The sequence below is a fragment of the Phaethon aethereus genome, assembly GCF_964289735.1.
Source record: "Phaethon aethereus genome assembly, chromosome: 16".
NCBI lineage: Eukaryota > Metazoa > Chordata > Aves > Phaethontiformes > Phaethontidae > Phaethon > Phaethon aethereus.
In genome coordinates this window covers 6,192,559-6,264,647 of record NC_138592.1, presented here as the reverse complement: position 1 = coordinate 6,264,647, position 72,089 = coordinate 6,192,559, and the positions used below count along the sequence as shown (strand labels likewise).

Here is a 72,089-nt window from a genome sequence, read left to right as displayed (position 1 = left end):
CACGTACCTATCTCAAGCCCAACCTACTTGAATTCCTTGGCAACGGAAGAGTTTGGCCAACCTCGCTCACATTGGCCACCTCTAACCAGCTGTCAGAACCTTCTAAAATTGAGCTCTGATAAACTTTTACTTGTAACACCAAGCAGCATGTCAAAAAGCACTAGAATGCCCTTGAAAAGCAAAAATGAACCATAGAATCATGGAGCAGCCCAGGTTGGAAGGGACTTCAAACCATCATCTGGTCCAACCTTTCTTGGAAAAGGGAGCCTAGATGAGATTATCTAGCACCCTGTCCAATTGCATCTTAAAAACTTCCCGGTTGCTGCTATCCTCCAGAAATGCTCCTTTGTCCCTAGCACAGGTAACTGTTCCAGTCAACTTTGGTGGCCTCCTGAACAAGCTTGAACTGACTCAATGAACAAGGGCCTACATCCGCAGCAGCTTCAACGCTTTCTTGTTCTGCAGCTTGCACTGCAACCTCACTCCTCCCTGTTTTCCTCACAAACGAACAAGAACAAATACAAACGTATTTATGAGCAACATATTCCTACATTAGAATATAATCCCCAGTGCTCTTTAGGTCAATGTTGTCACAGGCCAGAGGTCAAACAGCAGGTATTTGGCAAGAAGTAAAAAACATCGCACAGTAAAAGAAGCCCAATAATGATCACATTTTCCTTTAAATTTTAGCATCTTGTTATCATCCTTTTTTCCAGCTATGTGGCCTATTGCCATGAACAGAAACAAATATAACCTAGCATAGGAAAACAACGATATTAATCAAGGTCTACTCTCAGCTATATATTTTTGCATTAGTGAGTTTGTCATAGTTAGCAGGGCTGAATTTGACCTCAGAACATTCCAATAATCTGTTGTAAAACAAAACCACAGAAAAATTGCTATATTTGATATTTACTTATTAAAAATTGTTACTGCAATTGGAATTCTGAAGGGTCTGCCCTAAGAAAGCTTTGTCCTTTTCTGGGTGAACTATTTGAGGCAGTATCCTTGACTGAACTTCCAGTATTCTAGCTAATTTGACCATGTTTGTCTTCTACCCAAAGCACTCCCAGCAAAAATAGCTGCCAGAGCTCCTGTGCAGCGGTTGTCTTAAGAAGAGAGTCTCCAATTTTTGCAGTTCTCTCATATTGTATTTTAAGACAATTTTTTTCCAAGTTCTCATCAAATAGCTTTTAGTAGTGGCAGATATATTTGGTGTAAGTCTGTTAGTTTCCCACGAGCAAGAGCTTTGGGGAGACTTTCAAGAGTATATTTGAATTATAGACACTGAATGAATTATAATTAAATATCAAGAGCTATGGTGGGCATGAAGTACTGTTATACATTTTGCTGAACAAGTGGTAAAAGGCATAAACTAAATGACCATAATATCAGACTATTTTTCTGTTACTGAACAAATATAAAAAGTGTAAAATCCTATTCTGAACTAGACATTTGTTATTGTAAAGGAATTTCTACCAAAGTAAGCAGGGACTCATTGAATTTTACAGATTGCATGCATATTCTACTGTACTAAACGGAGTCTGAAACCTATAAACAATTTGTACAAATCTAATTCTAAATGTACTAATCTATGTTGGCACAATTTTTCTTATGACTACCTACTTATTTCATAATAGTAAAAACAAGTTTAAATTAATACTTGCATGAGAATTATATGATATAAACCACTATGTTTCTGATACTGCAGCCTTTATCAGTGTGAAAAGTCTCACTCATAGCAACGTAACTGAACAAAAAAGAAACCTGACTGAATAAATTGCAATATGAGAGCAAAGCTTTATTATTATAATACCTACACTCACATGTATTTGAGAGGTACTTGTCTTTCCTATCACACTTTCTTGGAGTTTAAGTAGAAAAATCTATGAAGGGGGAGGGAAGTAACATCAGATTAAAAAAAACTGAAGTGGTTTCCAGAAAATTGTATTCTTCCCCTGCCTTTGTGTAAGTGTTGGTAGGAAAGCAACATGCCTCCACATGCAAACCAGCCCCAGAGGGCATCGGAGAGGAACAAGCCTTTGTTTAAGGCCATGCAAGGTTACCCCTGCACTTCTTTATTCTGTCAGCTTCTGGTAACCATAGAAAACCAATATACGGAACACACAGCCTGAATGGTGAATGTAAACGTCTGTTAATAAACAAGGTCATAAGTAATGTTGGATGCTTACTTACCTTCCTCACCCGTGGCTGGCTAATCAAGATTCTTTATGTCATTTTGTCAGAAAATCAACACTACAACTTCTTTCAAAAACAAACATTTTGCTGCCAATCCCTTGGACGTCTGGTAAAAAAAAAAAAAAAAAGAGAGAAGAAAAATTCCCCTCTGGGCAAAGAAAATCTATTAAAATAGGAAGCGTTCTGTGGTACACACAACATTCAAACATAAATTGTCATCTGAGGTAAAAACCAAATTAATTCTTGTATTTTAACTAGTTCCTGCCATTTTAACTCCTTCTTAGTGAGCACAACCTCTGTTAAAGGTTTCTTATTCTTTGTATAATTATACACTAAGTACCAAGGGCTGGACTGACAGATAATGGTGCTACTTATTTCCTTAGTTTCACTCAGCAATGCAACAACAAAGCTTTTGGAATTTAGTCCTACCCAGTGAGAAGCATGAGACTGGCTTTGTTTTGTAACAGTACAAAGTAACATAAAATGATGCCATTATTTTTGTATCTTTTGTAAGGCATGAATATAAACTTGGAACAGGCAGTTAATCTAAAAAGTCTATGCTGTAAGGAACAGACCGCTGACAGTGATCAATACTATTTACAATTTCTTTCTAAGCGCACAGTCATAAAATATTGAGTCATATTCAAAAGGAAAAGGCATTCCTGAAAGCTGAGTGTTATAGTAAATGTAAATAAATATACTTATGTTCCTAGGTTGTGCTGATTCCCAGGCTAGATGCATGTCCCAGAAAGCATGGGCTAGACTAGAACAAATTTCATCACTTCCTCACTTCCTCGCTAATGGTCTCTGTATCATTCAGCACAAGGACTTATGTAAGTTACTTCTTTATTAAGAAAGAGTATGCATGTATTCAGGCAAGATATATTTTCTCAAGTCAGACTGCTTAAAAGCCCAAAATTTTTCAGTTTCTAAAAATAGGATTGGATCACGAATCTCAGTCTTTCAAAGTCTTAGAGGGACTTTTACTGGTTTCATAAACAATCACAGAACAATCTGAATTCTTGGGGGGGTGGAATCTTTGATCAATGATTTCAGTGGACATTACATCAAGCAGCTTTTTCTATACCCATTAAACTCTGGCTGTTCCCAACTTGAGGCTTGCTTTCATGCCAAGTGCGGTCACAAACAGGCTGGACCACACAAGACTTTGTTCACCTGGAAACACCAATGGGTGCCAGAGCACCACCCACCCCTGCCACAGACCGAGCCACCGATGCTTCTGGAAGTTACATTTATATTTTAATGCATTTTGAGACATAATTGTGTTTAAAATTACTTGTGTGCTCTCTAGGAAATCCAAATGGTTTCACCTTCCTCTCATTTACAAGTTTAAGAAACTAGGGCCACAATATCTGAAATTGCTACCTAGCTGTTATGAGACTCATTTTTGAGTTCTAGCTTGTAACAGTTGAGCATTTATTTAACAGCAACTATTGATATGCTGAGAAACTTGATGTGCTTTCATTGCTTTTCATTCCCCAATATAAATTCTCATCCTAATGCTTCAGCATTGCTGATTTCTGTGCCTTGTGAAAGGGTGGAATAAAGAGCAGGCATGCTGGTTGTGTCCTGTCTGTAATTGTTCACTCTCCAACAGAAAAGCTTTTTGTATTTAATTGTAAAGAAGTTACTGGACAAACTCAAGAAAAATTAATTAATAACTGTAAGAAAAAGATGCACTTTCAAATTAAATATTCCGAGTTATGTATATTCATTCATTGATGCTGCTTAATGGTATTTGTTGTGAAATAACAGCAGCACCAACATCAAAGGATTTAACACTGAGTGGTAATTTTATGCTTAAATCACAACTACTTCTCTTTTTCAGAATGGGACTATTTCTTATTCACCTGCCGACAACAAAACATGGTTGTATTAAGAAAAAAGTCAAAAAGAGAACTTTCTCTGTTTATATCTCATGAAGGAAATTCCTTGATTTAAGGCATAGGATGAAGTTCACTGTCAAGTACATATTTACAAACAGAATCACTGCCTAATGTTTTGTGATGGGAGCTGCATCCTCAGGGTGCAATTACAGCAATTATCTGGATGGATCTTCTCATCAGTAACCTTTGACTCATCTCCTACAAACTGTCAGTCTTCATCATCAAATGGGCAAAGCCACGTATTGTTTCCATTCAGTCATCTGCTTCTGAGAAAGAGAAAACTCCACTGTTAGGACAGCCTGCTTGCCCACACATATGACCTCCTGTAGCTAGCCTGCATCTGCCAGACGGAGTGGCAAGCCCCAGAATGAACAGCAGTTTGCTCCTACACTGCTCTTCTGTCAAGATGAAGCCGGCAGGCACCCTTGCACGCTTCTGCATTTCTCTTAGGAATTTCAAAAGAAGCAGAAAAAAAGCTTTTTTATGCAAAGTACAGATGCATGATCTCAGCCTAATCTTAAAAGGTGCTGAGTATCTTGGTCTTCAATGGGATTTGTTGGTTATGTATCAATTTTTGGAAGTCAGCCCCAAAAGGAAGAGACCACTGTCTCAGTTCCCATCTAACTGGAATGAATTCACTGAACTAAACGGATTTACTATAAACTTAAACCTATGCAAAGATGGAGCATAGTCTTACGTTAACACTATTATGACATTTATTATCACACAATTGTTCTTGAAGTAACTGCAGAAGTTTTGTCAGAGGGCACGGCCTGGAGGATACAGCCCACTTAAAATTAAGCAATTTCAATTCACGGTCAGTAATGTTGAACGATGAAGGGATAAATAACTCAGTTCAAAGGACATTGAAAATAGGATGGGAAAATAACTGCTATAAACAGTTTTATAACTTCCACTTGACAGTGAAACAGCTGATGAGTTACTATAACAGACCAAGAAAAAATCACCTTTGCCTTAAAGGGAGGATAGCTTAGTTCTCTCAGCATACAGTGCTTCCAGAAAAAAGGTGGCAGCTTGAAAGCTTAATTATAATCACCATTAGCAGCTACCTACCATTTGATTAGTTGGTAGTAAAAGTAAGGCTATTTCTTATCAAAGCAAACAGCAATGTCAGTCCTCCTTTGCATGAGGAATGCTGGAAATGTTATGCGCATGGGGCAGGGGTAACACCAGTAGTAGATCGAATCTGGAAAAAAAAATAAAGCTAAAAATAAACAAAATAATTTACAGAGGTAACTCAAACAGTGAACTACCAAAGAAAAAAGAAACTAAATTTTTCATTGTCAAGTGCCAATTCAAAGTGAAAACAGATTGAACCAAAACTGTCAGAAAATTCTTTACCATTTTGTAAAGATCACACACCCGTAACGCCAGACAGAGTCCAACTGTTTCAGTGACTAACTTCAAACAATAGCTGGGCTGTTTAAAAGCACAACAACAGGGAATGATGTTTGCCTGGAGGCATACTGTATTAATGTAAATTGCTTTCAAATGCACATTCAGTTTTTTAAGCAAAACAAAAAATAGATATTAAACTGTGCGAGCGGAAGTTGCTGTTAGAGCCATATACAACATTCTCAGCCATAACTCAGTCATCCATTAGTGACCGCATGGAGTGAGCTTACATTCAGTGGGAAAGACAACGAAAGGGGCCTCTACTTGTGTTGAAGCAAAACGTTACACATTTTACTCTTCCTACTTAAGAAAGGTCTGAAGACTATTGAGCCTGCATCTCCTTCATGAGCCTTCCCAATTACCACCAGATGAAACTCTCTCCATATTTTCTCCTTATGAGATGCTGTACCACCACTCATGCCCATGGCCGTTAGTCATGCTGCCATAGCACCTTTATATCATCTCAAGCACTGACCTTTAAGACGTTCTAAATGTTATTTCAGCTCTAATATTCTGAGTTTAATGTCTCTGGAAGTGATTAACAGCACTGGGTTAACATCATTAGGTCCTTGGCCATTTGCTCCCCACCTTCTGCTAATGTAACTTAATCATTACATGCTGCAACACCCTGGGTTTCTATTTCTAGTTCACTGAGATTAAACTAGTAATAAGCAGCAGCACTGTATCATCAGTGGGCTTCATTGCTCCTGAAGGCAAAAGAATTGAATCAGCGAGTAATTTTGTTCTGTATATCATCTTCTGCATCTCTACAATGGAGACAACATGGCTATGGTTGACAGAGACAGCTTAGGCTTTCTCAAAACAAAAACAAAAAATTAAATTCCCATCTGTTAAATTTTTGTCAGTTATATTTGCAGTATAGTTGCGAGATTGTTAAATAACCAAATTCATTTTAACTAACAACAAGTAATCATGGCAAAGATCTTCCGTAGATATACCAACAGACAGCAGACATGTTTCCCTAATACAGACTCAGTAATCAGCAAAAAGATTTGAATGACAGGAAAAACATTAGTTTGGATATGAAGGAGAGGATGGCAGGAATTTAAGATTTGACAATTCAAGAAAATTTCTTGGAACATTCACAAAAATGCAAATCAGATGGAAATCCACTATTTTCCTCATTTACTCTACCAAAATGATGCTTAGACAATGAGTAAAGATCATCTCATGGTAAAATCTTACATCACAGCATGCAGAGAAAAGACCTAGTCTTTGTGGTGACACGGACTGTGCACCATTTTCACAGTTGTGTCGAAGCTTAACTTGGAGAAAAATGAAATCTATAGGAGTTGAGAAGCTCACCTTATTACGAAGGGTCTTACCACATCTCATGGTCTGCGCACACACTTCCCCTCACCTTAAGGGAATTTGTAAATTTGTCTAACCCATTTGTTGCCTGTTAAAAGCCTTAGAATCTCTTTAGCTAAAGATTTCTTAGATAAACAGATTAAATTATCATTAAACGATAATTCTACAGGCTACATTAAACTGATTTATCAGCAACAGAAAATATATTAACATGCTCCTAGCGCACACTCCGTACACCTCCCTTGCACTGGTGGCACTCACCTGACTTTTCACTGAGCCAGCTCAGTCAACCAAGCCAGAGCAGAAGATAAGCACAGCAAAGGTGCGTGCAGGGCTGAAGCAGCATCGCAGCCCGTGAACGTGGAGGGACCGGCCGGCTGCCTTGCGCCAGCTGCACTGAGCGCAAATGCCCATTTCGGTAGCAACAAGGCAGCCCCGTCCCAGCACAGCTCTGCTTCAGCAGAAGACAGACAGGTATGCACACCCCATCCTCTCTCCCGGCAGTGGTGACTACACTTCATAGTGACACTAGGGCTTATCAGCTGCTAAGGAAAGGATGACTTAGCCTGCTAAGGAAAAAAAAGGTACAAAGAAGTCTTTTTATATAGCTTCGACATGCATAAAGTCACCAGCAAGATACCTTACTAAGTCAAAATCAAGACCAAAAAATCAAAGCACCTTTGACATGCAGCATTTGCTCCGCTGCCTGCTTACGCAGCTGTGAACGCACGCTGCCATCTACAGGAAGCTCCTCTAATTAACGCAATCGGTCATCAACTCGCAGCACAATGCTCAATTAAACGCTATTATGCAAGCACACGGTCCGACTTACAGCCCCACTCTTGCTGCCAATAGCTACTTTTCTTCATTTCCTTGGCAGATTCTAGGATTTTTTTCGGGAGCAATTCTTTGAAGTTTCAGAAGACAATTCATTCTAATCGGTACATCAAAATGTACTTAGTTTTGCAGCATCATATGCCACACGTTAGCGTTGCTGAAGTTACTATACTTCAAGGTCTTAGGTATATTATGGAGCCCAATTACTAAAAGTGTATCCAAAGTAATGCTTTTACTCTTTCTCTGCTTTTATCTACTGGGCATGATGTGTTACATCTGCCTGTTGCAGATTTCTGCTTGTAGAGGAAAACTCAGAATGCATTCTTCCTCTCATGTAGAAAGCTTCTGTTCCAAATAACAGCTTTACCCAAGAGCACTGTTAGAAAATACTATAGAATACTTCAGTATTGTCCGTTTCACAATATGAATCATTCCTGTATATTTAACAACTCCTCCAAAAATTAAAATATTTTAAAATTGGCATCTGTTCAGAATATGTACTGCTTTAAAAGATATTACATGTGTACTCATCTAAAATATATGAATAATATCATTAGATTAAATAATCTTTGTAGAATAAACATCTGAAAGCCATAGTGATGCAAATTTTTAATCATGAAGAACAATCACTACTTGAGGTTAAAAAGCATGAGACCACTAGGAATGGCTCCTGAAGACGTCAAAGAATTCTTCCTTGATTTTCAAAAGGACACATTTCTACCTTCTAACTACTTAAATAATAATTTTGCAAGTTCAGAGATAAGAAGATCTTTTATTATTACATTCATATGCCACTTTATGTAGTCTGATTTTCAGATGTCAGCACAAAATGAGTCAGCTTTAATAACAACAATTCAAATGAACAATTTATATTCAGAAAATTGATCAAGTAATTTATACAACTTCTAAAATGAATTTTAACAAGGAAATCTGTTGCTTAGAATTATGACACAAATGGAAACAGCACAACAAGAATAAAGTCAACGATATTATTTAAGCAATTACCATGGACAAAAGTATCCTTAAGATCTGTTACTGACAAGGCAGCCAGAACAAATCATTAACTTACTAAAACTGTATAAATATTACCATTATGAAAATGGGCAGAAAGTTATAATTATGTATCTTTATTAAACACTCAAATAACAGCATTATAATGGAAGGAGGACAAAGCCAATGAGTAATTTTGGTAAATTCAAATACACTGACTTCTCAGTGATTGCTAAAAACATATGCTACAAAACTGAATGAGGCTTCTATTACCAAAGTGGTAATGCCTGTTCATATATTTGATTGAGCTGATTGGTTAAGGTCTTGACGAGGCCCTTTACTGTAAAGTGGTCTGTATCTTCTAAAATTGGATAATTTACTCCTGTAAGACAGCAAGTGTCACTCGCTAATGCGGACATCCTTACCTCCTAGTCACGTACATGGAGATACTTAAGACATTGTATGACAGTTAAAGCTCCTAAGCACACCACTGGTTTGGGTCTTATTAACAGCAGAACAGCTGCCAAATTTAAAAAGTTATCCTAGTAGAACAGGCATGTAGACATTTTATCAAGTAGAGGATAAAACTGTTGTTTAATATGTTAACTGGAAAAAACCTAAGCTTTCATTTCTAATAGACTTTAAGTAACAAATGTTAAAATTTCCCATATTTAGATCTTAAACTGCAGTTAATCTGGAAGGCACAGCAGAATTTACTCCCCCTGACTACATCAGCATAACTAGCAAACATAGCTTGCTCAACATGCAAAACCAAACAATTTTATACTGGCTGAGTTCTATATTTCTAATGACGTTAAACACAGGTGTTAAACTCGAAAATAGGATAAGTGCTTGGCATTTTAATTAAAATTATTTACTTCTTACATGACCCAATATTATTAAAATTGGTTAGCAATAGTAGTGCTTATTTATAATGAAACATAACATAAGAATAGCAGCATTAAGATTAATATTTTAGAAGTATTTAAGATTTTATGAACAGGCTTCCAAGTATTAATTATAAATGACAAAAAATGAACAAACAGTGCATAAATGGGAATTGTGATCATTGTAACTAGTCATAAAAATCGACAGTACTTATTGTAATTACTCTAACTATATTAATTAATTATTAATGAAACAGTAAAACCAGTAGTTTTTATAAACCAAAAAAAGTTTGAGAATTAGATTTGACAGTTAAAATTTCTCTTTACTCTTAGATGTACTATAAACATGAACTTTCCTAAACAATACAAGTGTGCTTTATTGAAGGCCTAATTAAGATCAAACTCATGGGTGTGTTTTGGATCTAGTGCTAAACATATGATCACCATCTTACATGGAAACACTTACAAGAAGGCTAGCTAAAGGGGAAGGAGGGGGAATGGAAACAGCTACCACCTGGTAGCAGCTCGAAAAACAGTCAGCTTAAAGTAACAGAAAGTTATGCATTCCCAGAAAGGGGTTGTCTTGCACACTTTCCTGACATCAGCACACACTACTGCGGCTTTTCACGCAGCTCTATGTCTGCCCAGCTAACTGACCTGACCAAAACTAAGACAACAGAAAAGATTAGTTTCTAATTAGATCTGCATGCTGATCCAACTCACCCTACAGCTGTATGGTTGCTAGAGGTGAAACAAGAAGGAAGAAAGAAAATTATGCCCGGGACATGGGGAAAAAGACAGGACAGGCAGCATGATCCAGCTGTGAAACCATACCCCAAAGTTTGCAAGAACTTAATATTATAATGAGCCAAAAAGTAAGGGATCTGCTTCCACCACTGTTTTCCATGCTGATGTAAAACTAAAGGAACTCTTCTGAAGATAATGACATTATACCTATTGAAAACCACTGGGAAAAGACAATGGAGCTAATAACATTAAATAATTACTAGAAGTATGGGGCACAAAACCCTGCGCTTTTTTAACACAAAACTGTATTTTAGCATTGTGAATTCAATTAGAAACTAATGTGTTTGCAGAAAGGAGATTTAGTAAATGTTCCTTGCATGAAAAAAATCATTGCCTTTCATGTGCTCACCTCAGGAAAGTACAAAGAGACTGAAGTTCATGCAGTGCTCAATTCTATTAGAGCTACTGAGGAATAAATTTGCTTCAGATCAGTATGCAATTCTGTGAGTAAATCTGGAAGAAAAATGAAATGCAAGGTCAAACAAACCTATCTACTTTTTCATAAATTACTCTGAAATTAGCTAATTTTGTCTTCATTCTATTATTGCACATATGTAATAAAACAGGTGAAGGTTCCATATAACTTTCACACTTTAGCAATGTTATTTAGGTTACACAGTAGAAATTGCAACAAGAAGAAAAATGAGCACAGAAGGGCTTCAACAGATTTCAACCAGCATCTTTTCTAGTTTTCTAACTGGATGTAGTTACACACTTTGAACTGGTCAGTTGCAACCAGTGAAAACAAGGAAGACCAGAGTCTGTTCGTGTGTTATTTGTCCATCATATTGAGAATCATTTCACAAGTCGTTTCTGTTCTCTGTTCTCCCGGAGTTGCTGTTTCTTTTCCATCTAAAACAGGAACAATCTCACTGGCATAGTGTTCATTTTTCACAGTGGAGATGTCTTGGAACGATTCCAGGTCAACTTTGCAAAAAAAATTTAAATATTGTGGTGATTAACCAGAAAGACAAGTAAGTATTTCAATAAATTTAACAAACAGGCAATTTAATTTAGTGGAGAAAATACTGCCAATATATAACAACAGTGTATCTTTTACCTTACAGTTTATTCGGAGAATGGATATATTTTATGTTGAATATTACATTACAAGCCATGTTAGTGAGTAGTACAAATGGTATTCTTATTAGAGGAAAAACTAAGCGTTATTTAACTGGAAATTTAATTCTCATATACATGCATTTTCTTTTTTAATTATTAGTAACAGCAAATCATGGACAGCACCAATCACACAAGTAATCTTTTGTAAAGCCACATACAGGATCCCACAGGCCCCTGCAAATTGTGCAAGAAGTGGACAGTGATATATATACTCGCAAATGTCAGTTTTGGGAAAAAAACCTTCTGGAACCAGTACAGAAATTTCTAGTATTTGTGTGAGTCAATGAATGGACTGAATATTTGCATGAACAACATCTAAAGACCCATTATCCTAGCTCTAGAAATCCAGATGAAGGTATCTACAAGATACGGAAAAGAACTCGTTTGCACGTAGTGCAACATTAATATACAGCAAAATCTAATTATTGCAAAAACATAAACATTGCAGCTGTAACGTTTCTCTCTAACCATACCATTACAGCCTTACCAATGAAAACAGAAGTGTCAATGCTAATGTAAACTCAGCTGCTGATATATATTCATTAGACTCAGAAAAGCTTCAACATTTCTTCTTCTTACTATGTTAAATTTTGTCTCAGTGTCTTTGGCCACAAATCAGTGTAGATACAACCTGATATACCAAAAGGTAAGGTTTTAGGACACCTAGGCCTTAGATGTATCTCCATTCTTGACTCTTACTCCATGAAAATCACCAGAATAATGCTATCAAGGAGATTACTTTGGCTTTCAAACAGCATCTGGGAAGCAGAGGGGCAAAAAATGACAAAATTCAGGTCAGGGAAAGCTATTTTTTTGGCCCTGGTGGCCCTAAAGGTGACCTCAGAAACGCCTCTCACCCTGCAACATTGCAGAGGTTCAGCATTCGATTGAACAGACAAAGGGAAAGCAGGATGCATGAAGATACAAGGTTCCTGCCCATGGCCTGACCTAACTGCATATTGTATATTGTGCTTTGTCTAATTAAACAGAAATGTACATAAATGAAATTTGACCCCTCCTCTGGGTCAAATTTAGACCATAAGGTGACACTGCTAGAATATTACTGCATATGTGGCGACAGGCGAAGGTTTATCTGAGAGAATTAAAAAAAAAAGAAATCATATGTTTTTAAAGTTGCAAATAAGATGAAATACAAATGATTGTATTAAGAATGTACTAGCATAATCCAGATAGAAAAGTCACTTCACTTATTGCTGTGAAGTTCTCGCTGACAAGGCATCAACTGACCGATTAGTCTACCATTTTAGTCTGCCAAAACCTGAACTTACTCACTTTCTGCGAATCTTAACCTAATGAGAAAAGATGGGGAAGCAGAAAAAGAGAAGAGAGAAACTATGGACCGTCTTTTGGTTTATATTGAAGTGTACAGAATAAACGCTCAGTGCTCAAGAGCTAACCAAAATGAGTAACACTGAATAATTCCAAGTGAGTTTCTGATTGCACAGACGTGCTGAACCAAGAGCTCTATAAACTGGCCTGATCACCTCTGCAGTACGAGTGAAAAATGACTCTAGCTATTTATATCAGTAGCATTTTTATTTTTATTTGATCACTATCTAGTCTAAGTACGAGAGAAAGAAGATGAACAATTTCTTTATTACGATGTGTTAGATCTTTTGTGATTAACATGCAACCTGAGTCCTGAAATTGAAAAGTTTTCAATCTGGTCTATATTAAAGCAGTATATTATAAATCACGAGTTCTTAAGAAAACTCACTATGGCTCAACTCGGTAATGATGTATTTCATCCTCCTTTATGAAGGCAAAGGGAATTTGTAAAAGTGAAAAGAAAAACGCATGTGTAAGCATTGCTAAGCAGGGAGCTTAGGAAGACGTTTGCAGGAGCAGGGGAATGGAAGTCCCAGAATGGCTACCTGAGTAATGACCCAACTCAGATGACAAGAATTTCTGACACATGATAAAGACTATTCTGAAGTAGTATTCCATTATTAGAACTTAAATTAGCTTCATTGTGAAACAGTAATTAAACAGCAGGGGAGATTCACTGCCTTAGCCTTTTATACTTGATTCTAATTTACATGATTAAATTCTAACTTATTCGCTGATTACCTTCTTGCTTAACATGCTTTGAGTTCTCATGGGTTTTATTTTTGCCCTTGCTTCTTTTTCTGGGTGTAGCAGTTTTTTCCCTCACCAATCCACAATTTTCAGCATGTTTATGCATATTATTCTGTTAGCATAATGAAGCATAAATATAGGAATCAAATATTAATGTATGTAAGCAATTTAACACACACACAAAAAACAAATATGGTTCTGACAGACAAATTTTGGAAAAACTAAGTGAAAGGCTGACATAGTTAACAACCTCCATAAAACTCATGAAGATTTTCCAGAATACATATTAAAATTCTGCTTTAAAGGAACATTGCCATTTGGTGGGTATAAAATAAAATTTATCATTTTCTGGTTCCTGGATAAGCCATAAAGTTTTACATGTAAAATTTGTGTGTGGAAAAAAGGTTACATTTACTTTAGAAGTGTGCACAGTTAACCCAAAACCAGAGATATGTTCTCACTGCATAGGGTTTTGAAGAAGTGAATAATAATTTCTTACTTTCCTTGCTGAACGGGTCCTAGCACTCTTTCACTTCAATTATCTTTCCAAGTTCTTTAATTTGTCTTAAAATTCATACCTCCACACTGCCTTTTTATTTGTTTTAAGAAGACTACTGTATTAAACATTAGCAACTTCAATACTGGATTGTACAAAACAGTACCAACCCTGAAAATATGATGTGGCAGGTATTTTTTACCTAAAGGAGAATACTATAAAGTTCTTTATTAAACCTCCAATGTAAGGTCTGGGAAAGAAAACAAACAAGTTGTGCTGGCTTAGCACTAAGGAGTTAACATTCCTGCCAGCACGCTGCTTTTTACTCTCAGTCCTTTGTGACAATATGATCTGCAATACTTAGCTAAAGACAACTCCACTGAGATTCCTTAAAAGGAAGTATCTTACCCAGAGTGAATAGCCCTTACCACATTTAGGGCATTCATAAACTGTAGGCTTAATATTGGAATCATGGTCCTTCCTAAAGTGAAGAGTGAGAAGCTGCTTCTGTCGAAAGCTTTTGCTGCAGCACGAGCAAGTGAAGGGCTTCTCACCAGTATGGGTTCGTTTATGCGCAACTAAGCGTCGTTCCTGAAACAAAGAAAACATTTGTAGCGTAACTACCCAGCTCTGTGACACATGTTCAGAAAACCACACAGGCGCACAGAAAAGTGCAAGCATGTTGCACAGACTCTGTAATTATCCTCCACTGTAAGCAGATGCTGAAGAACACATTGGGATACCGCCCACTGATTTGCAGAAGGTCAGAGGTTTTCCTCCGAACCTTATTAAGGTTAGCGGAGAAAATAATCAGAATGGAGCAATGGAACACTCCAACAGATCAAGGCCAAAGCAAGCTATCCTGAATGTATTCTTTAAAAAAACATTTTTAGTTCAGACTGAATTTATACCATAACACTGCTGAAAACCACATTTAAGGCACAAAGATTGTATCTTGTTCTCATCACAGTGTCACTGAAAGGGATTAGTCTTACTTTATACTTCTAAGCAGTTCATGTGCAAAAGATTTATCACAAAGATAGCCTCAGACTTTCCAGCATTTCAATTTTACTGTTTATTTGTCAACCATTTCTCTTGCAAATAAATAGAATTACTCTATTTTAGTTAGATTGCAGGCACAAATGTTTTTACCTTCTTAAGGTACATATAACCCCAAAGCCAACCCTACCTTGCCAAACCATTAATTGAATAAGCAATAATTTTCCAGTGAATTTAAATACCTGCTTACATGCGTAGCTGCACTGATCACATTTGAATCTTTTTTCATTTCTATGAGTCTTCTTGTGCTGAATAAGAGCATAGCGCTCGTGAAAAACAGCTTCACAGTAACTGCATTTAATTGCCACTGCCATGTAGGAATGCATTTTTTGCAAGTGGACACCTGAACAGTTATTAGAAGCAATTAATTTTAATGGTAATTTTTTGATTTCCACAATTTTGAACAAGAGTTAGACTGTGCACAGCCCTGAGTAATGCATACATTGTAGAGGAAAACACAAAAAAGAACCTTCTGTGTTCTCTGCAGTAGGGGTAAAATTGCCAAATAGGCAATTTTTCAAATTAGTTTAAGATAACTAAAGTTGCAGCAACATGTTGTAACTTTCCAGATAAATTAAGCAGTTATAGGCCAAAATCTAGAAATTATTTCAATGGAAATCATGTAACAAATCAAATCCTTTAGAAAATTCCAGTAACTGTCGGCTTTTGTCTACACAAAAAAATTAATTTGAAAATGCTACCCAAGGTAGTATTTATAGTATTAAAATGAAAAGTGCAAAAATACATGAACAAAGAAATTGTATATATGTAAATAACAATTCCACTTCTACATTCAAATAAATAGACTTCAATGGAATCTTTATCTGAAATTATAAATAGATGCAAAAGGCATCTTTGTCTAAATATTTTTTTAATATAGCTTTTTCATATATTTCTGGATTCTTAAAATTTTATGTAGATTTTGTTGGTATTGGTCAGCTATACTGCCTTAAATACAGCGAATATGCTATATTTCTGATTTATTAATAAAACTCTCATCTGTACAAAAATATTTTCTTCCTAGAAAAGACAATGAATTTACATGTGAAATGTATGGATAGGTACAACTTTACTGGTACTTGAAGCAAGTACTCTTCCAAACAAGAGTAGTTAAAACATTTGGTGTAGAAAATTCCCAGAAAATCATGACAACTTGTATTTTAAGAACTGTGGTTTGTACAAGGAAAATTTTCAATTTATATTTTCAGTTACAATTATAATTTATTTTATATTTTCAGTATCAATCTGTATATCAGTACTGTTTGATACTGATGGCAAGGAAAAAATTCCATTATCTGCATATAGAATGACGATGAACTTAGGCAGGGGGTTATTTCCCAAATCTGGGAAAAGACTCCAACTAGCTAAGAGACATTTGAGTTTATTGTACTGCCTTCAATGTTTCATGAGTGTTATATAGCCCGAAAATAATCCTTGATATTGACGTAATAGAATTTAGAATTCTAAGAGTTTTGAATACTTGAAGCATGTAAAACCATTGTCTGCTGGACCAATGAAGTCAAACTTAAAAGTTTTACTAACTAATGCAACTACATGTATTTCTTTAAACTACAAGGACAGTGCACTCAGCAACTAAATACGCAGTACAATTCTAGATTAAGAGGTAAAAGCTGATTTGGTATATTAAAAATAAATGTACTAAAACATTCAATCTATTTGAATTTCTTATATAGCTGGATGCATATACACATTTTAACTAAAACTGAGAAAAAAACAGAATGCGAGAACTGAAATGGCCTTATACAGATATAATGATTTTCTGTGGCTTTGAGAAAAATCTTTTCAATACAACCTGGGCATATATTTTTGTCAGGTACCTTCTTACTGAAAAACAGAAGGTCACAATGCCACGGATTTCGAGAGAAAAAAAAAAGGCTAAATGATTGCTACTCTGCATTTTAAACAAGTTAAAATATCAACCACAAGATGTCACCACATCTCCTTGCAGGGGGAACTTACCTATAAAACAATGAATACATTTTCCATAGAAATATTCTGTAATGCTATAAAGTCATATATGACATATTTGGTATCACTGTAAGCATGAAAATTAAAGACTTCACCTCTAATTATCTCTACATTTAATTTTCTTTTTTTTTTCTTTAAACTCACTCAAGTCACTTTTTCGTGCAATGAAGGTACTACAATGTGGACATTGGTATTTTGGCACATTTTCTCCATGCTTCTTTAACATATGGATTTTCATGGAACCACTTTGAGTGAATTTGGCCTGGCAAACATAACATTCATAGGGTTTTTCACCTATTAAAAACATATAAAAATAACATATGCTTAGAAACTCTACTTATTTGATACAAATTTGAAAATCCGACAGATCTCAACATCCATGTTCTAACAGCAACAGTCTCCAGACCAACCAGAATGTTACTATTAGTTGACAACATACAAAAGGCTAAACAAGTTTACATAAGTTTACATATCTTATTACAGTGCAAAAACTTGGCTTTCAGAATTGCGAGTCAAACTGCTGAAACATAAAGCCATTAATATAATTCTAAACTATTAATCGGGAAATATTTTAATTATCTTCTATTCTGTCTTGAATATTTAATGTACAAAATGCAGAATTATCCTAAAATGTGCAAGGAGAGAAAGTTAACAGCTGTAACAACATCATGATAAAAGTAATTCAACACCAGCCATTGATAATGGTGGAAGAGAAAGCAGTAAGTTATTTTCTTGTCTTTCTTCCCCCAAAAGTCACTTCAGGTGTGAATGTAACAAAAAATTACATCAACATGGGCAATTGACACAGTCTAATATGAGAAAACCAGCTAGGGCTGAGGACCCAACATGTACACACATTTTGAACCAACTCTTCCGGTTGACTCTCATTAAAAGAGAACTCAGTTAAATTGCACCAAACTACCTCAAGATATGAACCAAAGAATGGTAAGTGGGGAGATTTGGAAGATTTGATTCAAACCATGCTCTCACATTCTGATTCAAACCAAAACACTAATCATAACATATATTACATATCATAACTGAGCTAAGTTAAACCCTGAAGTATATGATAGATACAAAGTTCCTTCTCAGAAGGCATGCACCTTACAGAACCATGATTGGAACACATCACTTTCGATATTAAATCACTTTAATTCTTTGCTGATCAAATTAGTTAATAACAATTTGGGGCCACAATGATGTCCATGTTTTGAACAGACATTTTAAACTCTCCTGGCAGATACAACTCCATATAAAATTAACTAATTGAGAAATAGAAGTGACAACTTGATCCACAGAAAACAAGACCACATAAATGAAATATTTTTCTAATATGAAAAAAGGGTAGGAACAACAGCAAGACTGTAACTACTAGCTCTGTGCAGCTGGACCTCCAGTAGCCAAATTCAGAACATTTAAAGAGAACATGTTTTTCAGGCACGTTTTTACTTGAAATAACAAATGAAAAAAAGTGCTAATTTAGAGTCTGAAATTAGATCACTCTTACTCTATGAACGTTAAGGGCCTAAGGGCATAGACTTGATCATTACATCAGAGTCCTACCTGAATGAGTTATCATGTGCCTTTTCAGTTTATATGCATCTTTGCTAGCATAACTGCAAAGGTCACAGGCATAAGGACGCTCTCCTGTATGTGAGCGAATATGTCGTTTCATTTTGCTTGCCTAGTATAAAAATGAGAAATTTTCTGCAGTAACATTTACGTTAGAGACATAATCAATTGAAATGTAAGCAATTTTACAAAATACATCTATTGCAATTTTAAATACTGCATCAGTCCCAGAATTAGCACTCTCCCGCCCCCACCTTTTCTCCTGTACAATCAGACTGTTGTGGTTTTATGTAACATGTCTGTACTTTTTCCCCAGATAATCTTACGTCCATGTTTAGTGTCAAAAGGAGAAATTTTATAATAAGAATATAAAAGCTAGAATTTTTAAATCACCTGAATGGGATACTTCCTACTTTCAGGCTACTTGGATATGCAAAACACCAAATTCTTTGAAAAGTCAGGAAAAGAAATGAAAGACCAAACTCATTAACCAAAGCCTCTATTCACCTTCAAGGCCCAATGAAGCACTTCCATTGCAAAAATTTAATTCATTCTACTTTTTTATACTGTTCTTGTGATACGTTCTACATAAATATTGTAGGTATGCAAGCTAAAATTAGGTGTTACCTAATGTTCAATTCCTCCATTTATAAACAGACTTAAGGAATTCACTGCTAGATCCATTCAAATCTACAACTCTATTCACTTAAATAAAATTAAACGTGATTGCCAATCTTTGCTATACCAAAGTCAAATCATATGCATGGTATTACTAGTGGGCTCCTTCAGCTCTCCTTATTCAGGTAAAGCTTACAACAATATTAGTGAGAATTCTGCAACAGCAGTAAGTGCTTAATACTTCCTTATCGAAACACTGAGAAAGAATAGGATACTTTAACATAAACGGTAAAGGTTTTTAAAGATGCAAGCTATCCCAAATCTAATTAATAAGATAAGGTGCATGGAATAATGTTCAGGCTTGCTTACAGCTTTAGATCTGGACACAGCACATAAAGATTTTAGATATTGAATATCCACTAAACTGTGACAGTGATTCAATCATAGGTGACTCTGACTGTGATTCAATCATAGGTGCAGGACTGAAAGCCTATTTTTTCCAAGTGAACCCTTAGGCAGTCTCTAACTGTTTTATTTCTAGATTAAGAAAATTTCAATCCTGTAAAAAAACCAAACATCATCAAGCATATAAACACAATAAATGAGCTTCATTTTAGACAATAGCCAGTCTTGTCCTACAGTATATGGAATGAACTATAAAGGAGGACCCAGTATGCTTTTGTAGGATCAAATTCACACTAACACATTGCCTAGCAGCAATTTTAGTATAACAAAAAAGAAAACACCCTTAAAATGTAACTAGTTTCAAACAGCTAAATAAGTGTACAAATACTAACTTGAAGCAACTCATTTATAAATATTACTACATGGTCAAAGTGAAGATTCAAGGAATTCAGATTACTTTTTCCTTTTTGAGAGATGATGGGGATGAAAAGATGTGCATACAAGTGAAATGCATGTCACCACAAAGTTTTAGTAATCAGCTATCTTGCAGTAATACTGCAGTAATATAGCAGACAAATTCAAGCCACCAGTGTGGTCCAAGACCATTAGCGGAGCCTGATGGTCTTTTCTTTGATGCTGTTATACATGGGCCACTGATTCCTGGGATCCAGCAGGTCTCCCTACCTCTATGGTCTCTACAGTCCTCTTTCACAGTATTGAAGTATTACAAAAACCACAAGTTTGCCTGTTCCTCCCAATTTAGTATGCGTATATACATCCACATCGCAAGCCAAGCATTAATACTGTAGCTTGACATCTGCAACTACCTCTGCAATGTATTGAGTTGATCTCATATAGAAATCTGACAATAAACAAGGATGATGTACACAGTACAATATATGCACGATTTAGCAGAAACTTCTCAAGGTTACAAAACTGTTCAAAAATGTTATACCTTGACAGTACATTAAAATCTTAGTATGTGAAAGCCTACAAACCCTCCCAAAAGATTCAGTAAGGCTGTACTTACTTCTACACTAGAATATTTACACACTGAACACTTGAAAGGTTTTTCTAAAGTATGCCTGTAACGCCTATGTCGTGAAAGCTCACCACTGGTCACAAATGCCATATCACAGTCACCGCATTTATAGGGCCTGGTCCCTGTAAAAATACACCATTTCTTAGAATTTTATTTAACAACACAACAGTATGATTTGTCTGCCTTAAATCAACATGCACAATTTTTTAACAGAACCTTTTCCAAAGTTCTGAATTTTTATATACAATAAAGGTACACTGTAAGTTTATTATAAACATGGTTCATCAAATTGCTTCATATGGTTATATAGCAAAATGAAAACATCACAAAAAATTCTTTTATGCATATAGGAATCAGACACAACTGAAGTCAATATTCAGTTCACAAAAATTTTTAGAATAGTATTTAACAAAATAAATTAATACATACACATAGAGTTACTAACTACAGACTATGTCTTTTCAGTGTGGAACTCCAAACAAATAAGACACAGCCATTTGTCTGTTAATTAAATTTTGCAGAAAATACATAAAATGAAGTATTTTCACACATTAGATACCTGTATGTACATTCACATGGTTATGCAGGAGAGTAGCTGTACGAAAACCCTTAAGGCAGAGGTGACACACATGACGTTTCTCATCGGAATGGGTTTTCACGTGACGGTTAAGACTTGATATTCTGAGTGAGGTGAATGTGCACAAACCGCAGCTGAAAACTGCTTTCTCTCCTGTGGGAACAAAGACACGTTTATATCATATAAGCCACAAATAATGACTTTACTTTTTCAAAATATAGTAGCAATTTCAATATAGTTCCTCTACTTTGGGCGAAACTACTTCGTACTTCTACATAAAAGGACTTCAAAATACATTACAAAAAATCAAGCTGTCAGACAGAAATTATTGTATCTACTTAAGACTTAAGTGATTTGCCCAAAAAATAATGACATGTGTTAATTTATAACCTAATCCCAGGAAAACTAACTCCTAGCCTAACTTTCACATCCAAAGACAGGATGAAACTTCCTCTCTTGATAGCATCATTAAGATGTGGTTCATCAAGGCACTTACAACCTGTGCAACACACTTCTTGATGGCAAATGGCAGGTTAAGCTATTCTCAGCTTTCTGATAGTCCTGAATCTGTAAAGTGTATGTAAAAAACACCAAAATTTTTTAATTTTTAATTTTTTAATTGCCTCTTTAAAATTGTTATTTGAATTTGAGGAAAAAAAGATCAATTCCTTGAAGAAGGCATAGAACCAAGTTATGCTTTCTGGATTACATAAAACTTCCAAGTTCATGGCACAGCAGTAATGAATTTCTTTTGAGCTTAACATGTTAAAAGTAAATGTGCAACACTTTCAGTTTTGAAGAAGATTTGAAACTGCAAAATGGCAAATACGTCATATTTGAAGAGCCTTTCCACAACAGTTGTCTCAGCTCCCAAGTGCACTCTCTGTAATGATTTTCATGCTGAGACCAAAATGTATTTTATACAATGCTTTATACCACACAGAGATGTGCAGCTAACACTTCACTTCAATAACAGCAAACAAAATCACTTTATTGTTATTTATTCATTGTGGATTCATGCCCACACAAAAGAACATTGTTAGCTTTGTTAAAGCTGCTCAAATGTGTTTCTTATAAATGCAGTAACTAAAACAAGGGACATGAGCAATTTGTACAAGATCCATACTTTAAACAAACTCAGTCAAGATACCTTAATACCTAGATACTACAACACACACATTTACAGACTCTTTGACATTACTGATGTCATCCAACTTTTACAGCACACACATGCATTTTCTAGAGAAACAGTTGCTTATCCATTCCCTCCTAAGTCAGTCATTAACTTCTGCAACATACTTTTATGTTCTTAAAATCTTACATCAGCCATTTTCTGTTACTTTTACTTAGGTTCTGGGAGATACCTTGCTGACAGGCATTGATACTTGCCCTCTGCCAGCAACTTGGAACCACTCTTAAGCTCATCCATAAACCCCCGAACAAGCACATTTTAAAGCTGAATGAGGTAACTAAGTAAATTACTAGGTTTATTCAAAGGCATTTATACAATATTAACTTTGAAATCTCCCTGGAGCTTTCTAATACCACATACTGTTCAAAAGACCATTAATTTCTAAATGCCATCCAAAATGCCTCTCGTGAACACAATGCAGATGACATCAGCCTGCACAAGGATCTTTTATCACTTAAGGCTGAAGGGTATTATTCCTTCTTCTAAATTTCCAAGGAACATGAGATTTAACCTAATGTAAACTTAAAAATTAACACTGTGAACATTTAATATAAAATTTCAACCTCATTTAAAAATCTAACTTAACATGTTTTCTAAAAATGAGCTACAAAGATTATTAACTTTTTACCTTTATTCTGATGCGGAGCACAAATCTGAAATTTTAGATTCTTGGGATTTCTTACAACTGTTTGTTCTGATGGAGTTGCATAGCGCTGCTCTTTACCATCGCTGCATGTATCTGACAAATCTTCACTGGCTTTGCAGCTCTGGCTCTTTGTTTCCCCAAGAGTGAAAAAAAGTTCCTTTCCTCCCCCCTTTTCAGATGGGGTCAGTTGCTGGACCTTATTTTCAAATGTAATGACATCATTATCTCTGTCAATCTATTTAAAAAAGAGAATGTTTTACAACTTCTCTAATCAAAGGCAGTCACTAATGGCAAAACAACTGAGCTATCAACAAAATGTAAACTACTAATTAATTTTGATTTTCAGCTTTAAATGTGATGGACAAAACTGCAACAAAAAATTTGCATTTAACGTAGAGCGGCCTAACTGGGAAGTGAACCATTACTAATATTGAGTCCTAGCTCTTCAAAATTTTATATAAAACTTCAGAGCATTATTTTAAGATTACAGCACCGAGAACACAGAAACTTATATCCTCATTTTTTTAAAAGGTTTTAAATTTTATTTCAGTACATCTACCTTTTAAAGGAAAATGGCAAGAAAAGTATGCTCTCAATTTTTTACCAGACTAATATAGGACTTTTGCAGCCTAATTATAATGCTTTCTTTGTCATACAGCAAGTGATTCTTTTTGTATTAAACTTAAATATGACCATATCTCAGAAATTATCTAGGGTGGCATATGAGTTTAAAAAGAAAAAAATTATTTTATTATAAAACCAAGAGCACAGGATAAATACCAATGTTTGCATGCTTTTAATAAAATGCATTTTAAATGAGACCATATTACACATCCAGCTTTAACAACTGCAGTATTGTACTAATGCAGGAGAAGAAGGGAAATTGCCTAATGCTACTTAAGAGATCTAGGCTGTCAAACCAAATAGCACCAAGATGGTGCACTGAATTAAAAACTTGTCTGAATTTCAGCAGGTTAGTCATCTAGAAAGGCTAAATTTTATTTTGCCTTTTTAAACATGGGATGAGATTATAAAAAGCTGTACAAAGGACTAAATACTTAAATCCAACAAATTTGAACACCTAGAAAAAATAGTATTGAAGTCAGAACCGAATGAGTGTGATAGTACAAGCTAATGGCTAACATATCACCATCTTTACCACATCCAGAACTTGTACCTCAATCAGTAGCATGTCTGGTGGTTTCTCTGCTGGCTTGCTCTCTGAACTCTTTGCTCGCCCTTTTTCTTGCAAAATGTTAATCTGCGTCAGCCCCAAGTCGTAAAAAACACAGATACCTTCCTGCACGCTCACAGCCGTGCCTGCCTGCACGTTGTGCAGCACACCCTGCCCCTGCCGCACCACGGGCTGCAGCACAACTGCCCCGGCCAGCGCTGCCATGGCCACCGCCTTCTGCGGGTGGGCAGTTATCTGGCAGGCTCCCTCCAAGTCCTCTTCCTCTGCCTTCAGACACACTGTCTGTAGTGTCAGCAAGTGTTTTTCACCCTCTTCAGGAGACAGAGACCACTCTGGCGGGACACTTGCCCCCGACTGCATGTCAAGTCCTGCACTGTGGTTGCTGGCACTGCTCCTCTGCTTCACTTCCTGTCCCTGTTACACTCTTCTGTCCTGTTTTTCTCCTGCACCCCTGATTTTGGTGAAAGGCTCCAGCAGCCCTAAGGCCATGTATGCTGCTGAGTGAACCTGTTCGAAAGGCGAGGTTAAAAATGAGGGCAAATCACAGGCTTTCAGGACAACCCACTGGCCCTGCCTCACACTCCAGCCCTTAAACCACCTCGCTGGCCTGCTTGCCCACAGACCTCCGGCACGCTGACTACCACAGCCCACCTGCCACCCGCTGCCGCCTCACTGGCAACCCCCACCCACAGCCCGGCTCCCAGAGCTTCCGGGCTGGCCCTCACCCCTTCAGACTCCCCCAGCTCCTTGGCCAGGGGCTCCCCCCATCCCAATCCGCCTCACAGCCCCACCGCGGGAAGGCTCCCACCTCCCGGCCGCCACCCTGCGCCCTGGGGTGCAGGCAGCCGGGCAGCCTCGGCGGCCTGTCAGCAGTGAGCGTGCCCCATGCCCTGCTGCTTTCCCTCAGGGAAAGACGAGCAGAGAAGGGGCTTTGTGCCAAGGGGCCCCTTCCCTATTGTGCACCTCGGCATGGCGGCCCTGTGCTCCTAGTGGGGAGTCTGTCCCCTCAGCAGCAGCCAGAGGGGGGAAGCCCACTCGTGGGCAGCAGCTCCTGTGGGGAAGAGGTGGTTCCTCACCTGATAATTCCCCAAGAGGCACAAAGCCCTGACACGGGTGAACCTCCAGAGGCCTCTCTGCAAGGCCCGTGCCCAGTGCTCAGCAAAGAGCCTGTGTCCTCGGAGTGAAAGCGTGGCAAATCCCCGCCGCTAGGCAGCAAGGCCTCCTGTAAAAGCAGCCCGCCATTTTGTCATGCTTGAGTCCTAGATGAAGACCTCTCGGTCTTAATTGTAGGCCCTTAACCTTCTGCTCCCACTTGGCTGGAGACCATGGGGCTGAGCTCAATTGGTTTCCCCACTTGCAAAATATTTGAAGTACTTCCCATGTTTCTCTCACGTAACCACTTCAGCCTGGGTGCCGTGTCGCTGGAGTGCTGCTGAAGAGCTGGCTGACTGCTAGTGCCACGGCGTCTCTTACCCCAGGAGCTGAAGTGTTTTACAAAATTGGCTGAAGTACGTTTGCAGGAGAGCGACACATAAGCATCATTACACTACACTTTAGGCCAGGATTGGTTATTGGATGAGAACAAGAAGTTTTAGACTTAAGAGTTCTCCAAAGGCATTGTAAAAATGTCTTTGAGGTAAACTTGTATGATTTGAGAAACTTAACATTTAATCTTGTGTACCCTTCTAGACCAGCAATTTCCAACTGTCAGACATTTTACACGGCCCACTTACTATTAGCACTCTGTTATACACTAGTGCAAAGGACAGATTTGGAGCTTTATCTCTAAATATTAGTTCAGTGCGTTGCAAAGTACAGTACATTGCAAAGTGACTGTAGCCCAGCGTGGTCCAGATCCTGCTAAACCATGTACTGAACTTTAAACAGAACAAACCCCCTAACCAATTCGTGGCGTTCCTTGCCTGTGTACATAACCCATTAAAACTGGCATTTGTGAAATACCCTTAGCACAAAATAGCAGCAAGTGCCGCTGGCCCGTTCAGCTGTACTATTCCATCAGATGAGGTGGTGTTTTGCACAAAGCCTGTATTATATGGTGTGTTTCTGAGTACAGTTTGCACTGCTGGGTACCCAGGAACCATGCGTCCCCTTTTCCACTGAATTTGGCAGGGACATTATTACTACTTCTGTGCTGCGGGTGCCTGAGGTAGCAGGGCTATATAGCACCATTGGAAAAGCCAGTGATTCTGGTTACTGCAAAGGATGCAGCCGTGAAACGTACACCAGCGGGGCCACTGTAACAAGCTGTAAGAATGAAAAATTAAAACCTTCACGTCTTGAAAAACAAATCTTATGACAAGCCTCATTTTAGGTCACTGACCTTGCTGGGCCTTATCCTCAGAGACAGCAAGTTCCTGTACCTCCCATAAATACTCTCGACAACAACTACTCTTATCCACAAACCCATAGAATCCTAAATGCAAAAAGAATACAAAATTTTTACATTTAATAACTGCAAATTAGTCATATGTTACTTGGAATCAGCACAATCCAAAGCAATTATTTAAGGTTGAATATGTATTTCAGCAATTTAGGGCTGATGTTTTAGTTAGATGCCACATTATTCATCATCTACAGAATCTGTGGGCTCTCAAAACCAAAGAACAGGATGCAGAATACACAATATATTCATATAATTATGCTGCTGGTGAGTGTAGCCAGAGATTAGACTTCTTACACATTTCTGAATCTTTTCAAGTTGCTACATATACTGTGCAATTATGATAGTTGAAGGGCATCAAGGAAAAAAATTGTTATAATAATATAAACTCCTTTAGGTCATTTAAATGAATTTTTCTGTACTTGAACAGCCATGAGCATCCAAGAGCTGTCCTGCCTTGTACTTGTGCATTATTAATACCAGCACTGACCATGCAGCTACAGTTAAAGCTCTGTCATTATTTCCATAATAAACTGATATTTTCAAGAATTTATAACTCAAATGCAGAATAGTCCTTCAGTTAATTTTTGTTGAATTTAAAGGAACCACTTGGATCAGCAATCTACAAATTCAACCACTTTCTAATTATTTTTGACACAATAGAGGTTAACAGTTCCATAATGGTTGTTAGGGTCTATTGTGTATACAATCTCCAGTTACTGCTACTTCTTACTGCACCATCTCTAACTGCAATCAAGCTTCCACCCACTTCTCTAAAAGGTCTCTTTCTTTCTAACAGATCAACAGTCTGCATGAAAAATCTATCACAAGAAGAATAGAGGACCTTTTTGGTTTTTAGGTCATAATTATATTTTGGGGGGTAAACATACTCAATATGAATTATAGTTTGTTAGGAGTACTTTATAAGGAATATAAGGAATTTAATGTAGGCACATTCTCTTCTGCTAAAGTAATGTTACATACAGAAACAAAATTCAGCCACAAAATTGCAGATAAATTGCTGATAAGAATCTACCAGTGCATGAAACTGAATACACAGAAAAATAAAACCCTAAATCAGCAGACTAAATTCTACCCTTGGCTGCACTGAGGAAACACAGCCAACTTTGTTCCAATATGCACTTTTCCACCCAAGTATAAACAGCACAGGTTACTTTTTTGATGAGTAAAATATTGGATTCTCTGTTCAGATTGTCAGTCTTAAATCTGAATAATATCTTTTATAATATTTAAGATGCTTAATGCTTGTTAGATGGAGCTGACTTTTTTTAAAAGCTCTGTTACTGGGTACAGAAAACATATTTGACCTTGAAGGTAGTTCAAAGTCTTCAGTTTCATTCCCTTCCTGTGTTTTAGAAAACCACTTTGGATGGCTGCAGAGGCTGTATAACCAGCCTCTACTGTGTATGCTTTGCACCTCCTTCTTCCTATCGTAGGTCCTAAACTACAGTCCTCTGATGCCAACAGCAGGACTGCCATTGATTTAAATGGGTTTGGAATTAGGCTCAGAATAGATAACTATGTGAACCAATAATGGTGTGATTTATTCACAGATTTTTGTCCTGTCCACAAAACTCAGAGTAAAGCAGGACTGTTGCAGTACACTTGAAAGAGGGGGGAAAAAAAAGAAGAAAAAAGAGAGAGGCTGCAGAAATTAACTTCTATTAAGTTTGGCAAAAGAACCCACAAATAAGCCCCAATTTAACCTCCAATACTCATAATTGTTTCACTTATGATATTCTGTCTTTTAGTTGAAAACTCTGTTCTTCTCCAGAACATGACTCTTGTTAGTCTATGAGAAAACCCAGTCTTTGTTGTGACTTACTTTGACAGCTTTAATATCATTTTCCACCTGGCATCTGGAAAGTTTTCCATTTTCACTTTCCTCCAATGTCTCACTTTTGTTTCCAAGTATATGTCATATTCACACTGCACCTGTCATAGTGGTAGCTATGTGCCTTAACACTGGCCTGAAAACATACACGCCTTTTACTTTTCCTCTTACACCGGGGACAATTGCTACCTTCGTCACCTGTTTTGCAGTGAGATATTGCCCCTCTTTGTAATGACAGCAGTAAATAACCTCCTTCACACCATCACTTGTTTCAGAGAAAGCGAGTATACCTTTATAGTCTTCTAATTCATATTGCTCCTTTAAATATTGTTCTGTTTATGAAGCTGTAGTCACTAAATGGTTGAAATCTTTTCACTGTACTTTCTGGTGCTGTTGTCAACTTGTTCTTTTAGCATCCCACTTTCACGCAGATGAAGCACTTCTTCAGAGACCAGCAAAAACCTTAATTAAAAAAAAAGCATGTCAGCTAACGAGTGAGATTAAAATTAAAAAAAAGGATTATATTGTTTTGGATGCTGTTCTAAGAAACTGAAAGTTGCAGATTCAGAATTAAATTTAGTGCCTCAGTGCTGGCCTGGAAGATTCTCAGGAGAAATTATACAGTCTGAATTACAGAAAAGATACCAATCACTTGGAAAGAAGAATATTATTAAAATGTTTTAGCTTTTTTTTTCTTTTTTCTTTACCTCCCAGACCTCTGCTTCTGAGATGGGAGCTGCAGTTTATTCTAGAAGACACCATTTAGGATTCAGATCTGACTTGGATTTCTTGTCTACCCAAAAGAACACAGTTCTCTGGTCCCTTGCCTCTACAGTCATATAAAAGCTAGTCAGACCTCAGACCCAGGAACTTCAGAATATACAGTCCTGCTTGTTTCCTTACTTCTTCCCCAAAGTAGAGGGAAGATTGGAGCATAGCAAAGCAAAGACAGATGGAAGTAATCCTGGAGGGTATTGATTGTCTAGTGTCTAGCCCAGCTATAAATTATCACTTTTCTTTCTCAGTGCAAAGACAAGGTGAGGAGAGCTGCAGAACTCTGTCGGAGGCACAGTGCTTGCTTGGACTGTGCCATTCATGCATGATCAGCTGGATGTGGGCTGTGCCTAAGGCACTGGGAAAGCTTTGTTTGCTCTACCTCCAGTGCTCATCTTGACTTTGAGAAGACAAATAATCTCTTTAAATATGAGTGGTTTTTGTAGAAGAACCAGAGCAACTTCTATTAAGTTAGAAGACTTAATGCTTTTAAGTATTGCCTGTGCTTTTAAAAACCTGCTCCATATCGTTAATGATTATAATTATATAGCATGACAAAAAAACAGGGCATAATAGCATACAGATGCGAGATATATAAAAGGGGAAGTATTTAACATAAGCTTATTGGAGCTGAAAGTACCACGGGTGATTGATTGCTTAGACACAAGTCAGGGAAGTGGTCTAAAAAATATTAACCATAATTGCAATTTATCTATTAACCATTTCATCTAACATCATGATATATTTAGAAACAATTCTGCCATCCGGTAATGCTCCGTTTACTGCTTGTGGCAAACAGCAGATCTGCGTGCCTGGGTCTGTTTGGAAGAAGGATGTTTACTTGAGAAGCGTACTGCTTCTTCCATTTCAAAAGACATTAGCATGGTTATACAGTTAACTACACCTCAGTGACTTCCACTGTTTTTACAGAATACTCTTTAATCTGCGAGATAGCAAAGAAAGTTTTAACGACAACTCCCCTTAGGTAGTTAGTAAAGGTTTCTGCTGCTGTTTGTGCAAGGGTCAAAGAGTTAAAAGTTTGAAAGGCAGAAAGTTTTCCTCTTGTTTTGACTAAACTGGAGGAAACGTGCTAGAGCTGTGCAGAATTTGATTGCCAAACACAAAGTGGAGATACACAGTGAGAAAAGATAGTAAAGGTTTAACTCAACTGATGTAAGAAACAAACTCCAAGGATGCCCATGTTTCCTTGCTTTTATCACATTGTTAATCTTTAATCAGGAAAATAGTTCTGAGAACAGCTCTTTGTGCACAGCTAAACAGGCACCATTGCTTGAAAGTTAATAGGATCACCAGAGAAAGAGAGTATTAAATCATTGTCCTAATAAATCAATGAGTGAGAAGTACAGCCCAAAAGAGTTCAAATTCTGCTTCCACGTGGATATGCAGCAAGTGCACATTAAACCTTGCAAAATCATCAGTAAGGACTTGATTGGTGGCTTCCGGTGCAATATTTTTCCAGCTCAGATCACAAAATCAGCATGGTTGCTAAAGTTTTTGAGGAGCCCAAATGAAGCTTCTCAATGCAAAAATCCAAAGAAATCAAGAATGAGCTACAAAACTTAAGGGTATATTTAAAGACACATATATTGGTGTGATTTTACTGACAGCAGGTGATTTAGTCCTTGATATTTACTAGCAGAGATACCTTAAATATTAGTCTTTCTCCCTGCTACAGTGACAAATCATCACTTAAAGACCAAAACCAGACAGTCCCCTGCCTCTCCATCAGGAACTGGTAGCAGACATACGGTATAGCAGGCATAGCTGTACGTCTTTTATGTATTTATAAGAATAAACAAAGTGACCCTTATAGTCCTCATAATCTTTTTAAACAGGAAGATGAGGAAGTGCCTAGAAAGCAAATGAGAATAGCTAAGTGACTTGTTTTGTGAAGAACGGTTATTACTCTTTTCAGAGCTGCCTCTACAAACTTACAGTCTCTTGATCTGTCATTCATACCCTTCTTTTGTTCTGTCTTAAATAGTGAGATCTCCTGGGCAGAGCACATTTATACTTCACCCAAAATAACGAGGTACTGCCTTAGTGCTATTGCAACGCAAATACCTGAACTAAACAAGGTTAACGTGTGGGTTACTTGTTTTATTTTATTTGCAGAATGCAAATTGGTTGCTATTAATGTGTACATATTAGTTTAAGCTCATGTATAAGAGCTTCCTCTTTAAGTAAACAGTATTCATATGTGTATGAATCATCCTGAATCAGTAAATTTGGAGACAGGTACAGATGGTCAGTCAACAGAAGCATGTACAGTAGAGTCAGAATTCTGTCATCCTAAAGGCATAAGGAAAAAGTATGACTTCCAAGGTCCAGTTGAACCCTTGGCCCTTTACTGGGTGTTGTTTGTAGCAATAATCATACTTGTGGCACTTTTCTAGTAGGAACCATTTACACTGACAAAACCAAAATGCTTTTACATTGAAAAAAATCTTATTGTGGTAAGGCAACCCATGTTGCCTTCTTCCTATTAGAAATGTGCTAAGCATAAGTGTACAGTATGTAGGATTTCACCTGACCTGTTAACACTTACATCAGGGTTTTCCAGTAAACACAGGATCTATTACAGAGGTAATTGGTTTTTTGTAATGTTGATTTTCCTACAGCAGTCAGGTTCAAGAACCAAAGGTATGTATTGCTTGACATAGGCACATTTGCCTTCTGACCTTTAGATGTAGCCTGGCTTTTATTTCTGCACAATCAGCTTCTGTATCCTGTTGTTGTGGCTTCCAGTGTTGCAAAATGCTTGAAATATTCATCAAAGCTATTTTCCTGTGAAAAATATAGAACAAATCTCACTTGAAACAGAAAACATGGTTCAGCCCAAGTTGGTGCTTTTGTGCTGCTATCAAAGGAGAAAACAGGTTATAGTAAATGTTTTTCATTTCAAATAAGAACATAATATTTGCATTTCAATAATCTAGAGAGGACCCAGCAGGGACTATGCGGCACAGATACAAAGATGAGAGGAGATAATGATACTGTCTAATTAGGTTTTAAACTCCTCTGGACAGAAACTATCAACCAGTCTAGGAAGAATGCCCAAGAACAGAAAGAAATTGGCATTATCACCTCTCAACCCCCTTCCCATGGAGAGGATAAAGGCTTGGGGATGTAAAGTTACATGTGCAAAGTCAAATGGGAAATCTACAGCAGAGGAAGAAACAGAACCTAAGCCTTGTGAATCTGCACCCACACTTACTGGTTAGAGCCATCCTTCTTTAAAGAAGTTGGCTTATGAAGGACATACAGAACTGTGTCCAGTGGGTCAGACTGCATGTAATAAGGGTTAAAAATGACAAGATTTTAGTAAAATTTTAGTAAAATCAAAAGGTAAATTGAAGTATTTAAAGACACATTGCCAGTCAGGTGGACAAAGCCGTGTAACCCTGAAATGCCAACTGACAACAGAGTGCTGCTAGCAAGCGAAGGATCACAGAGAAATAACGAAGAGCGTGCAAAAGGAAGGAGCAAGAGGAGCCAGGGTTATCTCATCCTGGAAAAAAATAAACAAGTTTAGATTTTGAAAGGTGCTTCCATGTCATTTCTTAAGGCCTGAAGAGGTGAAGCCTCTGTAAAAGGGCAGTTAGCAGGATCCCAGTTACCAGCAGGAACCCAGAAGACTGCTTTTGAACAAGAGGTTGAAACATCTGCTGCTTGAACCCGTGCAAGGATTTGTCATTTACCCCCTCCACAGGTAGGAAGCTGGGAGCCCTTGACAGCTGCAAACACACAGCTCTGTGGTAAACAGATTTCGCTCCAGCAAGGGTTACCATTTTTATTTGCAAAGCTGAATCTCTGTGCCATCTGGGCTTTGTATGACTGAGCAGAGCAGATGCTGTATAGGTGAAGGGAAACACTACCTTATGCTGACTGTTTTCCACTCTCTTTAGTACAGTTTGTCCCCTTCTCTCCTGGCTGTGGTTCTGCTGTGCATCCAGCCAAAAAAATGCAGTAACCATGAAAAGATCATAGTCATGTTCTTATTGACCTTGTGCTGGCTGAAGTCAAGTCAGTCAAAGTCTTGGAGGACCCAAACTCTCCATGTGCCTATTAGACCTTCTACAGTAGATGAGAACTGCTCCCAAGCTCACACTTGACAGGATTACATGTACCCAGCCACTGGTCAGATACCAGTGGCTACAGAGCCCATTACTCATGTTCACACTGATCCCTGGTACAGGTTTAACAAAAGAGAGGACCGTGTTCCTACTGGGAAAAGTCCCTAAATTAGAGTCACAGCTTGAGAAATGGCTCCAAAAGAGTGACTGCTTACCAAGGTTAAGATTATATGAATCAATCCCATCTCTAGAGCTAATGAGCTGGTGAGAGAGGAGGATGAACAGTGAGCAACATGCTGCTCAGAGCTACTAACTGAGCAAACACCATTAATGGGAGCTGCTTGCTGCTCTGCATTTGGTGTGCCATCTCCTACCTGAGATTCAGATGTGAAATCAGAGCCCAAACTAAGTGTCTTGTGTGGCTGAGAAGGGTCACCAGTGTGACAGGAGGGAATTGGAGCCTCAGTATCCTTCACAGGCAATGGGTGGATGTGCCACAGTACCACCCTGGACAAGACTCCAGTTTTTATTCCTTACAAGAAAAAATGGAAAGGAGACCCTCATCTCCTGTGGTGATGATAACAATATCCCTGAGCCTGTAAAAGTGAGCTTAAAAAAAAAAAAAAAGTAAAAAAAAAGTAAATAGTTTCTCTGCCAAAGCAGAAGAATAACAAGCAAGAAACCAGTCTGCCTATGATAAAATGTCTGCCTTGGCATCGACTGTGGCACATCCAGGACTTTCCCTAAAATACAGCCCAGGACTGATCATTCAAGCTGATTCTAAACTAAGCATCCAAGTTTGGGGACTTTCATCAGAAGCCTTAAACACACACTAATGCACGTTCCTGTCTGCTGAGATTTACTTCCATTTGTTTTGAGAAATTTTAGCATGTCTGTTGTCTAGATGAAAATGCTGGACAGGCTAACGAAAGTGCAGTCTAATCATGTTAAATCTGGGTATTTTTTCCCCTTTCTCATTCCTCTGCCATGAGAATAAGGCACTCAACTTTGAAGACAGGCAAAAAGTTACGCCACCTTAGTGATCCACAAACGTTGTATTTTACAATCTGCCCAAGACAAATACTGTATCATTTGGGGTTGGAGATGGGGTAAGAAGGGAAGCATTGTGCTCCCAGTTTGCTGATACCTGTTCTCCCTGGTCCCAGAGGCTGATGGTTCACGCGGCACACGAGGAGAGGAGTGTGCGGCACGTGTGGCCAGAGCCCCCAGCCCTCCTGCAGCCGGGTCAGTGCCGAAGAACTGCCTGTAAGAAAAAGGGCTGTGAGGCGGAAATATCACACAGGGCTGTGCAGGGTCTGGAACGAACACTTGGCTCAGTCACAGACTCTTTTGCAACCACAGGTGATTTGCACGGTTCACGTTTTCTTCTGGAAATTGGGGGAGCAGCCCCTGCCTTGGTCTCTGTATGCTCATAAGGGTTGCCCTTGGATCTGGGCTCATGGAGCATCCAGTCCAGCAGCAATTGCAGTACGCTCAGTATCAGCTGCGCACAACTTCACAGAAAAAATAACAATCAAGAAGCAATGTCCTTCAGTTAGTAGAATAGCTCAGAGAATCATTAAAAAAAGCTACAATTTCATAACAAAAAAACCCCAAGTGACAAAGCCTTTGGAAGTGTCAATATGTAGGATAATTAGCAATGGGAGGGGAGTAGAATCTCTGAGTAGTATTATATGTCATTAACAACTTCCAGATCTCATTGAGAGTGCGTTGTTGCACCTCAATTTGCAGTGAAATGAAGCTTTCTTATGACACTTTTTCTGAGCATCTAAGAACTTTTACATTTATTGCATTGAGTTCCAGTAAATCAGTAAAAGTCAAAGTGCTCAAAACCTTTATTTTGAACAGTCTGAATAGTGTCCATCAAAGCAAACATCCTGAAAACACTCCTTTCAAGGCACTTGTTGAACACTATCATCTCAAAACGTCAGATTCGAACTCATTTAAATAATTTGACAGCTTCCAGGAAGACACCTGATAAGCATCACATTCAAGTGTCAAGAAGTACAGAGAAAAAGTGCCAAAAAACCTTCAATCCAAAGAAATTGTATCAGCTATTAAGGTACTACTAAAAAAAAATTTCATTTAAATGGAAAATAAACTTTACATTCAAGACAATATTTTTTTAAAGACTTCACATTGCCCCCATACCACCTCCCATATTTCTCACTAGTCAGGTCTCCCAGCTCACGGAATCCAGAAGGCAGACACATACATGGCAAACAGCAGTACACACTGGTATGGGGTGAACACCTCAAGACCACTGTAACGGGTCCATTGCAGATGCTACTTCTGGGTTTTTTTTGTGGGAGCCACTGGGAGTTACGAGAATTCAATTAAATTCAGATTAAATCTTTAATGCCTTCTGTTGGGTGTATAAAAGCTGAATCTCTAGATGAGAAGATTATTGAAAGAAATCTTGGCCCTGATTTGCATATGCTCCAGTTATTTCATTGCACCAAATACTCTGCATGTTTTAGATATGGGCTTGAGGCTTACTGTGTGTTTGTGATATGGTTTGAGATCCTCTGATGGGAGGTGTTACCTAAATACAAGTAATTTGATGCTTAAGTGTCTAGAATTCCCAGTGGACATCTGCACTCAAGCCCTGCTGCCATCACAAATGAAAAACATTTGGAATCCTTAATGTGATTTTTAATGGACATATGTTCATAACACAGTGCCACCAATTTGGCATATTTAGTGTCTTCTCAAGAGAAGCCCACAGTTTGTATAGCAAGATTGTGGGAGGTTAGGATTGCAGTGTGAGAAATTTTGCACAACACCTGCCTGACTATAATTTAATTGGCAGAAACTAATGCTCCGGTTTGGGGGATTTTTTCCTCCGCTCAAAACTGAAGAGACACTAGGACTAATCCTGCTGTCTTACACTGTCAGTTTTAAGCTTTGATTCTGATTTTACTTGTGCTGCAATATGATAATTTTCTGGTCCACTCTTTTTGCTGACAACTGAAGCATTGCTATTTTACTCTCAGTTATTATTTCTATGTATAATGACTTCTCTGGCCAGCAGGAAGGACTCAGTATTTTTGTACTTCATTGAAAAAGGGTCCTGCTTAGTAGTACTGAAGATTATGCTGCATTTTATTTCTAATGAAATACTTGATCCTATGTTTTAAAAGGAAAACCGTTGGCTGAAATATTTGTGATCAGCTCCACCAGCAACACAGTATGTGGACTCCAAAGACAAACACCACCGTTAGTACATTGTCTTTGATCTTACCTTTGCTTATGGCAGAGGCCCGTCTGGAGCAATCTTTAGCACCTCTTATCCTACCAGATTTTTGTTTTCCTTTTCAGGAATGTTTGGCCTTGCAGCGCATCAAGGACAGCCCCTCTTACTTCACAATTTTCTTCCCTTTGCGTTTACAAAACATAATAAAAAGCTTTGTGGGAGAGATAGAGGATAGGGTCCCAGGGAAGCGTTCCCGCGGCGTGAGATGCGGCTCCGCGGTATTTCAGACTTGCAGGGCAGGAAGGCGAGCTGCAACCCCAAGCCGTGTTGCTCTGGCAGACCTGGCTGTTCAGGGCTTGCAAGTCACTGCTGGCTGCCTCGGCCAAAGCCTTGCTGGACACACCTCGTTGACTGCAGGAACCTGAGTGGGTGGCAAGTTATGAACATCCTTTATATAGGATAGTCACATCAATTTTGTTGCTTTAAAGAGCTCCCTGAAACTTAGCTGGGATTTCCAGATTTCCTGTTCTGGAAACTACCGTTGACAATATTTTACATGCATGGTGGAAGCCCCATCAATATAAAAAAATGACAGCTTGGTGTGAAAGCATCGTCTCATCCAGGCCCCAGATGCTTTTCTGGGACTGGGTGTAAGCAGAGTGAGATGAAATGGTAGCAGGGTCATTTCTACAGTTTTATTTATCTGAAATACTTCAGTCTTCACACACCCAGACTGCGTGGACAAATGGACGTGAGGATCAGCGTTTTTTTCTGGGCGTGATGGTGTAAAATGGAGTAGGGGAAGGTAACGAGCTGCAAGTCGGACAGGCAGGAACAGTTAGAGGCAAGATCTCAAAATGTCTGAGGTAACACTCTCACCCTCACATTTTTAAGAGTAGTAGTGGCTGTTGGTATCATATACTGCCACAGATACAGATACATATATGTCTGTATATGTACACTCTATATGCATACAGTGCAATTCACACATATAACAACGTGTGCAGCCACATTCCTGAGCAGTTTTGTGCCTATTCTTTGAGTACTAATTTAAAGATGGGTTAATATTTTGTGACCCTCATAGGACTCCTAGTAAAATAAGACATAACATTTGAAGGAGGGTGTTAGTTACTGAGACAGTTGCTGATCTGCCTCATCTGAGCTTGTTGCAAGAGAAAATAATTGTTAAGTGTGCAAGAGCCTAAAGCGAGCTATAAACAAAAAACCTTCTCTCCCACACTGAAGGAAACCTAAGATTTAGATTAACATTGCTTGTATTTTTTTTAGAATGGCATGGACAAAAATAAGGCCTCCAGGCAGATGTATGTAGTGGTTATTCAGGCCTGTCAGTGCTCACTGTTGAACTTTATCCCTGGATCAGGCAATGTTCCCAAGGTGAGTAAACACACCTTGGACAAGCCTCCGCTTCACAGCCAACTAGCGAGCACCTGCCTACCAAATGTGCCAACTGCGCTTTGGCTGGACGACCCCCGTGTTCCCGGTTCCAGATACTCTTTGTACTCAACCTTTCCCACACACCGACAAGTTATGACACTTTTGGTTTCAAAGCCAAATTGGATCAAAGTTTGGTTAAACTGCTAAATTTTGTAACTGCTTCAAAACAGCAAACCCAGGGGCTAAGAATCACCGCTTTCAGCATTCATTAATCAAACCTGTTAAATGATTACCTCGTCAGGGCTGCTTTGTTGACAACTCTGCATGATGACAATGTCAGTGGCACTGTCCCAAGACACATCCCGTGGTGACGTAAAGGACAAGCCTCCCTCACCTCATCTAGTGGGATGGACACTACCACGAAGAATATTTAAGGTAGGAGGACACCTCCTTGGAAGCCAGTGATCGCAAGAGTCCTCCAAAGCAAGTGAAACCGGATCGGCTGTAAGGGACAGCAAAATCCTGTCTGACATCCAGCTCAGTCTTTTGAAGACAGTAAGTAGAATGGTCTCTATTTTTTCCAGCTTGAAATTACCAGCAATCTAAGTTCTCTATTATTGATTTTAAAGCAGAAGTCCATAATCAAGGCTATTACAAATTCTATCTTTGCATTATACCTTAGGAAGGAATATTGACACTGGTTAGAATGCCATAGTGTGCTAACACACCCAATATATTTGCTTTTAGATTGTGATCAGTATTTCAAAGCCACCAACAAGATCTCCTACAAGCTCAATAATGCCCCCACAGTTGAAAGCTGAGGTGAACGTCATGCCCAAGGTTGTCCAGGGGGATTTGCAGAGCCTGCCTCCAGAAGCAAGAGATTTCATTGAAAGTAATGCCAAGCTGTGCCAGCCTGAGAGCATTCATATATGTGATGGCTCAGAAGAAGAAAACAAGAAAATTCTGGACATCATGGTGGAACAAGGCATGATCAAGAAGCTGAGCAAGTATGACAACTGGTGAGTAGCCTAAAGAAAGTCAAGTATCATCTTGGAATTCCAATATATATTTTCTACCCTGTTTAGATTTAAAACTGCTTACAACCCCGCAATATTTCTTTCCACGAACATTTTGACACTGTAGCTTACATAGGTAAAATAGTCAGGAAAAGCAAACTTTTTAATCTAAAAATTAACAAAACATATTATTCAATTGGACTATCAACCATACATTGTCTCTATTGATTAGTTACATCAGGGAACTGAAATAATGTCATGAGACTTATGTAACTAATCATTAGCAATGGCTAAATATTATTTAGCAAATACATCTTTTGGAGAATTCTACTATTTTAGTCAATTAGTTTATTCATCAAATACTTTTTTGTGGCATTCAAATAGCTCTGTGGGTGTTCAAATATTATTCAGTACAGGCATTATTCATATCATGCTGATGAGCTTTGACTGTAATGTATTCAGCAAATACTTTTTTCAATATTTCATCATCTCTCCCAACTAACCCAACATGAAATGAGAATATTAACAACAAGTACATACTCAGGAACTACGTGCTGACCAAGAGATCTTCATGGAAGAAATCTGCAAAGACTTTTGAATAACTAAGTGCAGGAATTTGGCAATCTGTTTGCAGACTATTTGGGAGAGAAAAGGGCAAGATTCACCAGATAAATTATTCATCGTTAATTATATGCTTAGCTGTAGTGATGATGGTTATGACAGCCCAACTAGAACATTTTTATACTCGTGGAAAATTTCTATGCACAGAGGTGAAAATGTAAAACAATCCTCTCTATTGTAAATAGATGGCAAAAATTCGTTAGAGGGGAAAAAGAATCTGCTTTAATAAACTCCTGCAGTTTTTATGATCATGCTTATACTCAACATTTCTTTTTTGATGCCTCTAGCTTTAACGACTATGCCAATCCGCTAAGCTGGATTCTGATCCCACAGGCACTTATACCAACACTTAAAGTACTTGCTTGGCATCCACTTCACTTGAGGCATCATTTTGCGGTCCCCATGCAAAACAACTTCACACTGATGAGAATGAGAATGAAACAAGATTAACTTTTCCCTGGAAGTTAGCAACAGAGAACAAGACTGAGATAAGAGGCAAAGGAGTATTAATGTGTAGCCAGAATTTCCTAGGCCATATAATTTGTTATTTGTACTGGAAAGTCTTGTTACAATTTTTATGAGAGAATGTATTTGACTGATTTTTGAGACCATTTGTTGTACTGGCTCTGTCACTGTAGTTTTGGCCTTACAAAGCATTGTACCCTTTTGTGCTAAACCAGTCCCACAGAAGGGTAAAGAGTGCTATATTGATAAGTAAAGTCTAATTTCTTGATTTTTGGTGAAATGCAGCTGGTTGGCTCTCACTGATCCAAGAGACGTGGCAAGAATTGAGAGCAAAACCGTGATCGTCACTCAAGAACAGAGAGATACCACTCCGATCCCTAAAACTGGAACTAGCCAGCTGGGCCGCTGGATGTCCGAAGAAGATTTTGAGAAAGCCTTCAATACCAGGTTCCCAGGCTGCATGCAAGGTAGGCAAGAAAAGGACGATTGACATTGAACTTCTAAGATTACATAGACACTACTACTACTAGTTACTGCAATCTTTAAAGAAAGAGATTTTAGCTGAAGGTTTAGGTTTATACCCTGGTATTAGTCACTTTGTTGGTCCAAATGCCTGTGCAAGGCTGTTTCTTTCCAGTGTTCTTCTCTTCATAAAGAGGGGCAAAGTAAGGTAGGAAAATTTGGGTGATTTTTTTTCAAGAAGTCACACAGCAACTGAACAGCAGATAGGAAGTGAGGTGAGAATGGAGGACCCCCATCCCCAGCCATAATTTCAGGTTCAGTGATTTACACGAACAGAGAACTTGACCTCCACCCACCTTTACTACTGGCTAGACAATTTGTCTGAACAGCTGCTTTCGGCATTTAAGATAAAACTTCTTGCTACACAATTAGACAAACAGAAAACTACAGATCTGTAAACATCATCAGAAACACCCACAAGGCAAACAGCTTTTAAAAGAATGAGAAACAACCTCAATGTTAATAAAGATTATTTAAAAAGTTGCTTGTTTTGCTGTTTGCCATGTCTTGCTACTCCCTGTTTTACAGGACGTACAATGTATGTCATCCCCTTCAGCATGGGGCCTATCGGGTCTCCTTTGTCCAAGATTGGGATTGAGCTGACAGACTCACCATATGTAGTGGCCAGCATGAGGATCATGACACGGATGGGAACAGCTGCTTTGAAAGCCCTGAGCAATGGGGAGTTTGTAAAATGCCTTCATTCGCTTGGATGTCCTCTACCACTAAAAGGTAAGAGACATTAAAAACTGTCACCCCTGGAAATTCCCAGAGGCATGTTTTAGAACTGACTACATGTTCTCAGCACGTGGGAGACACTCACCATAGAAGACCAGGGTGGTTTCTGCAACAGCACTAAGTTCAGAACTCAGTTAAAGGAATCAAAGCTCAAGGAGAGTTTCATGGAAAGAAGATTATTATCCCTAGTACTTACCAGGCGGTTTCCTTCAAAGCATCTGGTATAGGTTGCTGTTAGAGACTCTATGCTGATGAAACAGTGTGATCCAGCATGGAAATTGCTGCATTCATGAGTACAACATTCTGTTCTGCAGAACCATTAATCAACAACTGGCCATGCAACCCGGAGTTAACGCTGATAGCCCATCTCCCAGATCGCAGAGAGATCATTTCTTTTGGCAGCGGTTATGGAGGAAACTCCTTACTGGGGAAAAAATGCTTTGCTCTCAGAATTGCCAGCAGAATCGCCAAAGAGGAGGGCTGGCTAGCTGAGCACATGCTGGTAAGAGCTATTAAATCATGTGTGTTTGGACAGCTATTAACCCTAAATTAGCTCAACATAAATACATCCCATCATGGTATCAGTGAAATTAGTCTCATATGGATAGTCCTGTAACATTAAATATGAGTTTATCACATGGAAGGCTTCTGAGAAATAGGAAATTGCTTGCAAGTTTAAGTACCAAACGTTTTAAAATAGTACCTGTAAAAGAAAGATTTGGAACTTCTGACAGTGGCTACTTGTAGGCAAGACCCATGTACTTGAGCAGAGCCTAAACATCATCACTGGGCGTCCACATTGCTCCTACAAGTCCAATAGCAAAGGATTAATGCAAGTTTTGAAAATTGTCTTTCATATTATAAAGAGGTCTATGCACTCAAAAATCTGCAAATATTAGATTTCCTAAATGAGTTCGGCTTTGTGCCCTTCCTGCCTTTACTTCCTGCTGTCATTTAAACATTCTACTGCCATTAAATAACACTGAAAAAAAGAATTTCAAAGTACATAACAGAACAGTCTCAGAAAAAATATCTGTGTACTATAAGAAGCGCAGAAGCATCCACACATGAGGTGCTTTCACTCCACTCCAATTGTGCAACCAAAAAAATATTAGCTGGTTTTCTTCTGTCTCAACTGAGAAATACAGATTTATACAGTCTGTGTACCTTTAATTGGCAAAATAAAAATAAATTATTTAATTATACACATATCTGACACGTTTTAAAAATATAAGAACTCCTTACAGATATTCTAAGGGCAAAGGGAGTGGACTTTTTGATTAAAAAAATACAGTCCGAGTTATTTCTCAACTATATTACATAGTGCATCTTCAGTAGGAACAAATTTGCATAATTAAATATTTTATCATTACCAGCGGACAATCTTCAAAATGAGAAGTGCAAGAAAAAAGACTGTATTTAACAGTTGGGTTAATTTTTCAATAGATCCTGGGCATAACCAATCCAGAAGGTGAAAAGAAGTATTTTGCTGCAGCATTCCCTAGTGCATGTGGAAAAACTAACTTGGCCATGATGAATCCAAGCCTGCCAGGATGGAAAATTGAGTGTGTGGGTGATGATATTGCCTGGATGAAATTTGATGAACAAGGTATGGAACTGAAATTGGATTGTTTTACAGTGCAGTATGCGTTGCTTTTAGTTCATCAAGACACACTACAAAATTCTGGATAGAATTAGAACAGTTTGATTGACTTATATTTTGTCATTTAACTTCCAGGCAACTTAAGGGCAATCAATCCAGAAAACGGCTTTTTTGGTGTCGCCCCAGGAACCTCAGTCAAAACAAACCCCAATGCTATTAAAACCATATTCAAGAACACCATCTTTACCAATGTAGCAGAAACCAGTGATGGAGGTGTCTATTGGGAAGGCATTGATGAGCCATTACCAGCAGGAGTAACAATGACTTCATGGAAGAACAAGGATTGGACCCCAGCTAACGGTAACCTGGCACACTGCACAGTCTCTCTTGGCTTTCTCTGCTGAATTCAAGTTAATTCTGCCATCGTGACCTTTTCATTGTATTCCATACAGGGGAACCTTGTGCTCATCCCAACTCGCGATTCTGCACTCCAGCCAGCCAGTGCCCCATCATGGACCCTGCGTGGGAATCACCCGAAGGCGTGCCTATTGAAGGGATAATATTTGGAGGCCGCAGACCTGCTGGTAAGAGATGCAGCAGCTGAAGTGCTGACCACAGAAGAGTTGAAACACAACTGGGCATAGACACAGGTTTTGCTTTCACAGCTGCAAAAGCAAGGAAATAACCGTGTTGGTCTAACACCTCTCTGTTAGCCTTTGACACACACGCAGCCACTAATATTTCAGTGTCTGAATTGTTAGATGTTAACAAAAAACAGGTAATAATAATAAAGGGCTGGAGAGACATCAGGACCCACTAACCTGCGTAATACATAGACACATAGAAAATTGCTATACTTGTCTCCATTTGCTTGCAGTCTAACTAGTTCAGATAGGAAATGGTTAGAGAAATGAACCAGCTGTAGAAAGTTTCCAAGAATGGAAGTAAAATAAATTGATCTGTTAAAGGTCACCTAAAGTTGGAAAAGAAATAGAAGTAATGCTAGGTCTGAGTCTAATATCATGACCACAGTACCAGATTTTATTTCCAGTAAAATCTGCTGGGGGTTCTGAGGTCCCAGGTATCTCCCACTGAGCAACTAAACATAGGTGTGTTCAGTAATCAGTAGCCAGTTTTAAAAACATTCATATAAACTTCTTTGCTGTAAGAGGGCAGGAAATGAACTGATTTAAAAAACAAGAAAAATTAGAATACATTATACAGTAACATATATACAGCAATATCTCAGGTAACAAGACCTGTTATAAAAATGTTTCTGGACCTCTAATTACTGAAGTGATTTTGTTTTTTACAGGTGTGCCTCTCGTGTATGAGGCCTTTAACTGGCAGCATGGAGTATTTATAGGAGCAGCTATGAGATCTGAAGCAACAGCAGCTGCTGAGCACAAGGGTAAATCAAAATTTAATCTGCCTACCTGTATTAAAAGCAATTCTCTCTGGACTGTCTGTTCTGTCCTTCCCCCTCCCCCTGCTGCCTTTCGCATTTCAGTCTTGGCAGCTAATTTTGCAACCTGTGCATTTTCACAATAGAAAATATTTGCACTGGAATTAAAAGCCAAATTCTCTGTAAAAGTCAAATTAAGCAAAATAATCCCCTAGGTGGCAAGCATACAGAGCAGGCTGCAGACAAGGTGTTGCCAGAAGCCTTGATATGGAGTTCTTGTTACAGTCTGGGATAAAGAAACTTAAATCTTCTCGTCTGCTAGAGCTCAACATACATACATGAACGATGAAGGCCAGGTCTTGAGGATCTTCATTTAGGCTGCTTGACCTGAGATTTAAGAAATTGAATTTCCACTGATTACAAAAATTAATTTAATTTGTACTTTTTTTTTTGGTACACCAAAGGTAATGCCTGTATTGTTTCTCAAAACTCTTTGGTTCAGATGCAGAAGGGTCATTAAGGGACCATGGGTACTAAATCCTGGGAGGATCTTAATCTCTGTGCTTTAGAATAAAGGTGGTATTTTTTACGTTAAATTTTCCATTTGTGTTTTGAACAGGCAAAATCATTATGCATGATCCATTTGCCATGAGACCTTTCTTTGGCTACAACTTTGGCAAATACTTAGCCCACTGGCTCAGCATGGCACATCGTCCAGCTGCAAAACTACCGAGGATCTTTCATGTTAACTGGTTCCGGAAAGACAGCCAAGGGAAATTCCTGTGGCCTGGCTATGGAGAAAATTCCCGTGTGCTGGAGTGGATGTTCAACAGAATTGAAGGGAAAGCCTCTGCCAAGCTAACTGCCATAGGTTACATCCCTGCTGACACTGCTTTGAACCTGAAGGGTTTGGAAGATGTCAACTTGACTGAACTGTTTGATATCTCCAAAGAGTTCTGGGAAAAGGAGGTAGAAGAAATCAAACAATACTTTGAAGAGCAAGTTAATGCTGACCTTCCCTATGAAATAGAAAGAGAAACACTTGCCTTAGAGATGAGGATAAAACAGCTGTAGCTGATCAAAAGCACAATTATTTATCAATCCACACATACTAAGACAGGACAAACACATTTTACCAAATCACCACTGGAAGCATAACAGCACACTGATGGGCAGGGAGTTATAATGAAAAGTAGGTCTTAGTTTAGTTAGAATATAGATAGGGGCATTTTAGAAGTAACTCCAGACCTAATGATTTATAACTACATCAGTTGTTGTGAATAGGTGGGCAGCTGTGGGAATGTACGTGCACATGGTCTTCAAAACCTTGATCTGCCCCTTTCATGCACAGATATCCATGATATGTGTAAATTACTTGCCTAGTTCGGCATATACAATCCAAACCAATCCAGCCTTCAAGATGTAGCACATTGTTTCTGTCACACAAACCATAAGAGTCTCAGACTCTACAGGAAAGAAGAAAGTAAATTAGATGCTGTATATATGTATTACCTAAACATATTTCATGACTTAAATATTTTTTAGAAAAATGAAGTTGTAACTTTTACCAGAGTGAAAGATGACTTTGTATTACTAATGCATATTTAAGATGTTACTATTATATATGCCTCATGTTCCTGTGATTTCCAGATGTTTTGAACAGTTTGTTCTTTAAACTATTGCAATAAATGTTTGTACAAAATATGACCTCATTTCCAGTATTCTCACTGTTTATAAAGTACATGCATATAAATTGGGCCTCCTGTCAATACCACAGCACAGAGAATTTCACATGTGGAAGTTAGATGTTAAGACTAGCATTGATCTGCTACTCTTAATCCAACTAGTTCAAGCTACACGCTGTCTTTTCAACTTTTATTCAAGCCAAAGGAATAATCCAGAAATGATGATGCCAGTTTCGAACAGTCATCCAGCCAGTGACGTGCTCTCCATAACCAGGCATTGTTAGATACTTCAAGCAGTTATAAAATAAACTACCTTCTAGGAAAGCCCCGTATTAGGACCTTGCTCATTTGCTAAAATCATAGGATTTGCCTCTTCCACAGAACCTTGGCTTTTGCCGGAATAACTAGTGGAGCTGTTGAAGTAAAGATAGTTTGGAAAGAGTTTTCGAGATTTGTTGAGATGCCTAAAGCCTCAGAGCTCAGTGAAAATAGTGGTAGGAGCCTGTGTTAGCTTCCTTGTAGATCCAAGATACTAAAACCATCCCATGTTCTCCCAATTAAAGGTGTCCTTTACATGCTTCCCACATCCCTAGCAAGTATCCTGCTTTTTCAGTTTGAATGCTTGATCTCCCAAAATATATAGCAAATATTTGCTTAGCAAAAAGAGAATCACTTACATTGTGTAATAAGCCTTTTTATAGACCCCACTTCCTTGCAAAACAAACAGTACCAGGGCTGGTCAACAGATGCCCTTCAAAGTTTGCTAGGAGAGGTCACATAGCCTGAAAAGCCTCTAACTATCTCCTAACTCCATGTTCAGGACTTAACACAAATATTATCAATTCTGAGACAAAGAATACAGCATAAGTCAATAGATGGATCACACAAAAAACAGACACTAGAAAGCTGTGACGAAAGCAGGGGAGAGAAGTGCAGCCTCTGTAGAGATGATCATCGGTTGACCTGCTTGCTGGTCAAAAAACATACCTTCATGGATGCAGGTCTCCTATAGGGTCATCTTTGGCCTGTGTAGTCTTGAGTGGGCTTGTACACGCACTCCTCAGATTCAAGGAATACTATCACTTGTATAAAATAAAGTTGTTTATAAAGCAGTTCTATAAATAGTTGATGAAGGGCTTGGGCCATTCCCAAAGTGATATGACAGTATTGGACCTGGCATTTGGGTAAGTCTAAGGAAGAACAAGGAGATCTAAGAAAATCTGTCATGCTACTATCAGAGAATTAGAATTATGGCCAGTTACAGTCTCAGAGTTTCTTATGGGCCTCATGAGAGGGTCCCAGTCCTGAGCAGTGCAAACACATTCCAAGCACATTCTGAAATGCTGCCCAGGAGACGTACAGAAGCTCAGGGCTTTCCAGAGCTTTCTGAGCAGCTCCAATGTCCTGTTCTGCCTTCTCAAACACAACCGGGCCTGATATTCTGAATATTACAAAATAAACGACTCATACTTCATGCCAGAGGAATCTGTGCCAAAGGCCCAAGCCCAGCAGGCGTATGGATGTGGGATAACCGGGTGACACTTGTCCCTTAAAACGCTGCTCAATGAGGAGATGCTGTGGGCCAGCATAACTGGGATCTTATAGCACACACCCAACCAGCAAGATTGGTGTAACAAGGTGCTAACTGCCTTGAGAACATATCGCAGCCCAAAACACTGGATTTCATATTCTGACTAAATCCTCGCTTTCTCCTCCTCGCCCCAAGAGGAGGAGACTGGCAGACTTTCCTTCCCTTGACCGCCATTGCCCTCGGGCTTCTCCTCTGGGTATTCTTTCCAGATAACATAACACGACTCATGGAAAGTGGCTATCATGAACACTTCTGGCAAAAATATTTAAACCATTTGTGGCTCTCCCACTCCACACATTTTAACCACATGCACCTTTTCAAACACTGCTCAGGGACTGACGACCATGCAAATCATTCCAGAAACTACAGAAACTGGGGGGAAAAATGCTGTACTGTTAAGGCTGAGAACAAGAAAATAACTTTGCATGTGAGTCATTCAACAGCTCCTTTGTATGTAAATATATCTGCAGCCCATCAGCATCTATGGGGAGTACAATTTACATTTTGAATGATCAAAATGTTTAGTATTGGCAGAGAAAATGTTTAAAAAGAGAGAAGGCGGCGGTTTAAAATTTAGAAACTTAGTCAACCATGCCAGATTATGATCTCAACTTCTCTCCCTCCAACAAATACTATGCTCCATAAAAACAAAATGAATTAGAACAAAATGCTTTTAAATTGAAATTTGGAAGTTCCCCTGATTTTCAAAAGAAACAGGGGAAGGCAGTAAATGCAATAAATTTCAACAAATTAGTAGAGAAATATAAAACTTGGCCTATTAAATGTGATTCAGAGAAGGGAAGCACAGGAAAGAGTAACACATGAAGTGTACGGAGCCATAACATTTGCAACAGCTGTGTTATGAAATGCACTTGGTATTCTGGGAAGCGAGAAACAAAATACTTTGTTAAAACACTTGTGGATGTACCGGTGCCTGAAAAGAAGAGAGACAAAATCAAAATTACAGTTTAACCATTAATGCTGCTGAGGATATGGTCCCTGGTACCTTGTCTATGCCATGACTCACTGAAAAGACAACACAGTGGTGGATCCACTGCATCCAGGGGAGGCTGTGCTTGACTCCCTTGAAGTTAGAGCATTCCCTCTAAATGACCTTTATCTACTCGGACAAAAAGTCTGGCTTCAGCACCAAGTACTCCCATTAGCACAGATAAATCCATAGAGCTCAGACCCAGATCTTGGTCCAATCTTTGCACAGGTTGAGAAGTCTCCAAGCCTGATGCCATCCTTTGGACTAATTTCTAATTTTTCAAGGTCAAATTTTGACTGTGTTTTATCTTGTTCCTTCACATCCCTTTCTCAGGTGTCAGCAGTAGTTAGCTTGAGTAAGATATCCACACACCTGTATTCTGTCAACATGATGAAGGTTAAACCAAATAAATAGATAAAACTGAAAAGCAACATCCAGCTCACTGCAGAACTCTTATTGGAAAAAAGTGAAACCCAACTTCAAATCTCTCACAATTCTGTGATGATAGGGCTATTTTCAGGGAAAGAAGTAAAATTCAGAGAAATGGCATTTGTGCTCTGGGAAATACTGTTTTCCAAAAACCTTGGCTACTATAGTAACATGATTTATTCCATACTTGCTGCGGTATAGTCAATTGGCTCCTCAACGGAAAGACAATTATTGTAACTAGAGATGTACCTGGCTGGAAGTCTACCGAAATGCTGCTTATGAATGGCAAAGCAGAGTCCTCTAAATTCCAAATTAGTAATCATTATTGTCGATCATGGAGGACATTTCTGGCAGTGGTTTAACCTCAGCGACACAAAAGGGCACATTTGTCAAATGGGTGCTGGCAAACCCCAGTCACTGGGATTCCAAAACACGTCCTGCCACATCTGTGAATCTGCATGCAAAACAGCTAGGTGAAAAAAAAAAAAGAGAAGAAAAACGGAGAAGAACCGCCCCCGAATGGCTTTGTATGCCTCTACTGCATTCTGCAGCCACCACAGATATAACTTTTGGCTGCAAAACTTTAAGAGAGAAGGATTTTGTGAGCAAATTACAGAAATCCACATATGTTAATATGCAACATTCAGGCTGTATCTGATCCTTGCAAACGCAAACGTCATGATGGTGTCTTTGTTATAAGAGGCCATGCACAAGACCTCTGAGCTGTCCCTACCCAGCATGAAGGGCTTTATGCTGCCTTCGTAACCGTCAGGGACATTGGTCACCTCAGCATTCACTTTGCTTCTCCTTACACTGGTCCCACTGGACTTGCCATGACTTTTCTCCAGCTTACGTGTGACCAGATGTAGGTTCTGAGACTATTTGACTCCAGCTTTCGTTCAAGAGGTAAGCTGCTAGCAGAACTTTTCTAACAGACATCCCAGAAATGTTCTTTGTGCCTTCTTCGGAAATGTCAGATACTGGGCATTGGAAAAGAGAAAACATCTGTTTTAATCCTCCCAAAGGAACATATCAAATTTTTTGTGCTGTTTTTATGCAGCCTCAAGGCCTTTTATTCAGCTAAAAAACCCCCTTTGTAAAACCGCTGGGTTTTTTTGTTGTTGCTGTTGTCCTTTTTCTGTTTTTAAACCCAGCTACTGGTTTTTGTTCTTTTTCTTGTAAAGCATCGCAACGCCATTTCCCAGGTTGAGATGTCCAAGGAACGGTCCTTCCCAGAAAATTGTTCCTGATAAACAGCTGCTCTCCAGAACAAGCTAAGCTCATCCTCCATGGAAAATAGCTTTTATAGTTTTGGGGGCTTTCAACTAGTTAAACTAATAGTCTGAACACTTCCCCCTTCCTCCCATGTCCTCAGTGAAATCCTAGGAAGGCCCTGTCGTCATGGTGGAGGCTGGCACAGCAACAGCATGTGCGTACGAATGCCATCTCAGCTACGAATGTGAAGAGCACAACAAAACCTCGTTTTACCCACCGGAAACCATCACTATATTTATCTGAGACTTCCTGAACAGATGAGAAACTTCCCATGGTGTTCTGGAGCTCCAGATCCTGAGAGCAGCTATGAATAGCAGCTTTAAATTTAACCAAGGTTGGAAGAGAGTGAAACCTAAATGCTACACGATGATGCCAGTTCAGCTGGCTCAGAAGCTGACAGAGCCTTGCTTGCAAGTGGCATGGAGGTAAATTCCAGCCCACAGGGCAAACAGCCTCGCCATCGGTATCCAGCAGTGCCGCAAAAGCAGTATGACTTTGCATGACTTACGCACCACTAAGCCTAGAGCGGTACAACTCTCCCAGGCATTATTTCTGCTGGCAGAAACCAGAAGGTGGTGAGATCCCAGTGAACTTTCTGGAGGTGACAGCACACTGCACTGACTCTTGTTGAGCAAATTTGACCCCCATGATCCTTTTCCTATAGCTCATTCAAGTATGACCAGGCTAAGGTAAGTGTGCCTGAACTTTTGTTCCACCTCAGTCACTGGGTTACCTTAATGCTAAAGAGCAAGTTCATGAAGAGCCACATGGCAGTGACAGTGGGGATGGACAGCAGAGCTCCCACTGACTTCAGCAGTGGTAAAAAGAATCTGTGGGTTCTCTGCTGAGGTTTGGTTTTGTACATTTGGTCTGGTTTTGTCTTTCAGTTTGGGATACTACCAACAGTTACTTGAAGCTCCAGAGGTACCTGGTAGGAAAAAAAAAAAAGATGCTGTAAATTTAACTAGGACAGCAGTTGGGAAAGGGAGGGGGAGAGGTGTGGGTCTGAGAGTATAAAAACAATATCCTTCTGACACTAGTAAGTAGAAGCAGGCCTCAGATTCCATGGAGTTTTCTTGGTCTTTACTCTATAAAGACAGAAATCTGGCTCTATTTCACCATAGTTATCTACACTCAGGCACCCCTCCACCCTTGAAGGAGATTAGTAGTGATAATGCAGCTGGTACCTGCCCCAGCAATAATAGATCTATGTGGAGATTACTACAAGAAATTGTTTGGACTTCTGCCCAGTCCTAGAAGTCCCACCAGCCATTTCCAAAAGTCCCATCAGTTTTTATGGCTTGTCTCTCAAGGCGGCTGCTGAAACCTACATGAAGGAGAGACTTTAAAAAGATTTTTGCAGACATTTATTTCTGGCCAAATTATGATTGCTTGGAGGAAAAAGAAGCCACCATACAAATCTTGTTAGAGACTTCAGCAGGAACTCACAAACCCATGCAGAACTGAGATAAGCTAAAAAAAAAGCAATAGCATCCAGGAAGGAAAGACAGACCAGCCAGCCAAATGCAACTCTAATTCCAACCCGTGACAGACCCCTGGGGCAGCTCCAAAGCCACTTAGCACAAGCGTGGAGCTGGGCCGGGAGGCGACGCTGGCACCAGAAGAGCGGCTCTAGCAAGCCCAGACAGCAATTTGGTGATTTGCTGAAGGGGACAGACTCGGACAGGCTTGTTACCCCCAGTACTGCGAATGCACCGCTCCCCGCCTCCGAAACCCTCCAAGTCGGATAGCTCCAGGGACGCTGTGATCCCCGCGCTCCCTGTACAGCGAAGCGCCTGCATGCGTAGGAAAACAGAGTAAAGCACATCTGTTAGCGACACAAAAACACGCTGGCAGTGCTCGGTGCGGTTTGGCAGGGGAACCTCTATCAACTGTCTGCGGTCCAAGGTCTAAAGGGCAATCTGCCTTCAGAGACGCCTGCAACTTCAAGGAACGGCGTCCTGGAGTAAAATCGGTGCCTCCGCAGCACACAGCCTGCACCGGGCCCCCGACACGTGCCAAGCGAGCGCTGTACCGGCTTGGTGCCGCACAGGAGGTGAATTTCCCAGGAGAGCTAGGGGAAAAAAAAGCACACAGAGCATCTTGAGAGGCTAAAGACTCATCCCGGTGCCTCTCAGACCCCTCCAGAGCTCACCGGAGGGGCGGCTCTGCCGGCGCAGGCAGAGTACATGGGACACCAGCATGGGATTGCCAGGTGCTGGGAATATTTACAACAGCAGGGACTTGAAAACGCCTTTTTTTTTTTCCCCCAGGGACACAGTGCATAGAGCTGCCAGGAAGGTTACTGAACTGATTAGACTTGTGCAGGACCGTGGGACTGCTGACAGCTCTCTGGCCTGGGGGTCCCCAGGCAGCACTGGTCAGTGCTGTAGGCGGAAGGTAAAGGAGGGGGACCAGAGAGCGTCTAGCAATGACAGCTGGAAAGCTCCTCGCAGGCTGTGCCACACTGCTGCGGCATCTCCAGAGAAGCAGCTCTCGCCCATATAGCTATACCCTTAGAAAGTAGAAACTGGAAGCTGCTTCTGTTCCAGTTGCTGGAGAGCAGCTCCCCACCTCCTGGTCCAGGTGAACGTGTCTGCTGGATGCTGTCCCTGCCGCAGACACAGCGGGAAGGCCAGGGAGGGCATCTGTTCCCAGGACATTTATGATGGTGCCGGGTTTTTTTGAACCATGAATTTGAACAGAAACCGTGTTGCACCTTAAATGTCACTGCTAGGCAGAAGGAAAGTCATGAATCTTTAGCAATCTTCCCAACATCATGATTTTCAAGCATAAAATGAATATACATCGAAAGAAACACTAGAGCTGTGACTGCCTCAGCGAAGCCATTAACAAATGCAGTGTAAGACATTCAAGTGCAGTCAGCCCTGTCTGGGCTGCTGGGTCTTTCTCCCATCCTTCTTCTCTCCCCGTCACTCTGCTTATTGTTTGCTTCATTCTTAATCCCACCTAATTTAAAAATAGGAAATTGATTTCTTATGTATCCATTACAAACCAAATCATTTCTTTATTACAGCAAGGATCATATTTCATAAGCAAGTCATGGAAAATTAAAACCATGCCTGTTGCTTTGATGAAATAATGGAGAGAAACGCTGGCAGGGAAGGCACAGACAGCTGGGGGCTGTCATGCAACCACTGGTGCAAGTTAACTCTTTGCAGGCACCCAAGGCTCCTGCAGCTGCCAGTGTTCCTCCACCAAACTTCTGGTTGTAATGATAAGTACTCCCTTATCGCTAAACCTCCAAAGCTTCTAAGGGAAGGAATGCAACCCCTCTGAAGGAAGTAGGTCAATGATTTTGGTGGCTGGAGATTATGTTGTTAACAGAAGGTTTGCAGCCTGCCCGTGTGCAGAACCAGATACCTCTCAATATTAACACTACTGAAATTAGGTGCCTGACAGTTGCTGTTGCACGGTGTACACAAGACAGGAACGCAAAATACCAGCCACACATTAGCCCAGAAGTCCTTCTAGCATAAATATTTTGAGGCCTTGGGCATATTACAGCATCCTGCTTTGTTACCAGGTAGGGAGATTTAGACTGAAGGGGACCCACGTTTGGCTGGAGAGATACTCGGTGTACATGGCACACGGGTTATGCAGTACAGCAGGCACCCCAGCCAGATCAACAAGTTAGCAGTGTACTGTGACTCAGGGCAGATTATAAATTAAAACAAAATCCATTGTGTGCATTACTGAGGATTTATGGACTGCTCTGTGAACCTCACTGTGGAGCAGACAGGACATGGGTCCTGTGAAAGGTAATCCAGATAAGTACTACAACTCGCAGGGCATTGCAACATCCAACCCAAAGTTCATCTACTATTCATTAACATGCAGATCTCTAGGAATTACAGCCAAACAAAACCTCTTCAATTTTTCCCTATCAGAAGCAAAAAGATCAATGAGTTCTCACTGTGCAGAATGTTTTTTATGATGTATTAGCTATAGATGTATACATATAAAAATACCATGTCTGAGGACAAAGAATAAGCAAAGCTATCGCAACAGACCACAAGCAGATAGACTCCACAAGAGTGAAAGGTAGCAGAAGAGATTGTTTCAGAGCAGTAATTCATCTCTAGTCTGTTCATCTCTCTGGGCACATCTTTTTGAGCAAGAAACTATTTGCCTTCGCTTCTTTGGAATGAGAGTCTCTCATTTTTAAAAAAGAGCCCATGTTACAGTATCTTGGAAATCTGTTAGTCTGACATGGCTCAGGGACTTGCTGCTTTTCTTTCTGGAAGTTAGGGCCAAAGAGATTATCATTCTAAAGTAATTCTTACACCAGCTAAGAGGACTGCAAACACAGGCACCTTACCTAACCCTTCCCCTGCCCCGGGAGGAGGCTGGCCAGCCAGCAGCAGGCATTTGCCAGTTTGCTGCAAAGCGCTTCCTAACAAGCGAGCCAAAGAAAGTCCTCTTAAAACTCTTTATGGTCCTTCTGCGCTGATGATTCTCTGAATTGGAAAACAAGTTTTGTAACTCAGTGGGAGTGAAGGAAACCGGCTCCTTCCAGGAACACGCTGCATCGTCTTTCCTGCCCTTACCTACGAAGGGCTCGCCTAAAGCTGTGTCGCTGGGAAATACCATGCTCCTTTCTGCTAGTTTCTCTGTTGGCTGCTACTATGTTGAACCAACTTATTTATGCAATAAAGAGCCCAAGAAGCAGCCTGGGTAAACTACTACAAGTTACCACCAAGCAGCTCCAAGACCAGCTAAAATGGCCAAAGGTCTCAGCCTCTGTGAAGTTCTCCTACCTAAGCAGCATTTCAATTCCCCGTTACAGGACATGCTTTACGCTGCTTTCTGGTCTGCCGTGTTGCTCCCTCATCCGACTCTGCCAGAAACTCAGTTTTCTGTCGTTTCTATTAACATTTTAATGATTATCAAATATATTACAGAACTATTTTCAAGAAGTTTCTTCTTTGGAAAATATCCTCCAGGAGTCCTAACAAGTATTTGTTTTGATGATACTTTTGATAAGACTGTCGCCAAAACATTTCAGAAATACAGAAACGTTCATTCGCACTTGCACAACAGAGCCGACTCACCACACTAATATTTTAATGCAACCACTGGCTGTTTTCATTAGCTGCATTTGCCACAATGACAGCAACAATAACTCCCAGACAGAAGTCGAGACAAGACATAGTAATTAGGTCAAATGTTCGGGATCGAGCTGTCATCACAAAACATAAACGTAAGTTACTCTCCCACTGCCCAAGCTCTGTGAGCTGTGCTGTTGCTCTGGGTTGTCTAAGCAGGATAAAGAAATGGAAGAAGCGAGGGTCATTGTGCCTTTTGCCGTTCTTCACAATTACCCTGTGTTTAATTGATCTTGATTAATTATTTAAGGTAATCGGAGCCTTCCTGACCTAACGGCAACATGTAAACTGCTTAATTTTACAAAGCCAGCAAAGTGATCCGCACAGTGAGATCAGCTCTGGTAATGTATTATTTAGGCCAAGTTATCCTGTGTCGCTGCTGCCAAACACAAGGCAGCGATCGCGAAGGTGTGATGCGGGTCCCCTCGGGGCGAGGGTTAGACTCACCCAGCCCCTTAGCACCGGTGGGAAGGGAGGAGGAGGAGGAGGAACAACCACCACCCTGTGCTCTGGTAGCTTGTGGTACCTCCTGGGGCTGCATCCACGTGGGCTTGGGGGACGCAAAAGGAGACGGTAACCACCTGCGGGGGGACGAGGGCTGGGAGCACGCGGCGAGCTCGGGCCAGACAGCGGAGCTGCGACGAGGAGCGAGGCACCTTCGACAGCAGGTCTGAGCTGCCCAGAGGGACCAGGCTGCGGTTTGGCTGGTGGAGCCCGGTGCTGCTGCCAGCACGGCCCAGCCCCGAGAAGCAAACGCAAACTGGCCCTTTGTCCGGCTCCGTTTCGGCAGTCCTGTCACGGCCTCCCATCTGCAACATCCCTGGGGGTTACAGGGCAAAAAAAGTTTATTTTGTGCAGATAACGGCTATCTCTGCTAGAAATCAAAACCTAGATAAAAGCTTTCCAAGAGATTCTGCCTAGATGCAGGTCTGAGCTTTGCTTATCAGCCCGGGCAGGGCACTGCTGCTCCCGTCGCAATGCGAGAATTGGTTCCTGGACTAACTTATGCACATCAGAAGAAAGTGATTTGTTTAGGTATCTACAGTATTCCCCGTCTCTTCTGGCCAATGACTAAGGCAGGTACACAGATAAATGAGAAGAAAACACTCGTCACCACTTTGGCTTCAGGGGAGAAGCAGATAAGGCTGATAAGGCAGTAAGTGAAATTCTCCTCCAGACTCCCATGCAAACACGGGCTTGGGCAAAGGCTGCTCAGCTACAGCAGAAACACTGCTGTGGTGGTTTGAAACAACAGCAGCCCGAGGCACCAACAGGACGGTAACCTCCCATCTCCATCAAAAGCTCCTTGTCCAGAGACCTTAGGGTCAAAAAAGGCAAGACAGAGCAGCTGGTAGGAAGAAGAGGCACCCAGAGTCCTTGGAGGCACAGGGGTGGGTGGGAGACCCAGCAGGAGGGGGATCTTTAGTCACAAGCCGAGGCCACCATGCCTGGGCAAGCAGCCTCCCCCCAGGCCGGTTCTGCGTAAGGGTGAGGATGCTCTTGGCTTACAAAGGTGAGAGGTGTGGGCACCAGAAGCCAGCTCACAGGCCAGCACCACCAGCGAGGCCCCGTCACCACAAGCTTGAAGGAAGCAACACCCCATCAAAACTGTCCCATGCTGCTGCCAGCACCCAGGAGGAAAAGTACAGATGACAGGAGCAACCTGCAGGATGGACTAACCCCCATCAGCTGCGCTCAGAAACCCCAAATCCTTCTGTCAGTGAGAACTTTCTTAATGACCTGGCTGTGCCCCCAGAGGCTTTGAAACCATCTCCTTCCTTCTTAAACAGAGATTCATAAAGGCTCATGAACCATATTACAAAAAAACGATAGAGGCTTTCTGCAAAATTACTGAGATTTCAGGGTTCCCACCCCGCTTCTTTTACATCGCAACAATTCCTTCCCTGTGTTTATTTCTACTTGGTTTTCTACCTCTGGGACCAGAGCAAGCCATCGAACCTGGATTAAACAAGCCACGAAAGAATTTAAGCCTCGACACGGCCAAAATATTGGTTTCCAATGAAACAAAACAAAAGGCTAGGATGAAGTAACTATTTCAGCAGCTTGTGCAGCCATGTAAATAGATGTTGCCAAGGGAGACTGAAGAGAGATAAGACTCCACCACCCCTCCGGAGCTCACAGAGGAAGCGTTCAGATCCAAACCCCATTTCCCAGCAGCATTCAGCTGAAATGGTGGACAAGTCACATTTAAAAGATGAACGTTTTAAAAAGGGCAGAAAAATTTGGGCTTCCCAGCGGGGCACCAGGAAGGCATTTCCTCTCAGGGCAGGTTTCATTTCCGAGCCGTAGGACATCTGCGGTCTCCTGCCCGTAAGGAAGGGACCGAGCAGACCTCAGGACTGACCCAGCCCAGCAGCAAGAACAAGAGCATGCAGTGTTTGTTTTTACTGAAAAATATGTATTTCTTTGGATAATAATTTTCACTGGCAACACCCAGACCTTCCAGGCTGCATCACTCCAACTACTCTGAAGCTGGAAACCAGGCAGAAGGGGCTGGCAAGGCTGGAAGAGCTGAGCCTCAGGTCCTGCAATGCTGGTGGGCCATGGGCTGCACCTGGGGAGGTTCAGGCTGAACATCAGGAAAGTTTCTCCTGGAGTGCTGGTGCAATGCAGTGAGGCTGCCCAGGATGCCAAGGAGTCTCTGTCCTTGGATGTTTCCAAGCCAAGACACAGCTGATGCATACTAGCCCTGGCAACATCTCAGGGACCAAACTCAAGCCCTCCCGAGGTCCCTCTCACCCAACACTTCCATGAACACAAAGGGAATCAGTGCAAACGGAGATGAATACAAGATTGACCACAAAACCGCAACCAGCAGGTACAGGAAAGAGGCAGCTCTAAAATAAGTGGATTTATCCCTATGCGTTAACACTGAACCTGAGAAAGCCTAACTACACATTTGTTTTAATTAAGAGAAGGGGCCACTTGGCAGCTCCCCCATCGGCTCCTCTATCACAGGGACACCCACACTGGGCAAAAACACTCAGGAATGCAGCTCCAGCTCACCCGCTGGCGTAACGTGTTTGTTCTCCGACGTGTTGGATTCCTGCTCGCAGCCGGCTGTACGGCTGTACTTTGGTCCAGGAACATTTCACCTGAATGTATGAACCCAGCGCTACAGCCACCAGGGTAAACATTGTATTTGCAGAGGGCGATGCACACGCCACTTTGTTAAGTAAACTGACGGACATATCAAGTTTATTTATATTCAGCCTTTTCGGCAAATTACCAGGGCAGACTGTGCCAGTTTTGCAGAAATCACAGGGACCGCGCTGGCCTGAGAGGCTTCGCTTTCCAAGGAGGGGGCTGGCGGAGCAGTTATGGGGAAGCAAGAGCCCCAAAGCATCACAGCAGCCCAGGCCACCAGGGTCATGGGCTCCCACTCCCACAGGAGCAAAACCAGTTGATTTTCATGGTGGTCTGGGTTTGGAGGGGGCAGCGGAGAAGGGAAGAAGCAGGGCTGCCGGGTCCCTCAGCTGTGGTTAGCAGGGGCAGGCAGCCCAGCCTGCAAGCACGGTTTGGTTCCCAGGAAGAAAGAAATCTAACCGGAGCCTGCAAGTAAGCATTAGTCCTTACACTTAAGGCACATTGGAAATAATTCCTACTCCACTGCAGCCCTCCCCAGGGTTGTTGCCTATGGGCAGAGGGATAGTACAAACCTTGGGGAAGGCATCCCCAGTGAAGACCTGACACAAACACCCGCACACCACTGCCACAGATGTGTTTGATGGTGCAGAAGAACATGCAGGATTTCAGGAAAGCTACAAGGAGATGCATGCCTCCGGCCAAAAGCACCTTGTGCTTCAGGCCAGCAGTTTAGGGCTGGGATCAGGACAGCAAGGTTAACGCACCCGCTGCCTCGCTGGCTGGTTCACGTCTCCCACGGTGCACTGCCCATAGGATGCCTCCTTCTCTGCCCAACCCAGCTCCCTTGTCCTAAGAGCATCAGCCTTGAGAGCCAGGCTGCTTCCTCCTACGCAGGACCCCCACTAACACCAGCCATGGGGAGGGCTTGACGCAGACTCCATCCTGCACAAAGCAGCACAAAGTCCCGGCACACAAGGCTGGGTGCCTGCCCAGCCAGGACGGGCTGTCGCACGACCAGAGGGCACGCTGTCTTGGGTCACTTAACCTCAGCACTGCATGAAAGAAAGCAGGATTTGGGGCTTCTGTAACTGGATGTTTTGTTTGTTTTAAAAGTACATCTTGTTTCAGAGAGAGTTTCAGGTAATCACCGAAGGGAAGTTCAACATTAATAGTGCAAAAAGTCCCCCCACAAATACACAAGCATGCACCAGTTTAGGAGGGAGCACGCTGCCAGGACTTAGGTTTTCCCCTCTCACCTGAACTGCAGCCTCAGGCCACAAACACGCTCTCAGCACAGACTGCATGAGCCTAAACCTCTTTCACAGGAGGCTAAACTACCCCAGCACACATGCTGAGGACCAACAGGCCAGCTTCGGAGGCTCAGCTAACATTACCACGAAGCTACAGTGCCTTGCCCACGCATTGGAGCCCTTCACCGCAATCAATGTTTAACCCCAGTAACCTAAAATGACCCAGCAGAGAGGTGCCTCACATCTGATACCCACCAAAGAGTTTAGAGCAAGCCTGAACAAACTTCACCTCTGATGGCAAGGTGAAGCTGGCAGCATTTGCACTCATTCCAGCCAGGGATCTCCCCCCGCCCAGGCACCCTCCCAAGATAAAGCTTCTGTCCCAACTAGGACCAATAGCTCCAGTTTAATCACATATTGGCTGATTGCGAACCTAATATGGTGCTTATCTCTTAATACACAAACAGAGAGAGCAGCGCAAAATAACCCCGGTCTCTCTACTCGCCTTGTATCTTAAAAGGACAAAGTAGCCAGAAGTTTCTGTGCACTAAAAATATAAAAATAATCAGGATACTCTGGACTGCCACAAATTGTAACTACTCAAACAGGTCTGCAGGTCAAAGCTCTAATGGGGGAGTGCTAGCTGTGTGTCTATTAGATTACTAATTCTCATTACAAAACCGCTGTCATAACCACCCTCATTTGTCTCAATAGGTTAGCAAAATAATTGCCGTGATGGAGAAAGATAAGGGGACTCTGATGCCCATTCTGCACCGCCAGGATTCAGCTCTGGAGGTTGCGGCACTGAAAGTGCTCTTGGTGCTTTCACAACAGCCAGACCAAGGCTCACTCCTCAATGACAGTCGTGCAAACACCCATCCTGGTCAGCAGCGCTGGGAAGCGTTTAGCCAGCTCACGTACAAATTCTGTGTGTGCACAGGTTTGACAAAAAGCCCTTTCTGTTCCTGCAGACTTTTTTCCAGGGGAGGTGTAAGCTGGTTTCCACAGGAAGCTCTTCCAGCAGAAACATCCAGGGGGAAGGAGCTTGGCTGCCCCTTTTGCAAACTGGAGCAGGGAAGGACCACTGCCCCTCTGCCCCAGAGGGGACAGGCTGGCCTGGGGAAGGGCCAAGCCCTCCTGCCAGCTCAGAGACCCCAGCCCAGCACCAGGAGAAGATGCACGGCCCAGCGAAGGGCAGGACTCACGCACCCACTGGAGTGCAGCACCCGGAGGGCAGGACAAGAGACAGCCGCAGAGCTCTGGCACCATCGGAAAAAAGCATCAGCTGCACACAGCTTCAGCCCTACGGCTTGTCATCACCATCACCCCACCACAGTGCTCACCCAGAGCTTTCCCACCCCAGGCAGAGCCAGCACACAGCACACAGCACCCACCGCTCGCCTTCCTGCAGCCACACATCCCCTCTTCCACCAGGCCCGGGAAAGGACCTTTCTGCTACTCCCCAGGCAGCACTGCCCAGCACTGCTCCGGCTCCTCCTTTTAGGGTCTCCCCACGGGCCTCCCAATGCTGCAGGTGCCCCTCATCAGCACTAATGGGGCTGCCATTAACCCCCTCCTGCCCCGGCCCCGCTCCCACTCATCTGGGCTGCCGGGGAAGCGGCAGGTTATCCTGGTAGTAACAGGGATGGAGAGGGAAAGCAGGGAGGCAGCCCTTCCCTTGAGAGCCAGCGTGTCGGAAAAGGAGGGTGGTCGGGGGGTACGAACGGCCACAGGACACGCTGCCATGTACTCCCAAATTCTGCTCGGATCATTTCAAACATCATTATTCTTACCCAGCCTGGCCATGGGTGTCCCCATACTTGTTTCCCCGCCCTCCTCTCATCCCTTGCCGCGGAAAATCACGCTGAGGTATCCCAGGCAGCCGAGAGCCGAGCACCTTTCCCTAGGACAGCCCGCAAAGAAGCTCCTTCGCTCGCCATCTCGCGGTGGCAGCAGGCAGCCTGCCACCTCCCGCCCGCCGCCTCCCGCGTCCCCTCGGCAGGGGCCCAGGGCACGCTGGGGCCGGGGCAGCGTCTGGGGCACCGCTGTGCCATGGGGTGCTGTGGATCCGCCGCACCCGTCTGCACCGCCCACCACTCAGGTCCCCCGGCTCATTCTGGAGCAAGTGTGACCCAGCCCCAGCTGTGTCGGTGGGTTTACACCTGCGTAACCCGGGCACAGGTCTGGCCCCGCGCCTGCAGGTCCTGTCTGCGGAGTCGCTCACGCCCAGGGCTCAGTCATACCCCAGAAATTTCCCCCGACTGCGACAGGAGATGCACCAGGAGGTTAAGACGGTGGGCAATGATGTGTCAGCCGTGCAGAGATGTCCTGCTCCCGGTCCTGTAATGCGTTTTGTAAGTTCGGCTCTTCACGCCCCAGCACACCAGGTTTAGGGTGCCCACTCTCAGGGAGCCCAAAACTGCTGTGGGTGTCATGGGTCAGGCACTCTCGCAAGTGCCCGCAATGGGAAGGGACGTGCCCTGAGAGCCCCCCCATGACGGAGGGACCGCCAGGGCAGTGGCTGGGCCGCTTTGTGCCGGCACAGCTTTACAACCTCCCGGCAGCGTGGTTGCAAAGCTCCAAAGGCAAAGCTGCTGCCTCAAACCCTTTTAGCATTTTTTTTCCGGGCTGCCAATGCAGTATCGTCCCTTCAGCCTGCGTGGCTGCAGGGCTGGTGGCTGAGCCCCAGCGAGCTCTGCCATGGTGCCAGCCCGCGCTGGGCTGCGGGCCGGGCCCTGCACCACTGCTGTGCTTGCACTCAAATTGCAGGCTTGGCCAAATGGTTTTCATTAAACCTACAAAGGGAAATTCGCCCCTCGGGCAGGGTCCTCCTGGACCTGCTGTGCAGCCCCTCCTCCAGCATCCCTCACCCTTCTCGCCCCTGCAGCACTCCCAGTCCCCACCAGACTTACCCTTTTTCAGGTTTTCCCTTCTAATTTGAGATGAATTGCACAAAAGGACCATTTTTGCTCCCCACCCCCTTCCCATCCTCCCTCCTCCCCTGTCTGGCAGGTCTGTGTTATTATTAAGACACTTCAGATTATGGTTGTCTGAAAGTCGAAGAATGACAGCAAAGAACCAGATGCTGTACACTGATAAATTACAAGGGCATTATGCAGAGGCAGCTGTACCATATAAAAGCCTAGTTTTTATACCACGCCATGATTTTCCATGTGGCATCGTATGGTTCCAGCATCTGGGCGTCACCGTCAATGTCTCCCATATATTTTGCTGAGCACTGTCATTATGATAATGAAGAAATTGCAGCAGACGTTAATTGCAGTTCCCGCTGGCTATTGCGAGAACTCGAAGGCGTCAGAGCAGGCTGGCAGGGCCCCTCTCATCTCACGGGGGGTTTCTTCACTGTGTTGGCAGTGGACAAGAGGGGTCTGGATGGCTCTGGGTGCTATGAGCAGCATCCCAGTCCTGCTCTCCCAAGTGGGCAGCCCTGGTGGGGACTGGCCAGCACTTAGAGATGAGGTCAGCAGGTCTCTGTTCAGTTCCTGCTGCAGAGATTTGTAAATTCACTTCCCCTGCTTGGTTTTCTCGTTAGTCTTAGCAGAGAGCGGGCACAGACTGCGTGCGGGAAGAAGGTCCCCACGTCCCCTCCTCGGTCCCCATTCCCATCTTGGCCGGGCAGTGCGCGGCAGAGGGGCACCATGGAGGAGCGGGGCTGAGGCTCACATCTCTTGCTTCATGTCTGGATACGGCCCTGCAGCAGCTCATCAGTTCATAGCCTGGAGGGAAGGCAAAAAGGATGTTTTAAAGTTTATTCTCTATCTCTCTGTCGTGCATTTAGGGGTGTTAAGGCCCTGGGCTAGAGCTGCTGCAGCAGGAGCTGCCCCAGGGCTGGCAGTGCTGCAGGAAGGGATTCCCAGTGGTGCAGACCTCCCGCTCCCACTGCCATGGTGGGCTCACGGGGGCAGCAGCTTGGTTGCTCATGGTGGGGAGGTGGGTCCCTTGTTTAGAAAACGCAGCTGTGAGGTACACACTGGCAGGGCAAAACATCTTCATTTTGCTAATTAGGTCTGAATTTGGAAACATTCAAATCAGGTGCCTCTTTGGACATAAATATGGAGGCTCATCTCCGTGTTTGTCTTTTCTAACCCCCTTGCAGTCCAGGGAACTCCAGTTGCATGCAAAGCTTCTCATTTCCAGACATTGCTATAGGATGTATGGAAACAGCACGCCCAGAAATGCTCATGACTTAACAGGGGCTCAACAGGGACAAGGAACATTTGCTGCTTCAATGAGCAATTGCTTTTGTAGCTGCTAAATCCTTCTGCAGGACTTGCCGGTGCTTGCCAAGGCCCAGGAGACCTGCCTTGTCTCGGGCTGTGGTCTTCGGGCACCACGGTGATTGCTCAAACCACGCGGGATCTCGGTGCTGTAACCACACCGCAGGTGGCACTGGTGGCACGTTGGAGGGCAGCGACCAGGAGGCCCAGGGACCGCAGTGGCAGGGAGATTTGAGCCTCTGGTTTGTCACCCTTCACTCGGATCTCTGCACGCAGTGGCTGGCAGAGCTGTTCTACGGTGGTCCAGCCCTGGGCGTGGGGATACGGGACACCATGACAACCCCTCACGCCCTGGGCTGACTCACAGTGCTACCCGACATCTGTCTCTGGGCGATGGTTTCGGTGTCATGCTGGGGGGTCATGGGCAGGTTGGCACACAAAGCCTCAGGAATCCACTGCGGGTATGTCCTCGCTCAGCGGCAGCCAGGTGAGGATGGGTGGAATCGCTGCCCCGTGAGTCACTCTGCAATAACCCCCGTCAGACACGAAACCGCCCGGCTTTCGCTGGCTCTGCCACCAGCGCCACAGGGGCTTGTGTCGGCGGCGGGACTCACGGCGGGGAGCGGGGCTCGGGGGCATTGCACCGGCATCACGGGCTCTGGAAACCGCCCCCCGATTGCTCTGGTGGACATCAAGGGCAAGGAAAGCCTCTCGCCCATCAAAAGGAGCTGCAGCAAGGCAGCGGGAGGAGGCAGCCCCCACACCCTGAGCCGGGGGGTCTGACCAGGGGGGCCTCAAAGCCTAACCCCAGAACTCCACCAAAGCTTTTATGAGTTTCCAAAGCTCATAAAAGCAGGTACCTCCACTTTCCCCTTCTCAACCCCTGCCAGACACACACATTCCTTTCCAAACAGCTCAGGTGGGATTGATGCTCTGCCAGGGCATTGCTGCTCTGACCAGCAGCACCAAAGCCTGGGAAATCCTCACGTGTTTCCCTTCCAGCTCTCGGCTGAGAAGCAGGAGCTGTGGCAGCGTCACGCGTCCTGCTCTGCACCTCCTGCCAGGGCCCCAGCGTGGCCCAGTGCTCCTCCAGCACCCTCGGGATGTCACCGTCAACTGGGAGAGCTGGCCTCTCTGTCTTATGCAGCTGAAGAGCCGACTTGAGAAATGAGCTCATTCCCTTCCTCATCACTCGCCGTGGCCCATGGCTTCATAAACCATCTCTTGGGGCAGCCCTGGGGCAGGAGGATCTTCACGCAGCACCCTCCACCTCACCTGCGCCCGGGAAGGTCTTTGCTTGGAGGCAATGGCTGGATGACCCAATGCAGCATGAAATTGCTCCCTCTCCGAGAGCGGTGCTGGCAGTCGTAACACTACCTTCCTTTTTTCCGATGGGCAGTGGAAAATATGATGAGTAAATGTATATGGCTGCAGCTTCAGTGGAAAACTACTTCAGGTGCCGGTGCCTGGTCGGTGAGCTGTCCCACAAGATGCAGCGTGCCAGACTTCAACATAAACTGGGAGGATGTGGAGCGACTTGAGCAGGTTGTAAAAAGTGGTGATTTTTCCCCTGCAAGGGGAGGTTTTAGCTGCCTCCTGGGCAGAGCGCACGGCTGCGGGTGCGTGGGCAGATGGGGTGGCAGGGAGGCGAGTCGGGGGCTGGTATCGGCGCCCGCGCTGCACAGCCGTGCCGGGGACGGGAATCCCCACCTCCGTTGGGAACGGGATGCCAGGCTCCTGATGGAGACAGTCCTGGGGTGCAGTTTTCAGCAGGGAGGGGTTCCACTCAGGGCTTGGAGAGCTGATTCAGGGAGCACAAAATTAAAAGGGAGCCAAAAGCTGCAGTCAGGCTCTCAGGAAAAAGGCACAGGGATGTCATGTGCTAATGCTGCTGACACTGCCATAAAATGAGAGGAGGGAAGCGTCATGGGGCTGAATTGAGCAGGGCATGTTGTTGACTAGACTCAAAAGCATTTACTGTTACACTGAAACAAAAAACAAAAGCATTTGTTGAGATCAAACAGCACTCATGCCAGCTGTTGTCAAACCTCCAGCTACCAGGAAAGAAGAAAAGAAGCAAGACGACCACCAGGCATTAAACCCATTGAGAGTCGGAGCAGGACAGGCGGGGACCCTCCCGCGGGGAACGCCAGAGCTGCGCGGTGAGTGACGCCGACCCAGCGCTGCTGGGGCATTAGCTCACTGCTCAGGTATGGCTCAGCCACAAACCTTCCGCCGGCTGCTGCGGGCCGGGAGCCACAATTAGCAGCGATGCTCCAGCAGCTGCATCGGGCACGTCTCCTCAGGGTGGGATGAGGAACTCGGTAACGCGGGGTCTGACTGACAGATCCTGCCCCTGCCCCGGCACGCAGGGCCTTTGGAGGTGCCACGGAGTGGTCCTCAGTGACTGAGCACAGCTCCTGCCTCTGTCTGGGCTGGGTATGGCCCCATCCTGGGGAGAATTCGCGCTGAACTTTCCTTTCTTCCTCTTTGCTTTAGGTCACGACGGGCTCTCACCAGAAACCCACCATTCAGCGGCACTAGCAGTGTTAGAAATGGGCAACACTATGGACGTTCGTCTTTAAACCCCCCGCCACCCGCATTAAAATAAATAAAGCAGAAGGAAACGTGTCCGGGAGAGGGGCAGCATCCCGCCCTTCGCGCACCCACAGCAGCGGCCCCAGCGCTGCCTGTGTGCCTCTGCGGCGTTGGGGAGTGCATGGCAGCCCCACGGCACGGCCTCCCGCGTTAGCTGTGGGCGTGCAGAGCGGTGCCGTGGGCAGCCTCGCGTGGGCTGGCCCTGCTGGGCGTGGGGGGCTCGAGCCGTGCCAGGCGGGCAGCCCTGCACTGGGGCTCGGAGCCTGGTGGTGCCAGGAGCCAGCCCCATTGCCCACCGTGTGGGGCAGGTGCTTCCCGCAGCCCCTGACGGAGACAGCACCGTGCAAGTGTCAGCAGGGGTGCCCTCCTCCTCCTGCAGTGGAAAGAAACGGCCTGGGGGGCATGGGGGAGATTTTCCTGCAGGGGAAGAAAAAAAAAAAAGAAAAAGAAAAAAAGGAGGAAGAAGAAAGAGGGAGGCTGCCCATCTCAGCTCATCGCTGCCTGGCACCTGTGTCCCGGGGCAGGCGTCCAAGCGCGCCGAGAGCCGGCGCGGTGCCATCGCAGCAGATGGGCACGAAGGCAGGCAGCCCCAAGCCCGCGATCCTGCCGCAGCTCGGGGAGGGGGGCGGCTGTTTAGGGCAAATTTCCCAGCTGAGAATGTCAAAACAGCTGCCAGTCTGGAGTTTATACACCTATAATTAAGGAGGTATGTGATTTCTAATCCAGCTCAAACGGAGCTGGATTAATTGGCAAACCTAAAAATAGCATCCGTGACCATGTAAGGCAAGCTTTTGTGTGTGGTTTAAATTAGGAAAGTGGGCTCTGGCTGTTTGGAGGGAGCTGAGAGAGACAGAGGCACCCTTCTGCCTCGAGACAGCCTGCGCGGGCCTGATCCTGCCGAGGGACAGGAGGAGCCCGCAGTGCGCAGCGCTATCCAAAAGTAACAGCCTGGAGCAAGCAGAAGGAGCCAGGGCAGGAAGGCAGCACCCTCACCCCCGGGGAGATGTGTCCTGGGGGAGCAGGAGACCGCTCCCCTCGGAGGTGACCCCTCGGCAGCCTCAGCCGGAGCTGCTCTGCTTCCCCTCCCCGCGAGCCGTAGACCCAACAGCTCACGGCTTGACCCTATCACATCATTTGTAAGAGCCCGCACCAAGCTTTCCCACTCTGTTTGTGATGCCCAGCGGGTTTACACGGTGAAAAGGCGCTTTCTGAATTACTGGAGCCTCCCTGGCTGCCCCGGGAGACGTCTCCGCTTTCCCGCGCGGCTCCCGGACGGCGTGGTACCAACGCAGCCAACGGCAGAAGAACCCCCGTTGACTTGTGCTCTGTCATCTGCTCCCTTTCTCGAACGCTCATCTACCCAAAGCCAGACTGCAAGGTTAAATTGCTTTTAATTTTTGTTTAATTATCTGCGGTGGCACAAATAACTAACAGAATCGACTTGGCACACAAAGGCAGGTTCCAAATGGCAAAGCATATTATGAGATCGAATTATTAAACGTAGCTAATGAGCAAAATAATGATGTGGTGCCAAGCTATAAAAGGTTAGACTTTAAAGTTGTCACAGTTCATGAGCAAGAAAGATTTAATCGCATTCTTAATCAAATATTTATATGATAATGTGCTTTAATCAAAATAATAGCAATTAATTTGGAAAGGAATATATTGTATGCTTCCTGTTCTTGCTTTACAGAGAGGTTTTGCGGTGGGGTTGCAGAGCACATATTTCCTTACCGAATAACAAATCCCTCCCAGCAGTAAGGTATTTCCAGCTGCCTGTGCCTGGGGACACGCTGGCAGGGCAACCAACTGCAGGAGCAACTCAAGGCCTCCGGGTGCCCTTCACCCTGCATGGAGCCTCGTGCCCCCCGGGTGCCACCACGGGGCCGGTGCTGGGTCCTGCTCCGTCCCACCGTGGCAGCCCCGGCTGTGCGAAGCACAGGGCAGCAGGACCCACGCTGGCACCCGCCGGTGAGCCAGGGCCCCTCGCTATGTCTTTGAAGCACTTACTATTCACAAATGGTTTAGCTGCTACCTCTTTCTCTCTGAATCCTGCCAAATCTCATAACTCTCCTTGGCAGCTGATGCTATCGCAATGATTTCCAGCTGTGCAAGAAGCAGCTTAAAATGGCTGCCGCACCGGAGCACCGATCCTCTCCTTCCTCCTCCTCCTCTCCTGGGCAGCGAGACAAGGGGACGTGCGGCCAGCACTCGCCCGCTCCCACCCCACCCCATCCCTCTCCTGCCCTGCTTGGCAGAGCTCAGGTCTGCAGCTGGATGCTGAGCACCGAGATGCAGTGAGTTTTGCTCTGGGCTTTTAGTCTGGTGTGTTAAAAAACCTAAAAATGGGGAGTTTAAAGAAGCAACAGCCGCCACCAACACCAGGGTTCGATTCCGAGTGCCTGCAGAGCGTGGAGGTGGCTGTCCTGTCCACTCTTGCTGAGAGCCCATGTGTGAATGCATGCCGTAAAGGAAGGGCTATGGAGGCTGAAGAGGTTGGACGTGCGTAAACCTGCCAGGGTGAAGAAAAAAAATACACCTAAAACTTTGCCCAAAAACTCAAAATGAAACTTGTTTGAAATTTTAAAAAGCCTGGAGGACCATTCCTAGCAGGAGCTGCAACAGCCAAAGCACCATGAGAAAACATCAGCTCTTAAGGAGCGCATCAAAGTCCTTCCAACACAATTAGCTGAGGGAAGCATCCAAATAATTCTGGTGTTTCTTTTAATGGAGCCTCCAAACCGCCCGTGTTCACTAAGTGTGGGGAAAGATCTTCAAAACACCATTCCAAGCAAAACAGAGCCTACTGAAAGGGAGCATCACTCACCCCGAACTCCCCATAAGAACATGCCATTATTCTGTGCGTAGCCCTGACAAAGCCTTTGAAAAGGAGAAATGGTGCAAGAGCTGCGAGGGCTGCAGCAACCCCGCAGCAGCCCGTGCAAGCCAGCCTTGCTGCGCTGGAGATGCCCACAGGCGGGGGCACGCGCAACAGCCGCCGCTGGAAGCGGGTACCGGGCACTCACGAGGCAACCGCGGCACCATCCGGTAATCGGCCTTTGCAATAACGTGTCGCTCCTGGAGCCACGCGGCTGCTGGGAATTCGGTCAAAAACACCCCGACAGTGTCGAAATGCTGGCCCTGCCTCTGGGCCCTTGGCACACACCTCTGTATGCACAGCCCGGTATTTTCTCTCCTCCTCCGTTTAGCCTCTTGTGCTGAGTGGATGTATATGCACTTTTCGCTGTCTGACTTTTTAACACTTCATCAGAAAGCTGGAATATTTTTTTTTTTTTAAGCGCTAAATTTGCCGTTTCTGTTGGAGTCAAGATGAAAAGCTTTCAATGAACCACCTTTGATTGGAATCACTTCTGTTGCCTTCGGTTTGGCCAGATGTTTCCTAATTACTTATCTGTCAAGATTTTTTTTTTTTTTTTTTAATGCATAGACATTTCCTCTAAGTGAGAAATAGTGTAAGGTTCTTGTTTAGTGTCTTTGCCTGAGTGAAATAAGCCAGGCTAAGCTTCATCATCAAGGCTGGATTTTATGCTTGAACATGCAACTTAACATCAAAAGCTTGATCTTTTTTATTATTCAGCGCAGCCTTTTTAGACCAACTTCAGCAGGAGCCAAATGGCACATTATAACTTGGGATTTAAAACTTTTATTTTTAAAGCTAGATCTGAGTCATGCAGCTTTCTCCAGAGCCTGAGATGGTTTCATGTAATAACTCAGGTCCCGAATCTGCCACCATTACTCACGTCAGTGAGGGCTTACCTACATGAATAGACTTATTGAACTGGTGCTGCTTAGGGTGAGTAATGGTTACAGAATCAGGTCTGATCCTTCTCCCATCAAAAAAATATTCCCGCTGATTTGAGTCAGTCGCTGGGTCCTGCAAGGATGTCCTGTCTGTGACTCACGCAGCAATTACTTTGGAGGTAGAAAGACAAAGGAGGAAACCTTGAAGACTTTAATTCCCCAAACTGACCACTGCTGGTGGTGCGAGCCTGCCTGGCAGGGAGCAGTGATCTGATCTAACGAGGCAGATGTCATTACATGTCAGTCACCCGAGACATTCGGCATCGATTTGCTATTTGGCTGCTGTCAGAAATCTTTTACTTCAGGTAAGCGTCCCAAAGACGCCGACGTTACTGCCAAAGGAAGGGGGAAACCAGCAGAACTGAGCCCTGAACAACTCTATGGATGCTTTAAAGGTTTTGTTCTTGTCCCTCTCAATTACGAGAAAACAAAAATCCAGTGCCTGTCAAAGTGTCTGTGGATAATATACCAATACACCAGAAGGGGACTGAATTAACCAAAAATAAATCCATATAACAATTTTTCAATAGCTTTAGCTGTCTTCAAAGCCAAGTAGCATTCTTTAATAAAAAGCAGGATCAGGCCAATAAAGCTTTAAGAGTTTAAAGTTATTTGATAGCCAGTTATTTTTCTTCAAAAGAGACTAAGTAAACCTCTGCCTGTAGCCTTCATTACTCCACCAGAAATGCTTTGTCAGTGTATTTGTGACAAATTAATTACAGCGACAGAAAAACTCAGTAGAAATGAATATTAAAAAAACATTTTATTTTTTTTTTAGGCTGTTGACTTCAGGGAATGCACTTCTGTTTCTAAAGCTGTGTGTTTTCCTCATTAGCTCTCTCCCTCCCCCAGTTCTTTTCAGAAACTTTCAGAAGCGATTAGAAATGGTTTTATTTTCAGCTTGCCTGGGGAATGGCATTAGCAGTGGAACAAGCCAATGACATTAGAATCTTGCTGGCAACAAGAAATGGCCCATCAGCAAACCTTTCAGAGAAAACATCCTGAAATTACCGTCTCACTCCTGACTACCTGATGCTAATGTGCAGCAAGATGCTCGCATGGGGTTATCTCACAAAGCTTCAACACTGAAAGATCTTGTGGCTCCAGAGGCACAAGGTCGCAGCTCAGCAGCTCCATCCTCTAATGAGACCCGGCCTGATCCTGCAAACAGGAGAAGGAGCAGAGCTGGGGCAGGCCACAGGTAGCTCCAACTTACCAGAAAGAGATATCGGAAAGAGATACGTGGCTCTCGCTCGCTGCAAAGACTCTGGCAAAGCACAGGAAGCCTGCTTGTCTCTTGCTCTGGTTACGGTCTGTAAAATACAGATCTTTCTTGTATTGGGCAAAAGTCATTTCAAGGAGCGCAATTTCCATTTGTGAATCTTATGAAAACTGACAAAAGCAGGAGTTCACCGCTCCCCATCACCTCCAACACCTCCAAGTCATTGCCCTCAGCTGCATCTCACAGTCACG

At 42.6% G+C, this 72,089-nt stretch overlaps 2 protein-coding genes across 2 annotated transcripts; one reads left to right on the top strand and one right to left on the bottom strand.

Annotated features, from left to right (window-relative positions):
* Positions 1-11,147: 11,147 nt before the first annotated feature.
* CTCFL (CCCTC-binding factor like) lies at positions 11,148-25,769 on the bottom strand (the record flags this gene model as incomplete). The annotated part of the gene is made up of 11 exons (XM_082007160.1): positions 11,148-11,302; positions 13,589-13,709; positions 14,502-14,684; positions 15,335-15,495; positions 17,286-17,435; positions 18,705-18,825; positions 20,767-20,900; positions 21,338-21,508; positions 23,176-23,428; positions 24,371-24,796; positions 25,701-25,769. The coding sequence occupies 11 exons, from the start codon at positions 25,767-25,769 to the stop codon at positions 11,148-11,150; spliced, it is 1,944 nt and encodes a 647-aa protein (XP_081863286.1).
* A 13,156-nt stretch (positions 25,770-38,925) lies between these two features.
* Positions 38,926-45,574, top strand: PCK1 (phosphoenolpyruvate carboxykinase 1; the record flags this gene model as incomplete). Its single annotated transcript, XM_082007434.1, has 9 exons — positions 38,926-39,149; positions 40,518-40,699; positions 41,283-41,486; positions 41,807-41,994; positions 42,939-43,101; positions 43,231-43,455; positions 43,548-43,679; positions 44,411-44,506; positions 45,120-45,574. 9 exons carry the CDS (start codon positions 38,926-38,928, stop codon positions 45,572-45,574), a joined length of 1,869 nt encoding a protein of 622 aa, XP_081863560.1.
* Positions 45,575-72,089: the final 26,515 nt, after the last annotated feature.